The sequence below is a fragment of the Oncorhynchus tshawytscha genome, linkage group LG01 (assembly GCF_018296145.1).
Source record: "Oncorhynchus tshawytscha isolate Ot180627B linkage group LG01, Otsh_v2.0, whole genome shotgun sequence".
NCBI classification, from domain to species: domain Eukaryota; kingdom Metazoa; phylum Chordata; class Actinopteri; order Salmoniformes; family Salmonidae; genus Oncorhynchus; species Oncorhynchus tshawytscha.
Genome location: NC_056429.1, coordinates 89,249,237 through 89,321,325, shown reverse-complemented (window position 1 = coordinate 89,321,325; position 72,089 = coordinate 89,249,237). Strand labels below are relative to the sequence as shown.

The 72,089-nt window shown below is 42.1% G+C and overlaps 2 protein-coding genes and 1 long non-coding RNA gene across 7 annotated transcripts; 2 read left to right on the top strand and 1 right to left on the bottom strand.

The window, feature by feature from the left end:
• The first annotated feature begins 10,207 nt into the window (after nt 1-10,207).
• Nucleotides 10,208-16,610, top strand: LOC112259717 (protein phosphatase 1G-like). The gene is made up of 11 exons (XM_024434342.2): nt 10,208-10,336; nt 10,736-10,878; nt 12,126-12,195; nt 12,321-12,406; nt 13,313-13,442; nt 13,617-14,050; nt 14,366-14,473; nt 14,704-14,938; nt 15,088-15,217; nt 15,341-15,440; nt 15,557-16,610. The coding sequence occupies exons 2-11, from the start codon at nt 10,768-10,770 to the stop codon at nt 15,743-15,745; spliced, it is 1,593 nt and encodes a 530-aa protein (XP_024290110.1). The 5' UTR covers nt 10,208-10,336; nt 10,736-10,767; the 3' UTR covers nt 15,746-16,610.
• Nucleotides 16,611-22,174: 5,564 nt separating this feature from the next.
• Nucleotides 22,175-71,787, top strand: LOC112261406 (rho GTPase-activating protein 15-like). Of its 5 annotated transcripts, none has more exons than XM_042327142.1 (19): nt 22,175-22,442; nt 26,269-26,462; nt 26,668-27,322; nt 59,211-59,663; nt 61,775-62,020; nt 62,625-62,705; nt 63,011-63,139; nt 63,943-64,020; nt 66,198-66,265; nt 66,447-66,534; nt 66,977-67,078; nt 67,317-67,415; nt 67,588-67,672; nt 67,854-67,982; nt 68,299-68,397; nt 68,555-68,632; nt 69,222-69,353; nt 70,176-70,281; nt 70,540-71,787. In XM_042327142.1, the coding sequence occupies exons 2-19, from the start codon at nt 26,383-26,385 to the stop codon at nt 70,715-70,717; spliced, it is 2,886 nt and encodes a 961-aa protein (XP_042183076.1). In that variant the 5' UTR covers nt 22,175-22,442; nt 26,269-26,382; the 3' UTR covers nt 70,718-71,787. The 5 variants fall into 5 exon arrangements, with proteins under 5 accessions (XP_042183076.1, XP_042183080.1, XP_042183084.1 ...); XM_042327139.1 differs by having other exon boundaries at nt 22,177-22,442; nt 67,588-67,696; XM_042327146.1 differs by lacking the exon at nt 63,011-63,139 and having other exon boundaries at nt 22,176-22,442; nt 67,588-67,696.
• On the bottom strand, nt 59,744-59,997 carry LOC121847181. The gene is made up of 2 exons (XR_006084125.1): nt 59,841-59,997; nt 59,744-59,774 (listed from the first exon to the last, which is right to left on the bottom strand). It is a non-coding gene; the product is annotated as an uncharacterized LOC121847181 (long non-coding RNA).
• Nucleotides 71,788-72,089: the final 302 nt, after the last annotated feature.

Sequence of the window (72,089 nt, the reverse complement as noted above, 5' to 3'; positions counted from 1 at the left end):
GACCACGACTCCATTTTGTTGATCCCTGCCTACAGACAGAAACTAAAACAAGAGGCTCCCACGCTGAGGTCTGTCCAACGCTGGTCCGACCAAGCTGACTCCACACTCCAAGACTGCTTCCATCACGTGGACTGGGAGATGTTTCGTATTGCGTCAGACAACAACATTGACGAATACGCTGATTCGGTGTGCGAGTTCATTAGAACGTGCGTTGAAGATGTCGTTCCCATAGCAACGATTAAAACATTCCCTAACCAGAAACCTTGGATTGATGGCAGCATTCGTGTGAAACTGAAGGCACGAACCACTGCTTTTAATCAGGGCAAGGTGTCTGGTAACATGGCTGAATACAAACAGTGCAGCTATTCCCTCCGCAAGGCTATCAAACAAGCTAAGCGCCAGTACAGGGACAAAGTAGAATCTCAATTCAACAGCTCAGACACAAGAGGCATGTGGCAGGGTCTACAGTCAATCACGGACTACAGGAAGAAACCCAGCCCAGTCACGGACCAGGATGTCTTGCTCCCAGGCAGACTAAATAACTTTTTGCCCGCTTTGAGGACAATACAGTGCCACTGACACGGCCTGCAACGAAAACATGCGGTCTCTCCTTCACTGCAGCCGAAGTGAGTAAGACATTTAAACGTGTTAACCCTCGCAAGGCTGCAGGCCCAGACGGCATCCCCAGCCGCGCCCTCAGAGCATGCGCAGACCAGCTGGCCGGTGTGTTTACGGACATATTCAATCAATCCCTATACCAGTCTGCTGTTCCCACATGCTTCAAGAGGGCCACCATTGTTCCTGTTCCCAAGAAAGCTAAGGTAACTGAGCTAAACGACTACCGCCCGTAGCACTCACATCCGTCATCATGAAGTGCTTTGAGAGACTAGTCAAGGACCATATCACCTCCACCCTACCTGACACCCTAGACCCACTCCAATTTGCTTACCGCCCAAATAGGTCCACAGACGATGCAATCTCAACCACACTGCACACTGCCCTAACCCATCTGGACAAGAGGAATACCTATGTGAGAATGCTGTTCATCGACTACAGCTCGGCATTCAACACCATAGTACCCTCCAAGCTCGTCATCAAGCTCGAGACCCTGGGTCTCGACCCCGCCCTGTGCAACTGGGTTCTGGACTTCCTGACGGGCCGCCCCCAGGTGGTGAGGGTAGGCAACAACATCTCCTCCCCGCTGATCCTCAACACGGGGGCCCCACAAGGGTGCGTTCTGAGCCCTCTCCTGTACTCCCTGTTCACCCACGACTGCGTGGCCATGCACGCCTCCAACTCAATCATCAAGTTTGCGGACGACACAACAGTGGTAGGCTTGATTACCAACAACGACGAGACGGCCTACAGGGAGGAGGTGAGGGCCCTCGGAGTGTGGTGTCAGGAAAATAACCTCACACTCAACGTCAACAAAACTAAGGAGATGATTGTGGACTTCAGGAAACAGCAGAGGGAACACCCCCATCCACATCGATGGAACAGTAGTGGAGAGGGTAGCAAGTTTTAAGTTCCTCGGCATACACATCACAGACAAACTGAATTGGTCCACTCACACAGACAGCATCGTGAGGAAGGCGCAGCAGCGCCTCTTCAACCTCAGGAGGCTGAAGAAATTCGGCTTGTCACCAAAAGCACTCACAAACTTCTACAGATGCACAATCGAGAGCATCCTGGCGGGCTGTATCACCGCCTGGTATGGCAACTGCACCGCCCTCAACCGTAAGGCTCTCCAGAGGGTAGTGAGGTCTGCACAACGCATCACCGGGGGCAAACTACCTGCCCTCCAGGACACCTACACCACCCGATGCTACAGGAAGGCCATAAAGATCATCAAGGACATCAACCACCCGAGCCACTGCCTGTTCACCCCGCTGTCATCCAGAAGGCGAGGTCAGTACAGGTGCATCAAAGCTGGGACCGAGAGACTGAAAAACAGCTTCTATCTCAAGGCCATCAGACTGTTAAACAGCCACCACTAACATTGAGTGGCTACTGCCAACACACTGTCAATGACACCGACTCTACTCCAGCCACTTTAATAATGGGAATTGATGGGAAATGATGTAAATATATCACTAGCCACTTTAAACAATGCTACCTTATATAATGTTACCTACCCTACATTATTCATCTCATATGCATACGTAGATACTGTACTCTATATCATCTACCGCATCCTTATGTAATACATGTATCACTAGCCACTTTAACTATGCCACTTGGTTTACATACTCATCTCATATGTATATACTGTACTCGATATCATCTACTGTATCTTGCCTATGCTGCTCTGTACCATCACTCATTCATATATCCTTATGTACATATTCTTTATCCCCTTACACTGTTTATAAGAAAGTAGTTTTTTTGGAATTGTTAGTTAGATTACTTGTTCGTTATTACTGCATTGTCGGAACTAGAAGCACAAGCATTTCGCTACACTCGCATTAACATCTGCTAACCATGTGTATGTGACAAATAAAATTTGATTTGATTTGATATCCCAAATAAACTAGACAGCTAAGTATATTCTATCCCAAATAAACAAGACAGCTAAGTCTATCCTATCCCAAATAAACAAGCTAGGTCTATCCTATCCCAAATAAACAAGACAGCTAAGTCTATCCTATCCCAAATAAATAAGACAGCTAAGTCTATCCTATCCCAAATAAATAAGACAGCTAAGTCTATAAACAAGCTAAGTCTATCCTATCCCAAATAAACAAGATAGCTAAGTCTATCCTATCCCAAATAAATAAGACAGCTAAGTCTATCCTATCCCAAATAAATAAGACAGCTAAGTCTATCCTATCCCAAATAAATAAGACAGCTAAGTCTATCCTATCCCAAATAAACAAGACAGCTAAGTCTATCCTATCCCAAATAAACAAGACAGCTAAGTCTATCCTATCCCAAATAAACAAGACAGCTAAGTCTATCCTATCCCAAATAAATAAGACAGCTAAGTCTATCCTATCCCAAATAAATAAGACAGCTAAGTCTATCCTATCCCAAATAAATAAGACAGCTAAGTCTATCCTATCCCAAATAAATAAGACAGCTAAGTCTATCCTATCCCAAATAAATAAGACAGCTAAGTCTATCCTATCCCAAATAAATAAGACAGCTAAGTCTATCCTATCCCAAATAAATAAGACAGCTAAGTCTACCCTATCCCAAATAAATAAGACAGCTAAGTCTATCCTATCCCAAATAAATACGACAGCTTAATCAAGGAAACCAATAGTGGTGCATCAATATCATAATTTTAAACAGATTGCAACACTCCAGTTATGGCTTCTTTTCCCATGGAGGAGGCACACTGTTGTCTGACACTCATAACATGAAGGAGCCAGTTGTCACGACTTCCGCTGGAGTCGGTCCCTCTCCTTGTTCGGGCAGCGTTCGGTGGTCGATGTCACCGGCCTTCTAGCCATCGCCGATCCACTTTTCATTTTCCATTTGTTTTGTCTTTGTCTTACACACCTGGTTTCAATTCCCCAATTACTTGTTCATTATTTAACCCTCTGTTCCCCCATGTTTGTTTGTGAGTAATTGTTTGTATGTAATACGGTCCGTTATGTGGGCTACCTTTATTGTATTGTATTTGTCTATTTTGAGTAAATTACGTTTATTTACTCATATCTGCTGTCCTGCGCCTGACTCCTCTACACAAGCTACACACAGACCACATTACACCAGTGGTTTAGTGGAGGGTAAATGCAAGTAAATGCATTTTACCCAAACTTTTTTTTGCAAGACAGTTTACCCACCTTTTGAGGGAAAATGCTTTGAATGTACAGGGAGCATTACTTAATTCACTGCGACCAGCGATCAGAGTTTACTCAGCTATTCCTTGACCACTACATCACTGGTATGAGCCGTGTCTGTGTGTGTTGAGACACATCAGCTGCTATCTCAATTAAAACCAGAGATCTCTGTGACTCAGTAGTTGAAGGAGGAATTTGTCAATCCCCATCTCTGAGAGAGAGAGAGAGAGAGAGAGAGAGAGAGAGAGAGAGAGAGAGAGAGAGAGAGAGAGAGAGAGAGAGAGAGAGAGAGAGAGAGAGAGAGAGAGAGAGAGAGAGATGAATCAACAAAAGAACAGTGCAAACTAGAATGCTATTTGGCCCTAAACAGAGAGTGCACAGTGGCAGAATACCTGACCACAGTGACTGATCCAAACTTAAGGAAAGCTTTGACTATGTACAGACTCAGTGAGCATAGCCTTGCTATTGAGGAAGTCCGCCGTAGGCAGACCTGGCTCTCAAGAGAAGACAGGCTATGCCTACAAAATGAGGTGGAAACTGAGCTGCACTTCCTAACCTCTTGCCAAATGTATGACCATATTAGAGACACATATTTTCCTCAGATTACAAAGACCCACAAAGAATTAGAAAACAAACCCAATTGAAATAAACTCCCATATCTATTGGGTGAAATAGCAACAAGATTTGTGACCTTTAGCCACAAGAAAAGGGCAACCAGTGGAGAACAAACACCGTTGTAAGTACAACCCATATTTATGTTGATTTATTTTCCCTTTTGTATTTGAACTATTTGCACATCATATGACATTTAATTACATCTTTATTCTTTTGGAACGTATGTGAGTGTATTGTTTAACGTTCATTTTTATTGTTTACTTCACTTTTGGTTATTATCTACTTCACTTGCTTTGGTAATGTCAACATATATTTTCCATGCCAATAAAACCCTTAAATTAAAATTGAGAGAGAGAGAAAGAAAGAGACCACAGATTCCAATTGTCTATACTTAAACTCTTTAATATCATCCTCATGTTCTTTAACATCATCCTCATTCTGGCATCTTCCCCAATATTTGGAACCAAGGACTGATCATCCCAAATTTGGAGACAAATTTGACCCCAATAACTACCAGGGGATATGCATCAACAGCAACCTTGGGAAATCCTCTGCATTATCATTAACAGCAGACTCGTACATTTCTTCAGTGAAAACAATGTACTGAGCAAATCTCAAATTACTGTATGACAGACCATGTATTCACCTGCACAACCTAATTGACAAACAAACAAACCAAAAAAAGGTAAAGACTTCTCATGCTTTGTTGATTTCAAAAAAGCTTTCGACTCAATTTGGCATGAGGGTCTGCTATACACATTGATGGAAGGTGGTGTTGGGGGAAAAACATATGACATAATAAAATCCATGTTCACAAACAAGTGTGCAGTAAAAATTGGCAAAAAACACACACATTTCTTTCCACAGAGCCGGTAGGTGAGACAGGGATGCAGCTTAAGTCCCACCCTCTTCAACATATATATCAACAAATTGGCGAGGGCACTAGAAAAGTCTCCAGCACCCGCAATCAACCTACTACAATCTGAAGTCAAATGTTTACTGTTTGCTGATGATCTGGTGCTTCTGTCCCCAACCAAGGAGGGACTACAGTAGTACCTAGATCTTCTGCACAGATTCTGTCAGTCCTGGGCCCTGATAGTAAATCTCAGTAAGACAAAAAATAATGGTGTTCCAAAAAAGTCAATTTGCCAGGACCACAAATACAAATTCCATCTAGACACCATTGCCATAGAGCACACAAAAAACGATACATACCTCGGCCTAAACATCAGTGCCACAATTAACTTCCACAAAGCTGTGAACGATCTGAGAGTCAAGGCAAGAAGAGCCTTCTATGCCATCAAAAGGAACATAAAATTCAACATACCAATTAGGATCTGGTTAAAAATACTTGAATCAGTTATAGAACCCATTGCCCTTTGTGGTTGTGAGTTCTGGAGTCCGCTCACCAACCAAGAATTCACAAAATGGGACAAACACCAAATTGAGACTCTACGTAAAACACCAAATAACGCATGCAGAGCAGAATTAGTCTGATTCCTGCTAATGATCAAAATCCAGAAAATAGTCGTTCAATTCTACAACCACCTAAAAGGAAGCGATTTCCAAACCTTCCATAACAAAGCAATCACCTACAGAGAAATTAACCTGGAGAAGAGCCCCCTAAGCAAGCTGATCCTGGGGCCCTGTTCACAAACACAAACAGACCCCACAGTGCCCCAGGAGAGCAACACAATTAGACCCAACCAAATCATGAGAAAACACAAAGATAATTACTTGAGACAATGGAAAGAATTTACAACAAAAAAACGAGCAAACTAGAATGCTATTTGGCCCTAAACAGAGAGTACACCGTGACAGAATACCTGACCACTATGACTGACCCAAACTTAAGGAAATCTTTGATTATGTACTGACGAAGTGAGAATAGCGTTGCTATTGAAAAAGGTCGCCTAAGGCAGACCTGGCTCTCAAAATAAGACAGGCTATGTGCACACTGCCCACAAAATGAGGTGGAAACTGAGCTGCACTTCCTAACCTCCTGCCAAATGTATGACCATACTAGAGACACATATTTCTATCAGATTACACAGACCCACAAAGATTTAGAAAACAAATCAAATTTGATAAACTCCCATATCTATTGGGTGAAATATCACAGTGTGCCATCACATCAGCAAGATTTGTGAGATGTTGCCCCAAGAAAAGGCAACCAGTGAGGAACAAACACCATTGTAAATACAACCTATATTTGTGTTTATTTACTTTCCCTTTTGTACTTTAACTGCATATTATTACAACACTGTATATAGACATAATATTACATTTGAAATGGCTATTCTTTTGGAACTTTTGTGAGTGAAATGTTTTATTGTTTATTTCACTTTTGTTTAACTATTTCACTTGCTTTGGCAATGTAAACATATGTTTCCCATGCCAATAAAGCCCGTTAAATTGATATTGAGAGAGAGAAAGAGAGGTTCTCACAGAATCACACCTCTCCATCTGGACAGGCCCCTTTCCAAATGTTAATCACAGCAGGGACCCCCATTTTTCAACCTACATCAGGGACAACTCTCTTTAGAAGACTTTGGGGGTAAACAACTGCTGTTTTTTTTTTGGGGGTTGTTGTTTTTTGGTCCTCACTTTCTAGATTCACTTTCTAGGATGTCAATCATCAACTGTTGTCAATCGTCAACAATAATTTCCACATCAAGTTACACTGTGTCTAAACTTTAGACAATTAGTATACGTTACAGGACCATTTATAAGACTATATGATGTACTTTTATAAAACTAACCACACATGCATTCCATGTTTAAAACTTTGTGTTGTTCTTGCCGAGAGATAAAACAATGGTCTTTAAATACCTATGCTAAACTTTGACCCATGATAAAGCACACTGGGTCCAGATCAACTCAGCCTTTTCTGTATAAATTTGTGAGTTATATGTGCCACCTGCTACAGTATATCGATCAATGATAAGGTACAGGGCATAAGCCTACAGAGACCCATCAACTTTATTTTACCATAAGATTCAACCTGTTCAGTATAGTCATCTTGACTCTGACAAATGTATATTACCACTGGTGTGTGTCTCCCCCCTTGTGTTTAATGATGAACTAGGCAACCCTTTCAAGCTCCACTAACTCTGTTCCCGTTCCCAGGACAGAACAATCTACCCTGAGAGAAGGGGAATCTCAAATGTTGTAATGGTATTACACAATTACAAGAAAATGGGAGTCAGAATAGTTAGACTAAACAATAGGAGCAATACCAACAGCACAGGACAAGATATTGGCACTAAAAATCTGTTTGTTTGTTTTTTTTTGGTTTTTCCCATCTACTGTTATGTATGCTTGGGTACAGTGAAGAAGTGGGTATACTCTAATTTTGTAAAACATTTCCCAAATGGCTCGCCCGGGGAAGGAAAGGCACCCTGTGGGAAAAATGATTTGAGAACAGTAACAAACACTCTGAATTACCTAAAATTATAAATCCCATATTGGTCTTTAACAGTAATGCCAACCCAAACTGTACTGTGCAAGTAGGCTAACAGTAGGCCTACTATTGAAACAGATAAATGAGGCTTTCAACTGAGTAGAAAAATGGCCACTGGATTAAAGCAAATAATCATAATATGTTTATGCTAGATAGGAATAGGCTACTTTGTAGCTAGTTAACATTTAATTGAGAAGGTTATAGGGAAAGCCTTTCTATCTACCAGAAGATGGTTAGGCCTATCATTAGCATCGCTACATTTTTCCTGTTCCTCAATTGTTTGAAACCTAAACATTTTACTTGTCTTACTTTGCTTCAAAGTAGCCTATAGCCAAATTTCCACCATAGAAACTTGGAGGCAATTATATTATAATGACTTCCTTATATGCATTCTGTTCTATTGGTTTTCTTTCAACTTTCTTTCATTGTCTAGAAGCCAAAGCCATTATCCTACTCGTGTTAGCATCCCATGATAGTTATTGCATCTTTAGATCTCCCCTCTTTCTACATTTCTAATGGATATTTCCAAATCTGTCCATGAAACCTCTCGCATGTATGGTGCACATTTTAGAACATGTTTCCCTCAAGTTGCATTACCGCCATGAGCACATTGCTGCTCCTTAAATGTGAATAAATAATAGTTCATCAACATTTTAAGCTAAACATTCAATGCAGTCATGCAGTCTTTTCGATTTTCATTTTAAGCTTTTTTTTAAACATGTGGCTTGTTTGTATCAATTGTAAAGACATTGGCAATGTTGTATCTGTAGTCAACTTTGTTCTGAAGTTATCAGTGGTCAAATCTAACAAAGCACTTTGCTGTTCTACCAGTGGTCTGAAGCGGGTGTTAGATTTGATCATTTTCAAGCACAACTTTAATAAGGATGGTTTTGGGAAACAGCTCGGAGATTAACGATGCTCCTATAAAGGTTTCAATGATGAACCTAATATAAACAGTACCCTAGGCTATATAGCCTATTTCAATCATATTGAAATACATGTACTGATCAATCAATTGACTTATACTTTGCTTCTTGTAGGCTCTATCTGAAACTTGTCTCAATATATTTCATGATGTGTAGCCTAATGTGTGCAATGATGTGCCAAATTAGTGATTTTGTGCATTTTCATTGGATAAGCTTCATAATAAGCAGCCTCAGTATTTGCAGTCATAGGTGGTAATATCTCTCTAGGTCTTGTCAGTATTGTGAAATAATTATAATGTTAAGGTAAGATTTGAATGGAGAAAGCTGATCAGAGAGCCTTTATTTCAATCCTATCAGTAGCCCTATCGACACATGCTCCAACTAGCACTTAGCGAACATTCTTTTTGTGTGGTGTTTTGGGAAATGTATGTTAGGCCTACATCTTCAGCGGTTGTAGGAAAGATACATAGTTAACACTCGTAAGTGTTCCATGCCATCGAGAAACCGGGCACTGAGCTGTTCCTTCAGCCTTATTAATTCATATGGCGTATAGCCTACTTCCGCTACACTACTTTGATATGCATCGTGGGGATAAAGAAGTTAGCAGGCCTATACACAATGCCCATTGAAAAATACGTGGGTATACAACGTATACCTGCGTAAACCCTCCACTACACCACTGATTGCGTATTTAGCCTCTCTTTCATGTCTACCGATGAAATCATGTTAAAAGTAAAAGAAACGAGCAAAGGAAATAGCAGTGGTGGAAAAAGTACCCAATTGTCATACTTGAGTAAAAGTAAAGATACCTTCATAGAAAATGACTCAAGTAAAAGTGGAAGTCTAAAAGTATTTGGTTTTAAATATACTTAAGTGTCAAAAGTAAATGTAATTGCTCAAATATACTTAAGTGTCAAAAGTAAAAGTACAAGTGAAAATAATTTCAAATTCTTTATATTAAGCAAAGCAGGTGGCCACATTTTGTAGTTTTTATTTATTTACTGGTAGCCAGGGACACACTCCAACACTCACATCATTTACAGATGAAGCATGTGTTTAGTGAGTCCACCAGATCATAGGCAGTAGGAATGACCAGGGATGTTCTCTTGATAAGTGTGTGAATTAGACCATTTTCCTGTCCTGCTTATCATTTAAAATGCAACGAGTACTTTTGGGTGTCAGGGAAAATGTATGGAGTAAAATTACCATCATTTTGTATAGGAATTTATTGAAGTAAAAGTAAAAGTTGTCAAAAATATAAATGACAAAGTAAAGTGCAGATACCCCAAACACCTACTTTAAAGTATTTTTACGTAAGTACATTACACCACTGGGAAATAGGGATCCACTCCCACGTTTGTTGGCCACACTAGAATCGGTGGCTTTGGCGACACCACATGGACGTCTTCGTTCATTGCAGATAAAGTTTTGGCGCACTTTCTGAACGGACCCTTTCTGAACGCCCCTGCTCACAAATAGGCATGCGTGTTTCTCATTCATCACAGCGTTTCCGCTTCCTTTATGTCTCCCGTTCTTTTTGAGAGGTATGTTTATAGCTAGCTAGCTAGCTATGTTGTTAACGTTTGCAGTACACGTGCTTGTATTTTCCCGTACAATGTTCAAATTGTGACTCACAGGCCAGAAATGTTTTGATAGCAACTATAATCTTCCGCTTGATGGTGTTTGAAGTTTCCCATTTGGCTTCTCTGTAATGGAAATGGCTCGTTTGCGAGTAATATCTGTAGCTAGCTATGCTCGTTTGTTAGCCCAGCCAACGTTAGCTATCAATAATAATAAGGAAGCCCTTTGCGACAATTGCAATGTTTATACTCCACTGTATGATATAAGGAATTGTAAGATGAAGTTGGAGCATCTGTGTAATTTAATTGATCACCATGTTTTTGTCCTGCTAACGTTAAATCGGATTTTCCAACACCAACCAGATTGAAACCCACTGTTTGTTGGTAGCTACATCATGGGAGCCTACTTGTCGCAACCCAACACAGTGAAGTCCTCTTCCAATGGTGGAAACCAAAAGATGAGCTTCGGCTTTGCAGCCATGCAGGGCTGGCGTGTCTCTATGGAGGTAAGATTATCTAAAAAAACATTGCTTGTTGGATTGGATTCATCAGTAGTTCTTTGCCAATGTTGTCTAGTTACCACCTAGCAAGAATGCGAATTACATGATTTGGTTTAGACGACAATAAAACGCTTTATCTAACTGGATGTAAGGGATAGGTAGTCATTATATAACTTTAAAGTTTGGCATCTTAGGTAACTAGCTATATGATTCCAACCATTAATGTGTCATAGTGTTAACTTAGTTGAGGCTTAAATATGAAACTCAACGTTGTTGTGCAGGAAGACTTTGTTTGTAGCTATCGTTAGCTGGGTAGCTAAATTGTTAGCTAGCTACAAAGCTAACTAGCTAGCTATGTAGCTAACTTTCCTGCATGCACTGATATGGCGATTCCACGCTAAATTTGATTTGGTATGTTCCCCTTTAAAGCCACGTCTGTAAGATGTGCATACTATTAAGACTGTGCCAACAAATGCATCCCATTAATTTTCACATTCAAATGGCACTTGTCTGATTTAATGATTTAACAAATCTGATGGAAGGCTCAATGTGTCTATTTATTTTACCAGGTAAGTTGACTGACACATTCTCATTTACAGCAACTACTTGGGGAATAGTTACCAGAGAGAGGTAGGGGGATGATTGAGTCAATTGGAAGCTGGGGATGATTAGGTACAGTGGTGGAAGAACTACCCAACTACTGTCAAACTTCAGTAAAAGTAAAGTAAAGATACTTAATTAATAGAAAATAACAAAAGTAAGTCACCCAGTAAAATGCTACTTGAGTAAACGTATTTGGTTTAAAATATACATAAGTATCAAAAGTAAATGTGTAAATCATTTCAAATTGCTTATATTAAGCAAACCAGGTGGCACCATTTTCTTTTTTATTTACAGAAAGGGGCTGAAAGCCAGGGGCACACTCTGTCATAATTAACAACCAAAGCGTTTGTGTTTAGTGAGTCCGCCAGATCAGGGGCAGTAGTGATGACCAGGGATGTTCGGTTCATAAGTGTGTGAATTTGACTGTTTTCCAGTCCTGCTAAGCATTCAAAATGTAACAAGTACTTTTGGGTGTCAGAGAATTTATGGAGTAAAAAGTTAATTTTCTTTAGGAATGTAGTAAAGTAACCCCAAAAATACAAATTCAGTATTTTTACTTAAGTACTTTACACCACTGATTCGGTATGATGAGGATCAGATTGGGAATTTGGCATTCCATGAGAGTAAAATGTTTTTGTTTCTTGCAACAGGATGCTCACAACTGCATTTTAGAACTGGATGATGAAACGGCCATGTTTTCTGTGTATGATGGACATGGAGGTACTGTGTATTCTTACTATCCCTTTTTGAGCATACCACAACCTTGTTTTTGTTAATACCGGAGACTATTAAGCTAGTTACTTTAATGTAAGTAATCATTACTTAAAATGCTTTTGCCTTCACAGGTGAGGAAGTTGCATTGTACTGTTCGAAGTACCTACCTGATACCATTAAAGAACAAAAGGCTTACAAAGATGGCAAACTGCAAAAGGTGAGTGGAAGAATACATTTGGGCTAGGGAAAGGAATCCTTTTGACATGGGCAGTTTAAAAAATAAAATTTAACCTTCATTTAACTAAGCAAATCAGTTAAGAACAAATTCTTATTTACAATGATGACCTACTGGGGAACAGTGGGTTAATTGCCTTGTTCAGGGGCAGAATGACAGATTTTTACCTTGTCAGCCCGGGGATTTGATCAACAGCCTTTCAGTTACTGGCCCAAAGTTGTCTACCCACTAGGCTACCTTCTGTTGGATATGTAACAATTAAGCAGGCCTACCAATAAATAATGCATTTTGGGCACCCTTAAAGCTACAATGTAACATTTTGGATGACATGACCAAAATATTTTTTTCTTTAGTTTTAGTAAATCTTTTATTTCTTGAACTGCATTGTTGGTTAAGGGCTTGTAAGTAAGCATTTCACGGTAAGGTCTATCTATACCTGTTGTATTCGGCGCGTGTAACAAATACAATTTTATTTGAAATATGCGTAGAAATGTGTTTTATAGATATCAGTCATTGAAAGCAAGTCGGCGAGGTGTATGTTCTATGTGCTCTATTTCTATGCTTCCTGTAAAGTTTTGTGATTGCGTCTTTTGTCCATCAGCTGTAAATATACTAGATTTTTGGTTCTGGAAAATATATTTCACAGCGGTTTAGACGGTACAATGATTTTCTACACAATGACTGCTTGTGTTGTCACAAACTGAAACTAGGCAAACTATTAGAATTTAAGCAACTAGGAAATGGTGGAGCGATTTCTGCAATATTGTATCTTTAAACGATATTAAAGTGAGTACCAATTTTGGTTGTAGATCTTGTGCTCTTTGTCAAACTTTCCTCCATAGGAGCATACATTGTCTTACTGGGTGGATGCATGTCGATGTGTTTCAGGCTTTGGAGGATGCATTTCTGGCAATTGATAGCAGGGTGACCACAGAGGAAGTGATCAAAGAGCTTGTTCAGATCGCTGGCCGTCCACAAGAGGAAGCACCTAATGAAAAAGTTGCTGAAGAAGATGATTGTGAGTAGACTCCAACTGCCCAAGATCTAGTAAAATTATTGGTCACATACGTGTTTAGCGGGTGTAGCAAAATGCTTCATATGTAGTTAGACATTCCTGTGGCTGGAATCATAAACCATTATTCAAAACAAATTATTTGTAATTCAACCCCGTGTGTTCCTTTCCTTCTGTTAGTGGACAATGAGGAGGCAGAACTTTTGCATGAGGAGGCCACCTTGACCATTGAAGAGCTGCTCGTTCGCTACGGACAGAACCGCAATGCACTCAAACACAAGAAGCTCTGTCCGGAGGGAAACAAAGAGTCTGGGGAAGGTGAACCACATTCCTATGGGGAGAAGGGCATCAATGGAGAAGTGGAGGGTGAGATGGACAGCAATGGGAAGGCCAAGGCTGGTGGTGGTGCAGGATTCTCCAAGCTGCGGGCCTGCAGGAGAGTAGGAGCGGACAGCTCTTCAGCGACAGGAGCAGCAGGGTCCTGTGAAGGAGAGAAGGACACCGGGCCTTCTTGCTCTTCGTCAGCGGCCCCGGCTCCGGGAGATACCAGCTCCAAGTTCTTTGAGGACAGTGACGAGTCGGGGGAAGAGGAAGATGAGGGAAGTGAAGAGGAGGTGAGGTGGAAGAACAAGCCTTCAGGAATTACTGTAACTCTGGCCAACCCTCTACCTGAAGAGCTACTGGGTGTGTAGGCTTTTGCCAACGGTTCTTACTCACCTGGTTAAGATAATCATCGTCCTGGTGAGCAGCTATTGTCTGAGATTCTGGTTGGAGAAAATGTCTGCAGAAGGACTGCTCTCCAGGAGGAGGGTTGGTCACCTCTGCTGGATCAGATTTCCCCCACTGGATTTGAACAATTAAAGTCTAAGCTTTTTATACTTTTTTGAAAGAATCGTATGTGGGTTAATGATGTAATTATGTTCCTACAGGATGGCAGTGAGGAAGGTGAAAGCAGTGATGATGAAGAGGAAGACACTGAAGAGGGAGAGGATGAGGAGGAAGAGATGTGCTACCCCGGAATGGATGGAAAAGAAGAGGTAGAATACACAGCTTAATTTAGATCCTGCCATAACCCTAAAGGAAACAAACCTGAATGGAGAGCCTGAGTAGCCCTGGTTGTTGTAATGGGGCTATTCATGTCTATCTGGAGTAGTGGTCACTTTTTGTCTCACTAATGCAACATTCTATCCTGCCTTTGTGTTTTGACCTGGATTAAACTGAAGGCGGCTATTCTCCGATAAGAGCTCTGTGTCTCTACCCCTCCTAGCCTGGCTCAGACAGTGGCACTACAGCGGTGGTGGCTCTGATCAGAGGGAAACAGCTGATTGTAGCAAACGCCGGGGACTCCCGCTGTGTGGTGTCTGAGAAGGGCAAGGCCATAGACATGTCCTACGACCACAAGCCAGAGGATGAGCTGGAGCTGGCCAGGATAAAGAATGCTGGGGGAAAGGTCACCATGGACGGCCGCGTCAACGGAGGACTCAACCTCTCCAGGGCCATCGGTAAATGGATCCTCCTGCATATCCTAGCCCTGGCATTGGTGTTTCGATTGAAATATCAGGCATAGTTTCCAGTAAAGAATGGCCTTGCTGTTGAAGAACGGGCATCAGACTGAAAGGACATAACTGAATGGCCTTTGTTGTGTTTTCAGGCGATCACTTTTACAAACGAAACAAGGCCCTTGGCCCAGAGGAGCAGATGATCTCCTCAATGCCTGACGTCAAAGTGCTCACCCTCAACCCGGAGCATGACTTCATGGTCATTGCATGCGACGGAATCTGGTACAGCTTGTTTGATACTAGCGTTTTATAGTACTGTTTTCTCTTAAATTAGGCCGTACTTCAATAATAAATTTATGAAATGGAACCACCTCTGAATTCCTCCTTAATGAGTGTCATCCACAGGAACGTCATGAGCAGTCAGGATGTTGTGGACTTTGTCAGTCAGAAAATAAAGCCTGATGCCAGTGGCGTTGCCAGGCCTCTGTCCTCCATAGTTGAAGAGGTAAGAGATGTAGCTTTTTTAATACATTTTTTTTACTTGATCCATTAGTCCCCTGTATGCATAACATTTTTCATTCTTTAACAATGAACTATGAACTTTTTATTTGGTCTCCGTAGCTACTTGACCATTGCCTTGCACCTGATACGTCTGGAGATGGTACAGGCTGTGACAACATGACCTGCATCATCATCACGTTCGGCGCTCACCCTGGCAACAGCATGGCCGACATCACCAATAAGAGAAAGCCTGAAGAGATTATCCCAGAGAAGAACGGGAATGACAGCAAGAAGTCAAAAAGCGAATAGAACTGCCAACAAGTAGAATAGCTCCAGTCCTTTTCACAAGCCAGGACTTTTTCTCTGGAAACTTTTAAAGACAGTGGTCTCTGGAATAGGATGAGTTTTAGTTAATGTCCCAAGATACAAGAATAAACGGAAAACAGAAAAACATTTTCTTGGTGTGTAATTGATTTTGCTTATCTGCCCCATTGGAAATGTGACTCCTAGTGTACTGTTTGTCACCACGCCCTTTATGTATATACTTGTTAATTGAATAAATGCATTTTCTTTAATAATGGATCAATGTGACATTTGGTGCATACTTCTGACACCATTGTAATTACGAATACATTTTAAATGTGATGAGTGACATCTTGTCTACTTTACCAGGACAATCCCTGTTTGCATTGGGCACATGTTCCCTGACAGAACACTGAGAAACTACTCAACAGTTAAATAGATTTAAACATATAAAATGATTCAATTCATGTAACATTTTATACTAGTTGTATTTTAATGAATACATTTTACATTCCTTGCACTCACTGATTCCCGGAATTTAGCCAACCTGCTGAGTTAAGGCCACTTGCTATTTAAATGTCGCTCATACCTTGGTTTGCACATCCTACCTTGGTTTCTCTAACTATGCCTTGAATTTTGCATTACTCGATTATGGTCCAGGTTTAGCAAATGCTTTTGTTAGTAAACTATTCAAGGGACAGAAGCTCCACTTAATCTGTTTTATGCTGGACTAAAAGGTCCACTCAGTTAAAGGGATACTAAAATATATTTTAGTACATTTATTACTTTTCAGAGAACATTGTGAGTTCCACATGAACAATCACATGAATATTTTTTTCCCTCCCTAAATCAATAAAGTTGACAAACCTGTCATTTTGTTTCTATTTAATCAGTGATGGATATGGCAAGGTTGCACAATCATGTAGCAAGGCACTAAAGCATCATGCCAATAGTTTCATACCTAAAAAATAAATGGTCTAGCCTGTTTACGCGATCTATGCCGTCAAGGAGTGGAATGAAAGCACAAACTGACTGGTACACAGGCTAGTTGGAACAACTATTCCCAAAATACGAGTGAGATTAGTTTATTTTACTTGGTGAACAAAGTTTTGATGCTGGTATTCAAAAGCAAATGGAATTTCCATACCATTCAAACTTTCTTCATCTTAGATTTTAAAGATATTTAACAGTTAAAATCCGATACAAAGATGTCATAATAGGTATACATTAACCAGATGGAATGGAAAGTTCCTTAAACACGTTGGGCCTAGGTGTTTTCTTCTACCACATAGGTGTTCTGATGAACATCCCCAACCAGCTGTTGTGAGAATCAGCCATCTGAAACAGTATCCTATATAAAACACAATCTGAATGTCACATAGCCAGTAGACTGTTTGTGGTACACGTCTTAGTGCTCGAATCGAGTAAACCCTCATCCTGTATGCAGTAACAGAAAATCTATTTTTTAAATCTGAAAATCACACTGCCCATATTTGTCATCAGCAATGATTACCTGCATTCTTTTATGAATAGATCAACTGTAGGTTCATCAACAATTTCCTATCAAAAAAAGAAAGAATAGAGTCAACATGGATTTACATGTATGATAATACTGTAATTCGATTATAATTCGATTATAGCCAGCTGCACCAATGTGTCAGAGAAAACGACCGAAGTCAGCCTGCAGGTGCCCATCCTGCCACATGTAGTCACTGGAGCACGATGAGCCAAGTAAGGCCCCCCTGACCAAACCCTTCCCTAACCCAGATGATGCTGGTCCAATTGTGCGCCACCCTATTGTACTCCCGGTCACGGCCGGTAATGACACAGCCTGGGCTGTAGTGAAATCTCGAACCCCAGGCTGTAGTGACTGCGCAACACTGCGATGCAGTGCCTTAGTCCGCTGCGCCACTCGGAAGGCAGATTTGTTCATTTATTTAATACATTTTAGAATAAGGCTGTAACAAAATGGAAAAAAAGTGAAGGGGTCTGAATACTTTCCGAATGCACTGTGTGTGTGTGTGTGTGTGTGCTATCCTTAATGAGGCATGTGGTACACAACATTATGAGCTAGCATGACTGGCTAATATCTTGGCTAGCAGGCTAGAAGCAGCATGACTCACATGGAATAGGAATAACTTTATAAACCTTATGAATATGGTAAATACTTTTCTGTCTTAGAAATACCCAACTAAAACTCCATGACATGTTGGAGAGTACTTATAATTACATGCACACACTAAACACAGGTCAAATAAAAGAAACATGAGGAATAGTCCAGTGAGTCCATTCTTATTTTACCTCGATCTCACTCTGACGGCATTTGCTAGATTGAGTGAGGAGCGCGGGGAATGGCGAACGATGGCCAGTACAAGTGGTGTGACTTAAAGGTACACTAATAAGATATAAGGGGTGTTTGGCAATTACAACAAATTAATGGTTCAGGGGTGCTGAAACTGCTCAATAAGAGCTGGCCTTTTCAACTCGCTCTCCCGTTTGTGTCTGGATGGCACAATGAGCCAGAAGAGGCGGGCTCAGGTCATCTAGGAGATACAGAGCGGCACACTCGGGAGCCCATTGATCATGCTGTTGTCACTCAAAGCCGGAGGGGGGTAAACCTCACTGCCACTTCACCCGTCTTTCTCATGGACCCAGTGAGTGTGAGTACCTTGCAGTAACAGACATACACACAGAGATGTGTGTAACATGCAGTAACAGACACTCTGAGATGTGTGTGTGTACGTGTGTGTGTGTACCAGGCTTGGAACCCAGCAGCAGAGGACCAAATCAAATCAAATCAAATTTTATTTGTCACATACACATGGTTAGCAGATGTTAATGCGAGTGTAGCGAAATGCTTGTGCTTCTAGTTCCGACAATGCAGTAATAACCAACTAGTAATCTAACGAACAATTCCAAAACTACTGTCTTATACACAGTGTAAGGGGATAAAGAATATGTACATAAGGATATATGAATGAGTGATGGTACAGAGCAGCATAGGCAAGATACAGTAGATGGTATCGAGTACAGTATATACATATGAGATGAGTATGTAAACAAAGTGGCATAGTTAAAGTGGCTAGTGATACATGTATTACATAAGGATGCAGTCGATGATATAGAGTACAGTATATACGTATGCATATGAGATGAATAATGTAGGGTAAGTAACATTATATAAGGTAGCATTGTTTAAAGTGGCTAGTGATATATTTACATTTCCCATCAATTCCCATTATTAAAGTGGCTGGAGTTGAGTCAGTGTCAGTGTCAGTGTGTTGGCAGCAGCAACTCAATGTTAGTGGTGGCTGTTTAACAGTCTGATGGCCTTGAGATAGAAGCTGTTTTTCAGTCTCTCGGTCCCAGCTTTGATGCACCTGTACTGACCTCGCCTTCTGGATGATAGCGGGGTGAACAGGCAGTGGCTCAGGTGGTTGATGTCCTTGATGATCTTTATGGCCTTCCTGTAACATCGGGTGGTGTAGGTGTCCTGGAGGGCAGGTAGTTTGCCCCCGGTGATGCGTTGTGCAGACCTCACTACCCTCTGGAGAGCCTTACAGTTGTGGGCGGAGCAGTTGCCGTACCAGGCGGTGATACAGCCTGCCAGGATGCTCTCGATTGTGCATCTGTAGAAGTTTGTGAGTGCTTTTGGTGACAAGCCAAATTTCTTCAGCCTCCTGAGGTTGAAGAGGCGCTGCTGCGCCTTCTTCACGATGCTGTCTGTGTGAGTGGACCAATTCAGTTTGTCTGTGATGTGTATGCCGAGGAACTTAAAACTTGCTACCCTCTCCACTACTGTTCCATCGATGTGGATAGGGGGTGTTCCCTCTGCTTTTTCGTGAAGTCCACAATCATCTCCTTAGTTTTGTGAGGGCCCTCACCTCCTCCCTGTAGGCCGTCTCGTCGTTGTTGGTAATCAAGCCTACCACTGTTGTGTCGTCCGCAAACTTGATGATTGAGTTGGAGGCGTGCGTGGCCACGCAGTCGTGGGTGAACAGGGAGTACAGGAGAGGGCTCAGAACGCACCCTTGTGGGGCCCCAGTGTTGAGGATCAGCGGGGTGGAGATGTTGTTGCCTACCCTCACCACCTGGGGGCGGCCCGTCAGGAAGTCCAGTACCCAGTTGCACAGGGCGGGGTCGAGACCCAGGGTCTCGAGCTTGATGACGAGCTTGGAGGGTACTATGGTGTTGAATGCCGAGCTGTAGTCGATGAACAGCATTCTCACATAGGTATTCCTCTTGTCCAGATGGGTTAGGGCAGTGTGCAGTGTGGTTGAGATTGCATCGTCTGTGGACCTATTTGGGCGGTAAGCAAATTGGAGTGGGTCTAGGGTGTCAGGTAGGGTGGAGGTGATATGGTCCTTGACTAGTCTCTCAAAGCACTTCTTGATGACGGAAGTGAGTGCTACGGGGCGGTAGTCGTTTAGCTCAGTTACCTTAGCTTTCTTGGGAACAGGAACAATGGTGGCCCTCTTGAAGCATATGGGAACAGCAGACTGGTATAGGGATTGATTGAATATGTCCGTAAACACACCGGCCAGCTGGTCTGCGCATGCTCTGAGGGCGCGGCTGGGGATGCCGTCTGGGCCTGCAGCCTTGCGAGGGTTAACACGTTTAAATGTCTTACTCACCTCGGCTGCAGTGAAGGAGAGTCCGCATGTTTTTGTTGCAGGCCGTGTTAGTGGCACTGTATTGTCCTCAAAGCCGGCAAAAAAGTTATTTAGTCTGCCTGGGAGCAAGACATCCTGGTCCGTGACTGGGCTGGATTTCTTCTTGTAGTCCGTGATTGACTGTAGACCCTGCCACATGCCTCTTGTGTCTGAGCCGTTGAATTGAGATTCTACTTTGTCTCTGTACTGACGCTTAGCTTGTTTGATAGCCTTGCGGAGGGAGTAGCTGCACTGTTTGTATTCGGTCATGTTACCAGTCACCTTGCCCTGATTAAAAGCAGTGGTTCGCGCTTTCAGTTTCACGCGAATGCTGCCATCAATCCACGGTTTCTGGTTAGGGAATGTTTTAATCGTTGCTATGGGAACGACATCTTCAACGCACGTTCTAATGAACCTGACGCAATACGAAACATATCCCAGTCCACGTGATGGAAGCAGTCTTGGAGTGTGGAGTCAGCTTGGTCGGACCAGCGTTGGACAGACCTCAGCGTGGGAGCCTCTTGTTTTAGTTTCTGTCTGTAGGCAGGGATCTACACAATGTGTGGACCCCTGTCACCACCTCAGCCAGAAGAAAGATGTTGTCATCACTAAGGTCAGAGGTTACATGGCTGGGGGTTGTCGGTAATGTAGTCACTAAAGTGCATAGTTTTGGTGTGTAGTGTAGACTGAAGGACAGAGCGGCAGGAACGCAGAAATAGAGTTTCTGTGACAAACCAGATATACATTGGTCTTGTTTCTTTAAATATTATGTCTTAAATTCCCCACAGAGGGAAATTCAGGCATCCAACCTCTGTCACATCCTCCTCTAGGCCAGTGTCTCCAGTCTTCCAGTATTCCCAACAGCACACATTTTTGTTGTTGCCCCTGACAAACTCACCTGATTCAACTAGGGTGGCAGGTAGCCTAGTGGTGTTGGACTAGTAACCGAAAGGTTGCAAGATCGAATCACCGAGCTGACAAGGTTCAAATCTGTCACTCTGCCCCCAAACAAGGCAGTTAACCCACTGTTCCTAGGCCATCATTGAAAATAAGAATTTGTTCTTAACTGACTTGCCTAGTTAAATAAAGGTAACAAAAAAAACTCAAGGTCTTGATGATTATTTGACAAGTTGAATCAGGTGTGCTTGTCCGGGACTACAACAACAACGTGTGCTGTTGGGAAACACTCCTATAGAGAATGGGCGAGGCATGGTTTTACTGTACAATTTACTGACTTGCTTTTCTTTAGAGGCCAGATGAAAATATTCTGAGGCTAAACAAATGTGATTCCTAACAAAACCAAGATCTGAAATAATCTTGATTCCAGTGTTTGCTTCCCCTTTTTGGCCAACTGCCATATAATGCTAAACCAGCAGAAACTCACACTGGCATGTAGGCTAGAGGGTATTTATTGACAACACTTATTGACAATTACTGCATACCAAACAGTACCTAATTCCCTATATAGTGCATTACTTTTGACCAGGGCCCATAGGAGACACACATATTTGTTTGTAATTTATCAATTTCATATGGCTGTTAGCCTATAACCAGATAATATTCCCACTGTAGTTCTAAAGGGAAGTAACAGTCAGTTTGGTCACAGACTCCTAGGAGAACCAGATGATGTTTCATGAGGGACTGAATAGAACTATATATTGAGTCACTCCCATTTTTCATAGCTCTCTGTGTGTGTTCCTGTCCCCCAGTCTCCATTCTCTCAGTGTTATTCCTTTACACAGTCAGTAGAACAGGAAATGATACAGAGGCAGTCAGGCAAGTTGAAACCTGTGCACACACACACAGCCCCGTGGTAGACAACTAGGCTTTATAACCGACACTACAGGAGCTCAAAACTTTCTTGGACAAGTGAACTGTAAATGTGATGGAAAATAGATGCTAAAAGAGAAATATTTACCAGGTGTAATAGGATGGGAATTAATGCTAATGGTAGATTTATTAAACTTACTCTAACGTCTGGGATCCACTGAACATTCAGAGAGTAGAGGACAGAGTTTGTACAAGTCTTCTGGCTGTATGCCCACCTCCAGGTATGAATACCTACTGTATTGTCAAGCCTTGAATGACATTAGTTTTATTGTAAAGGTTTGATGTACTGTTAATGTGCATTATTATTTTAACATGAGATTCCCTTAGAACAACACTTCTGCTAGACCCCCTTAGTGTGGATTACATCATGTTTAATGTATTCTAGCCCCCCTTACTGGGGATGAAATCATGTTTAATTTCTGATAGTCCCCGTTTAGTGTGGATTAAATCATGTTTATTTTATGCTGGTCCCCCTTTAGTGTGGATTAAATCATGTTTACCTTCTGCTAGTCCCTTTTAGTGGGGATTAAATAATGTTTATCTTCTGCTAGACCCCTTGGTGGGGATTAAATCATGTTTAACTTCTGCTAGTCCCTTTTAGTGGGGATTAAATAATGTTTATCTTCTGCTAGACCCCTTAGTGGGGATTAAATCATGTTTACCTTCTGCTAGTCCCTTTTAGTGGGGATTAATTAATGTTTATCTTCTGCTAGACCCCTTAGTGGGGATTAAATCATGTTTAACTTCTGCTAGGCCCCTTTAGTGGGGATTAAATCATGTTTATCTTCTGCTAGTCCCCCTTTAGTGTGGATTAAATCATGTTTATCTTCTGCTAGACCCCTTTAGTGTGGATTAAATCATGTTTAATTTATGCTGGTCCCCCTTTAGTGTGGATTAAATCATGTTTAATTTATGCTGGTCCCCCTTTAGTGTGGATTAAATCATGTTTAATTTATGCTGGTCCCCCTTTAGTGTGGATTAAATCATGTTTAATTTATGCTGGTCCCCCTTTAGTGTGGATTAAATCATGTTTAATTTATGCTGGTCCCCCTTTAGTGTGGATTAAATCATGTTTAACTTCTGCTTGGTCACTTTAGTGGGGATTAAATCATGTTTAACTTCTGCTTGGTCACTTTAGTGGGGATTAAATCATGTTTAATTTATGCTGGTCCCCCTTTAGTGTGGATTAAATCATGTTTACCTTCTGCTAGTCCCTTTTAGTGGGGATTAAATAATGTTTATCTTCTGCTAGACCCCTTAGTGGGGATTAAATCATGTTTATTTTATGCTGGTCCCCCTTTAGTGTGGATTAAATCATGTTTACCTTCTGCTAGTCCCTTTTAGTGGGGATTAAATAATGTTTATCTTCTGCTAGACCCCTTAGTGGGGATTAAATCATGTTTATTTTATGCTGGTCCCCCTTTAGTGTGGATTAAATCATGTTTACCTTCTGCTAGTTCCTTTTAGTGGGGATTAAATCATGTTTATCTTCTGCTAGACCCCTTAGTGGGGATTAAATCATGTTTATTTCATGCTGGTCCCCCTTTAGTGTGGATTAAATCATGTTTACCTTCTGCTAGTCCCTTTTAGTGGGGATTAAATCATGTTTAACTTCTGCTAGACCCCTTAGTGGGGATTAAATCATGTTTATTTTATGCTGGTCCCCCTTTAGTGTGGATTAAATCATGTTTACCTTCTGCTAGTCCCTTTTAGTGGGGATTAAATCATGTTTAACTTCTGCTAGACCCCTTAGTGGGGATTAAATCATGTTTATTTTATGCTGGTCCCCCTTTAGTGTGGATTAAATCATGTTTACCTTCTGCTAGTCCCTTTTAGTGGGGATTAAATCATGTTTAACTTCTGCTTGGTCACTTTAGTGGGGATTAAATCATGTTTAACTTCTGCTTGGTCACTTTAGTGGGGATTAAATCATGTTTAACTTCTGCTAAACCCCTTAGTGGGGATTAAATCATGTTTAACTTCTGCTTGGTCACTTTAGTGGGGATTAAATCATGTTTAACTTCTGCTAAACCCCTTAGTGGGGATTAAATCATGTTTAACTTCTGCTTGGTCACTTTAGTGGGGATTAAATCATGTTTAACTTCTGCTTGGTCACTTTAGTGGGGATTAAATCATGTTTAACTTCTGCTAAACCCCTTAGTGGGGATTAAATCATGTTTAACTTCTGCTAAACCCCTTAGTGGGGATTAAATCATGTTTAACTTCTGCTAAACCCCTTAGTGGGGATTAAATCATGTTTAACTTCTGCTAAACCCCTTAGTGGGGATTAAATCATGTTTAACTTCTGCTAAACCCCTTAGTGGGGATTAAATCATGTTTAACTTCTGCTTGGTCACTTTAGTGGGGATTAAATCATGTTTAACTTCTGCTTGGTCACTTTAGTGGGGATTAAATCATGTTTAACTTCTGCTTGGTCACTTTAGTGGGGATTAAATCATGTTTAACTTCTGCTTGGTCACTTTAGTGGGGATTAAATCATGTTTAACTTCTGCTAAACCCCTTAGTGGGGATTAAATCATGTTTAACTTCTGCTAAACCCCTTAGTGGGGATTAAATCATGTTTAACTTCTGCTAAACCCCTTAGTGGGGATTAAATCATGTTTAACTTCTGCTAAACCCCTTAGTGGGGATTAAATCATGTTTAACTTCTGCTTGGTCACTTTAGTGGGGATTAAATCATGTTTAACTTCTGCTTGGTCACTTTAGTGGGGATTAAATCATGTTTAACTTCTGCTAGGCCCCCTTAGTGGGGATTAAATCATGTTTAACTTCTGCTTGGTCACTTTAGTGGGGATTAAATCATGTTTAACTTCTGCTTGGTCACTTTAGTGGGGATTAAATCATGTTTAACTTCTGCTTGGTCACTTTAGTGGGGATTAAATCATGTTTAACTTCTGCTTGGTCACTTTAGTGGGGATTAAATCATGTTTAACTTCTGCTAGGCCCCCTTAGTGGGGATTAAATCATGTTTAATTTATGCTGGTCCCCCTTTAGTGTGGATTAAATCATGTTTAACTTCTGCTTGGTCACTTTAGTGGGGATTAAATCATGTTTAACTTCTGCTTGGTCACTTTAGTGGGGATTAAATCATGTTTAACTTCTGCTTGGTCACTTTAGTGGGGATTAAATCATGGTCACTTTAGTGGGGATTAAATCATGTTTAACTTCTGCTAGGCCCCTAGGCCTCCTTAGTGGGGATTAAATCATGTTTAATTTCTTAGTGGGGATTAAATCATGTTTAACTTCTGCTTGGTCACTTTAGTGGGGATTAAATCATGTTTATCTTCTGCTTGGTCACTTTAGTGGGGATTAAATCATGTTTAACTTCTGCTTGGTCACTTTAGTGGGGATTAAATCATGTTTAACTTCTGCTTGGTCACTTTAGTGGGGATTAAATCATGCTTAACTTCTGCTAAACCCCTTAGTGGGGATTAAATCATGTTTAACTTCTGCTTGGTCACTTTAGTGGGGATTAAATCAAGTTTAATTTCTACTAGGCCCCCTTAGTGTGGATTAAATCATGTTTAACCTCTGCTAGTCCCACTAAGGGGGAAATCATAGTTAACTTCTGTTAGTCCCACTAAGGGGGAAATCATAGTTAACTTCTGCTAGTCCCACTAAGGGGGAAATCATAGTTAACTTCTACTAGACCCCTTTGGTGGGGATTAAATCATGTTTAACTTCTGCTAGTCTCCCCTTTAGTGTGGATGAAATCATGTTTAACTTCTGTTCTGTAACTGAGTACTCCCACCTCAGAGATCCTATTAAAACACGTGTATAATTCAATGACTCCGATAATGTTGAGGTTTCCAAATGTCTACTACTGTATGGCCGGGGGCCTGTCTCAGTTTACTGGATCTGAATTTGTTTTCATCATGTTTTTAATGTGTGTATGTCCCAAATGCCCACCATATTCTCTATGTGCCCTGGTTAAAAAGTAGTGCACTATAAAGAGAATAGGGTGCTGTTTGAGACGCACAAAGTCAGATATGCCCATTTTAAATGTACTGTTTTGAATGTTCCCAGCTCCAAGATGAACTCTTTTGAACCGTGACCATCTGCATTTCAACATAGAGGCTCCAGCCAGCAGAGCGGCTAACTAGGCCTAACTACAGTAACTGTAGGCCTAACTACAGTAACATGGCGATGGTGCAGGTGCAGTTTGAGTATGAGTACACAGCCAAGGACGGGGCTCTGGTCTCCATCAAGCCCAACGAGAGGTAATTGAATTGAAAATCTTTATTGTCCAGAAAATATTTCACAAAATGGAAATTAGTCTTTAGGTAAAAAAGTAAAATTACAAAGGAACAGATCAGACAACATGATATAGATGATAGAACTTAACAATACATGCACAGTACACGCATCATTGCACAGCCCAAACACATTCTTCACGTTGCCTCTCTGGGCCTCTAATGTTCACAGGTACATCCTGGTCTCCAGGACCAACGACTACTGGTGGCATGTCCGGAAGGACCAGAGGACCAAACCCTTCTATATCCCTGCCAAGTATGTGAGGGAGCTCTCTGTGAAGACCCAGGGCCCACTGGACCTCACTAATTCTGGGACTCAGAGTCGCACATTCTTGCTGTCAACGACTGACAGAGAGCCACTGGACATGTCTAACAAAGGTCAATGGTCAGGTGCTGTGACAAAGGTCCACATGTCCATGGATCACTCTGCGAGAGCCACCACTCTCAGGATGTCCACGTTCGGGGTCTCACTCGACATTGATGATATCAAGCATTATGAGCACATGAAGACCATGGTGGGACTGCAGACCTCCAATAACGAGACTAGAGATATCAAGCCACATGATCTGAAGAGGCGAAGTTTGGCTCCAGGTTTCTCATTCACCTCAGCCTCAGACGCTCAAGGTCTTGGTGATATGTTGCAGCACTGTTCCCTAAAGCTCCATGTCTCACCTGAGCCCACAAGCAGACTTCCCCAGTTGACAGACTTTGTGGGAACAGAACTGGCTGGATCATTGGGTTCAACTGAAACACCAGCAGAACAACAGCAGAGCCTGGATCGAACTTCTGGTCCGATTGACATTACAGCCCCTTCCCCTACAGCTCAGGTAAGATTAAGTTTCACTGTAGACATTCATAACATCCTACATACATTTATAGTATGCAAGTATTTTATTTGACTTTATAATGATTTACATGAGGCCATTTGTAAAGGATGTGAGTTGGATGGGAACATCAGAGAAAATAACTGGTATTACTAACTTCTGACATCAGAGTGTGCTGTTCAGTCATGGTAGAACTGGCATCCAGACAAGCATTAGAGGTCTGATGGATAAGCACAGAAGTAATCAAGCCTTGCAATGCTCTGTCAATGTTTTTTTCCCTCAGCGTTTTGAAGAAATGATTACTGAGGTTGGGAATCACTATGTTCACTATTTGGTTTGTTCATTGTCGTTACCCTGTTGTGTTTATCTTAAGAAAAGGAGAGATTTTATCCAAGATTCACAGAGGAATTATTGTTATACTCTGGGAAATACTCAATGGTTTGCATCCCCAATGGCACCATATTCCTTATATATCAGGGGTACTCAACTCTTACCAGTGGTCCAGGGCCTGCTGGTGTTCTGTTCTACCTGATAACTGATTGCATGCACCTGGTGTCCCAGGTCTAAATCAGTCACTGAATAGAGGGGAACAATGAAAAAACGTAGAGGAACTGGCTTCGAGGTCCAGAGTTGAGTTTGAGGGCCATATACAGTGCACTACTTTTAACCAGGGCCTCTGTTCAAAAGTAGTGCCCTTTATAAGGAATAGGGTGCCATTTGGGATGCACAATGAATCACAGATGAGAACTAGGCATATGACTTATTCTGTCAGATTTCCCAAAAGTTAACATGGTCAACAGGACTCAGCTAATGAATCACAAACTATATCACATTCAGGGAAATAGTTATACAATCTGGTTTCCAAAAGCATGACTCAAAAGATGCTTTCAGTAAGTGAACCTTGTGATCTGCATTAAAGATACATGGTGAGTTTATGGATAACAGAATGCAGTGAGTTTGATTGAAGGTTGTGCTGTTGTCTTGTACAGACATGTACAAGTTATCCATGAAAGGGTAAAATCCCTGCTAATGTATGGAAAGATTCCTAACATATTCTGTGGCAGCTCATATACACAAGCCCTTTTGCTTTTGTGTGCCAGTCCAATGGGGTAAGGGGTGCCACTGCCCCTAGAATACAACTGTAGGGTCTGGCCCAGCTGATTCAAGTGCTCTATCTGGTCCTTTTGGTACACCTGTCTGGAATACGATTCGCAGGACACAATCACTGTTAGGTGTATGGACCTATGCAATTTGATTGGAACATTTGACTATCTGAGATTTCCCAAAAGCGGAATCCTCTTTCTACCTTTTCTTTCCTCTTCTTTTTTACTTTCGTGAATGTGGGTGGGGGTTAGGGGAGTTGGTGGGGCAACCACAGAACAGGTTAGAAACCGGTTAGTTCGGCTGGTTCAAATACATACCTACTGTAACCAGAAAGGAAAGAGTTAATCAGAAACTTAGGCTACCAACAAACCACTCCCAAACTACTGGCTGTAGCTTCCAGCTGCTACCTGTTGCCAGAGCACCGGTGACGTTGACGAGAATTATACCGCCGTAAAAAATATAAACATTTTGCAAACGCAAATTACATTGACTTCAGTTGGTTGTTTTGACAGGCGTCACAGTGAAGCAACATCGTTTTTTTGAGAAAGCTGAAACATTCCGCGAGTCTGCTTTTCATCGTTGGTTCACCTGTTCCGAGGTAAAGTGACGTAGGCCGCTCCTAGTATCAGGATGTTGTCAAGCATGCAACGAACATTTTATATCCTTCTCAATGCTGAGAATTAATTTATTACATTGTTGCGCTTGCGGGTGGCAATGTGTAAACATTTACATTTCTGTATAAACTAGTGTGCAGCGTTTGAAAGTAGTCTGTAAAGTAGGCCTACATTGTTGTTACATTTGCTATAACAGAATTTGAACTAGATTGCTAACTTGAAACTTCCAGAGAGCTGGTTTGTGGCTCTCCACAATCCTCCTCAGTGGAATTAATGACCCCCTCACTTTCCCCTGTCTGTTGGGACACTGATTTGCATCCCAAGTGGCACCCTATTCCCTATGTAGTGCATTTAGGACAGACAAGAGCTTTTACTCATTTGGACTTGCCAGGACCCCTCAAGTGGAGCCTCACTGTCCCACAATAGAGGTTCCGTTTCCATGATGATGTGTGGGGTATAGAGTTGAATTTAGTCGATGAAGCTAGCCAGGGCTTAGGTTAGGTGGCAGTGCCAACCATGCCATGTGTGTGTGTGTGTGTGTGTGTGTGTGTGTGTGTGTGTGTGTGTGTGTGTGTGTGTGTGTGTATAGGCTGTGCACACCGGCAATCAAGCTAACATTATTGGTAATTTCTCATCACTACTCAGTACATGTACCATTGCTAGTTCCATTGTTTCCTGATTTTAAGCCTTCTAGGTAAATAGTTCATTTGCATACACTGTATACAGATGTTCTATTATGTTATCGTATGTAATTTTGTTTATCCCATGTGTAACTCTGTTGTTGTTTTTGTCGCACTGCTTTTCTTTATCTTGGCCAGGTCGCAGTTGTAAATGAGAACTTGTTGTCAACTGGCCTACCTGGTTAAATGAAGGTGAAATAAAAAAATCTGGGATGGTTGATTGGCTAAGCTGTTCTGGATTTGATCCCTATGGTCAAAAGTAGTGCACTATATAGTTCTGTCCTTTCTGGCATGGGATCTATCCACAGTTCATGTGTTAGTGCTATTTGCATATTCTATACATTTCCTCTCCCAGCTATGTCATTATTTTCATGCATCCAAATCAACATATGCTAAAAAAATGTTTTTGTAACATTTAAGTTGTGTACAGTACAGTGGATGCATTCTAAATTCTGATGAATAATCTTCAATCAAACAGAATGTACAGAGAGCCTTCAACCTGTATTCACTGTGTTCTAGAGCTGTAATGATGTGCCATGTGCTACAGATTCCTGAAATAAGTAGATGTTTTGGTGCAGCTAGATATCAGTCCTGAAGGCTTTTTCAGGAGTGAATGACAAGGGGTTTTACACTTTGTCTCCGTTTTTTCACTTTAAAATGTATGCTAACAAAAAACATTGATTTCAAAGTTTAACAAACCATGCAGGTCAATGCACAATTACTACTTTTAACAATTTCCACTGAAAAATGTACAAAATTAAATTTAGTGGAAGAACTGTGCAGATTCAAACTTTGGTAAAAAAATTACAGTAAAATCATGCAATCGTGTTTTCCAAAGAACTTTTAAACATCATGGCAACATGAGTTTGAAAAAGTATCTTTTGGTTATTGAACTACAGTAAGTGAAGTGGATTTACAGTTGAAGTTTACATTCACTTAGGTCGGAGTCATTAAAACTTGTTTTTCAACCACTCCACAAATTTCCTGTTAACAAACTATAGTTTTGGCAAGTCGGTTAGGACATCTGCTTTGTGCATGACACAAGTAATTTTTCCAACAATTGTTTACAGAAAGATTATTTCACTTATAACTCACTGTATCATAATTCCAGTGGGTCAGAAGTTTACATACACTAAATTGACTGTGCCTTTAAACAGCTTGGAAAATTCCAGAAGATTATGTCATGAATTTAGAAGCTTCTGATAGGCTAATTTACATAATTTGAGTCAATTAAAGGTGTACCTGTGGATGTATTTCAAGACCTACCTTCAAACTTAGTGCCTCTTTGCTTGACATCATGGGAAAATCAAAACAAATCAGCCAAGACCTCAGAAAAAAATGTGTAGACCTCCACAAGTCTGGTTCATCCTTGGGAGAAATTTCCAAACGCCTGAAGGTACCACGTTCATCTGTACACACAATAGTACACAAGTATAAACACCATGGGACCACACAGCTGTCATACCGCTCAGGAAGGAGACACGTTCTGTCTCCTAGAGATGAACGTACTTTGGTGCGAAAAGTGCAAATCAATCCCAGAACAACAGCAAAGGACCCTGTGAAGACGCTGAAGGAAACAGGTACAAAAGTATCTATATCCACAGTAAAACATGTCCTATATCAACATAACCTGAAAGGCTGCTCAGCAAGGAAGAAGCCACTGCTCCAAAACCGCCATAAAAAAAGCCAGACTACGGTTTGCAACTGCACATGGGGACAAATATCGTACTTTTTGGAGAAATGCCCTCTGGGTTGAACTGTTTGGCCATAAATAGATCTGTTTGGCCATAATGACTATCGTTATGTTTGGATGAAAAAGGGGAAGGCTTGCAAGCCGAAGAACACCATCCCAACCGTGAAGCACGGGGTGGCAGCATCATGTTGTGGGAGTGCTTCGCTGCAGGAGGGACTGGTGCACTTCACAAAATAGATGGCATCATGAGGAAATAAATTATGTGGATATATTGAAGCAACATCTCAAGACATCAGTTAAAGTTAAAGTTAAAGCTTGGTCGCAAATGGGTCTTCCAAATGGACATTGACCCCAAGCATACTTCCAAAATTGTGGCAAAATGGCTTTAGGACAACAAAGTCAAGGTATTGGAGTGGCCATCACAAATCCTTGACCTCAATCCCATGGAAAATCTGTGGGCAGAACTGAAAAAGTGTGTGTGAGCAAGGAGGCCTACAAACCTGACTCAGTTACACCAGCTCTGTCAAGTGGAATGGGCCAAAATTCACCTAACTTATTGTGGGCAGCTTTTGGAAGGCTACCCAAAACTTTGACCCAAGTTAAACAATTTAAAGGCAATGCTACCAAATACTAATTGAGTGTATGTAAACTTCTGACCCACTGGGAATGTGATTAAAGAAATAAAAGCTGAAGTAAATCATTCTCTCTACTATTATTCTGACCTTTCACGTTCTTAAAATAAAGTGGTGATCCTAACTGACCTAAGACAGGGACCTTTTACTATGATTAAATGTCAGGAATTGTGAAGAACTGAATTTAAATGTATTTGGCTAAGGTGTATGTAAACTTCCGACTTCAACTGTACATCCGATAATGGAAATACGGTAACAGAATTAAATCATGGGTCCTTAATCTGTACCACACAGAAATGCATAACTATGGATATGAATGTCCAAACTTGTGAAACATGAGGAGAATGACATCACAGCAGAGTACAGTACAATGTATTCTACCTTCACTGTACTGTACTATTAGATTGTGCAGTACTGTGTTCTACTCACTGTGCTCTACTCTACGGTGCTCTACTCACTGTATAGTACACTACTGTGCTTTACGCACTGCTCTACTCACTGTGCTCTACTCACGGTACTCGGATGTGTTCTAGTCACTGTGCTGACGTTGCTTTCAGAGGCAATTTTTTTTCTTTGGAAATGGTGCCTTCTATGCCTTCATTTCCCAAAAAGATAGACTCTTAGCTTTCATATGACACCAATTTGATATGCTCCTATTCGATGGAAATGCCCATCACCTTTACATGTCTTGTAACTGTAGCCTTCACTTACGCTGTGCAATAAGAAATGTAGGGACTAGGGTGCCATTTGGACCTTGATTTCAATCCCTTTCTGACAGCACCCCTTTTTTGATTTGAACAAAACCTTCCATACGTGTTTGCCCATGGTAGAAGTGGTCAGAAAGTGACTTTTTAGACCTGAATGCCAAAACATTCAGGAGATAGAGGTTCTCAAAGTTGACCCATTTTACATATCCCAGCCTATCATGAAACATCCATATCTTCATCACTGGAAAAGATCAACGGTTGAGTTTGATATCATTTGAAAGCTTGTAAAAAGTTTTGTCAAATTACTCTATGATTTCTTGAAAAAAAGTATACAATAAATAAACATCTACAGTACCAGTCAAAAGTCTGGACACTTACTCACTCAAGGGTTTAACAAAAAAAAATGTTTTCTACATTATAAAATAATAGTGGAGACATCAAAAACTACGAAATAACACATGTGGAATCATGTAGTAACCAAAAAAGTGTTAAACAAATTAGATTCTTCAAAGTAGTCACCCTTTGCCTTGATCACAGCTTTGCACACTCTTGGCATTCTCTCAACCAGCTTCACCTGGAATGCTTTTCCAACAGTCTTGCAGGAGTGTGTTGGGTTTGAAAAACAAATGGTAGTCCCACTAAGCGCAAACCAGATAGGATGGCGTATTGCTGCAGAATGCTGTGGTAGCCATGCTGGTTAAGTATGCCTTGAATTCTAAATGAATCACTGGTACTGTAACCAGAAAAGCACCATCACACCTCCTCCTCCATGCTTCATGGTGGGAACCACACATGCAGAGATCATCCGTTCACCTAATCTATATCTCTCAAAGACATGGCAGTTGGAACCAAAATCTCAAATTTGGACTCATCTGACCAAAAGACAGATTTCCACCAGTCGAATGTCCATTGCTTGTGATTTTTGGCCCAAGCATGTCTGTTCTTCTTATTGGTGTTCTTTAGTAGTGCTTTCTTTGCAGCAATTTGACCATGAAGGCCTGATTCAGTCTCCACTGACGAGTTGATGTTGAGATGTGTCTGTTACTTGACCTCTGTGAAGAATTTATTTGGGCTGCAAATGTTGAGGCTGGTAACTCAAATGAACAAATCCTCTGCAGCAGAGGCGTCTCTGGGTCTACCTTTCCTGTGTCGAGAGCCAGTTTCATCACAGTGCTTGATGGGTTTTGCGACTGCACTTGAAGAAACTTTCAAAGTTCTTGAAATGTTCCGGATTGACTGACCTTCATGTCTTAAAGTAATGATGGACTGTTGTTTCTCTTTGCTTATTTGAGCTGTTCTTGCCATAATATGGACTTGGTCTTTTACCAAATAGGGCTATCTTCTGTATACCACCCCTACCGTGTCACAACACAACTGATTGGCTCAAATGCATTAATTAACTTTTAACAAGGCACACCTGTTAATTGAAATGCATTCCAGGTGACCCATGAAGCTGGTTGAGAGAATGCAAAGAGTGTGCAAAGCTGTCATCAAGGTAAAGGGTGGCTACTTTCAAGAATTTGCTTAACAGTTTTTTTTCAGTTGCTACATGATTCCTTAGGTGTTTTTTCATAGTTTTGATGTCTTCACTATTTTTCTACAATGTAGAAAATACAAAAAATAAAAACCCTGGAATGAGTAGGTGGTACTTTACTGGTACTTTGTGTCATTGTATAACATTTAACATTAATTAGGGTACGGTATGCAAAATATGTCAGCTTTGGAATGAACCAGGTTAAAAAAAAGCTTTTTCTGTTTCTAATTAAATTTACTGGCAAAAAGAATGCATTTATTTGACCAGAGTTCAAAGTTTTGATTGAATATTGACCTCTGCCTGCCAAAATCAAATGCCAGGAAACTGCTCCAACAGATTATGTGTGAGAGAGAGACCTATCTATCTGATCCTGCTCTCTGACAGAAAAGAAGACTGAACACTGTCTGTTTTTTTCTCCTCCTAAACAGCAACACTGGCCCAAATGACTCCCGATTCCCTATATGGTGCATCTTATTTGTATGGTGCACTTAATACTTTTTACCAGAGGCCTATGGGTCATTCCCTATGGCCCTGTTCAAAAGTAGTGCACTATATAGATAATAGACAGTAATTTGGGACACATGCTAGGCTTGGCTTCTCACTGGGCACAGATGTCAATTCAATGTCTTTTCCTCTTTGATTCAACCAACATTCATTCAACCAGTGTGTGCCCAGTGGGTTCTTACTGAAATCATTGGGAGGTTATTTGAGAGTAAAGATGGGTGAATACATTTAGATTAATCCAACATTTAGGGTAACACCGGATGTCATGATCCCAAGACTCTGTGGAAAATAGTGATGGTTAGACTATCGAGTGGAGTGGACTACCCTAGTTAAATGGACTCAATTTACATGAAAATGAATGTAGGAATGGTCTTCTTACATGATCAAATGAACCATAAGGAATTTAACTATTGTTATAAACAAAATATGAATGTAAAAAACGGTTGTGATCTTGTTGATATCATCATGTTCATGCATACTTCACCAGATCACTAGGTTATTTGCATTAGTACTGGTAAATTGTAACTGCCAAGGACCGAAAGGCTCCTTAGCAGCTTCTACCCCCAAGCCATAAGACTGCTGAACAGTCCCCCCCCATCCCCCCTCCTTTTGTTTGTACACTGCTGCTGCTCACTGTTTATTATCTATGCATAGTCACTTCACCCCTACCTACATGTACGGATTGCCTCGGCTGGCCTGTGCCCCCGCACATTGTCTCTGTGCCTGTACCCCCTGTATATAGCCTCGCTATTTTATTGTGTTACTTTTGATGATTTTTTTACTTTAGTTAATTTGGTAAATATTTGTTTCACTCTTCTTGAACTGCATTGTTAGTTAAGGGCTTGTAAGTAAGCATTTCACGGTAAGGTCTACACTTGTTGTATTCTGCCCATGTGACAAATAATGTTTGATTTGATTTAGTAAACGTACACACACCATTTGAGAGAGAAATGGAAATTCAGCATTTTTCTCTGTGCTTGTTGTGCAAATCACCTCTAGAGGCTCCCAATGACCGCTCCTCAGCTGTAATGAGACTATTTCATGGCTGTGTTTACACAGGCAGCCCAATTCTGATCTTTTTTTCACTAATTCAGACCAGCTCTGAAAAATATCTGATGTGATTGGTCAAAAGTCTAATTCATGGGGAAAAAATATCAGATTTGGCCTGCCTGTCTAAATGCAGCCTTTGGCCACGTTCCTCTGCCTAGGTGCTGCTGATTGCCTGCCAGATCTTACAATGCCTGGGTAGGTATTTTATTTATCAGCTAACCACATATGTTATAGCAATCTGTCAGTCGATGACATGGCACGCAACCATTGGTTGATGCATGCAATCTTTGGTTGATGCATGCAACATCTGAGCAGGGGAACGCAACCATTGTCTAAAGCTGGTATTCCCAAACTGGGATACGTGTAATGCTGTCGGGGGTACCCAAAATAAAAATGTGATTCACATTAAAAAAAAAATATCATAATATTAAGTTTTTGAACTTTTTTTCTTCTTCACATTTTCAGAGTATCCTGCCTTGGCAAATCGCGCTGTTAAGACACTGATGCCTTTTGCAACCACGTACCTACAGTATGTGAGAGTGGACTCTCAGCCCTCACTAGCATGAAAAGTAAATACAGGCACAGACTGTGTGTGGAGAATGATTTAAGACGGAGACTCTCTCCAATACAACCCAACATTGCAGAGTTACGGTGCATCCTTCTCATTAACTTGTGGTGAGTTATTTAAATAAGGTTTTATATGTAAGATGGTTAAAGAAAGAGAAAAATAATTGATTATTATTATATTATTATTTGTGCCCTGGTCCTATAAGAGCTCTTTGTCACTTCCCACGTGTCGGGATGTGACAAAAACTTACACTCATTCTTATGTTTAATACATGTATAGTGTGTGTGTGTGTGGCAGTCTTACAATGATGGCAAAAAACATTTGAAAGTGTGCTGACCCTGGTGCTGGAGGGGGTACGCAGCTGGAGGTTGAATGTTTGAAGGGGTACGGGACTATAAAAAGTTTTGGAACCACTGGTCTAAAGTATCTTGTCTTCTTAGTCATAGAATCATATTAGATCCGGGAATGTCTTTAATTTGATCTTGATGCATGGTTCTTTTTTATGTACTCTATGTTTGTTATGATAGGGTTAACTGCTTGGGACTTCGCTATCAAAGCTCTTGAGATCTACATATCTGTAAATATGCATTTTAACTAAGCGGCTTTACTGCCCTTACAGAAAAACCATGTTAGTTCACATGTGAAATGTGTTTTCGGAACACTTCACATGTGATCACGGTTTCACTTGTAGTGTCATTTTATCACGGGTTGCTTTAATGTTATCCCATTAATTTCACATAAGTTCACATGAAAACATGGATTTTTGGAACACTTCACATGTGAAATGTATGTTTTTTCCGTAAGGGTGTGTACAGTACCGTAGGCATTCTTGGACAGCAGTTGTTACCCAACACCTAAGTCAGTTTCGGTATGTTATGTTGGAGACACTGCAGTATGTTCAGAGATTACCATATCTTCTCTTTTTTCTCTCTATCCATACATGTAGAATGTATACATCTCTGTGTTCCATCTATGTTCTAGAATTTCTATGTTCTCGAAACTCTATGTTCTCCTGCTTCATATGCGAGCAGGTTCTCTGCCTCGGGGCAGTCAGAAGAGACATGTCAATAAAGCGTCAATCAGCCTGGCCTGAGTTAAAGTGAAGTGAGGAGATGGGTACGGAAGTGATACGGCTGCTGTGCTGTATGTCGATTGTAAATGGAGCCATAACTGCCATCTCTGGGGTAATCCAGGATTCTGGGCCATGAGGAGTGATGTAACGGGTAGGAATCAGACTCCATTAATAGGCCGACTGTGTTTTTGTGGCCTGATTTTGGGCCCCAATTTGCTCCTCCATTGTTTTATTGGATGATTGCCAATGCAGTGAAGTAATTAGGCAGATTGCTGCTTTGTAGCATTGCTCAAGGCTATAAGAGAAAGTTCTGATTATTCTCCTTTAGGGCAATTGGAGGCTATACAAAATATGGCTACCATCTCCTTCTTCAGGAGCTAGTTCAACATCACAACGATGTTTCCTCTTCAACCATCTCCTTCTTCAAGAGCTAGTTCAACATCACAACGATGTTTCCTCTTCAACCATCTCCTTCTTCAGGAGCTAGTTCAACATCACAACAATGTTTCCTCTTCAACCATCTCCTTCTTCAGGAGCTAGTTCAACATCACAACGACGTTTCCTCTTCAACCATCTCCTTCTTCAGGAGCTAGTTCAACATCACAATGATGTTTCCTCTTCAACCATCTCCTTCTTCAGGAGCTAGTTCAACATCACAACGATGTTTCCTCTTCAACCATCTCCTTCTTCAGGAGCTAGTTCAACATCACAACGATGTTTCCTCTTCAACCATCTCCTTCTTCAGGAGCTAGTTCAACATCACAACGATGTTTCCTCTTCAACCATCTCCTTCTTCAGGAGCTAGTTCAACATCACAACGATGTTTCCTCTTCAACCATCTCCTTCTTCAGGAGCTAATTCAACATCACAACGATGTTTCCTTTTCCGCAGTACTTCGCTGTCCCTCTTTTAGTCAACATTATTCATTATAAGGGTTGATATTTTAATTTGAAACACTAATTTGAAATACTATTGGTTGGGGTATTATTATTATAATATTGGTAGGGGTGTTGGGAGTTATTGTGATACTATTGGTTGGTGTTATTATGATACTATTGGTTGGGGTGGTATTATGATACTATTGGTTGTGGTCCCTTATCGGGGCGGCAGGGTAGCCTAGTGGTTAGAGAGTTGGACTAGTAACTGGAAGGTTGCAAGTTCAAACCCCCGAGCTGACAAGGTACAAATCTGTCATTCTGCCCCTGAACAGGCAGTTAACCCACTGTTCCTAGGCCGTCATTGAAAATAAGAATTTGTTCTTAACTGACTTGCCTAGTTAAATAAAGATAAAATAAATACAATTATGGGAAAAATCACATGATTTCACATTTTCTGATCCAAGATGGCGTAGCAGTCAGACGTCTTTGTCCTGTCGTGTCCCTTGTATATACCGTTTTACATCTTTTTTTGTCGCATATCCTTGAAAATATTTTGCTAAACCTCAACATCTAAATATTCTCCTGCAACCCGCCTCACCCAATGGGGCGTGGATCTGCTTTTTTTTTCCTAAAGTATTTATATTTACTTCAGATCTGGAATCCCTCAACTGAAGCTAGCCAGCTAACTACCAGCTATCAGTCAGCAAACCATTGCCAGTGGTCATCAGCTAACCTTCAGCTCGGAAAGCTCTCATCAGTTCGAACAACGTGACTCTAACCAGAGCATAACGGACCTGTTATTTTTATCCCCGGATTCCTACCGCAAACTGAACATTTTCATCTGGATCTACACAACTAGCTAACCGCAATCGCGGATGACTACTCCTGGCTAGCGTTTCCATCCCAGAGCAAGCACCAATTAGCTTGAAGCTAGCCCGGACAGGGCTCCTGTGCTACCACTGAAGTATACTCCTGGGCTACAATATCCGGACCCCTTCTACAGCCGGTACGGGGCATGGAACCCCGCAGATCCCCTACGACTTGAATACCGACATAATCTGCCCGAGGATTCCAACAGGCCCCTCAGGCGCGACACCCGCTGAAGGGCTATTATGCTAACCAGCTAGGCCTGCTAGAGCTACTTGGAACCCTACTAATTCCACGACTGGTCTATCGACGTCACCGCACGTAGAGGCAAAAACAGACTTACCCCCATCGCGACATCCCCCAAAGGCTAACTTTCTAGCCCCTGCTATCTGCTTGCTTGCTTACCCGGTCTGCTAAATGCTAGCTTGCCTGCCCGGTCTGCTAACTGCTAGCCATTGCTAACTGCTTGCTTGCTAACCCGGTATGCTAACTGCTTGCTAACCCGGCCTGCTAACTGCTAGCTTGCCCTGGTCTACTAACTGCTAGCTGCCGGCCCTGGCCTGCTAACTGCTAGCTTACCTGCCTGGTCTGTAACTGCTAGCCCATGCTAGCCCATGCTAACTGCTTGCTTGCTAACCCGGCCTGCTAACTGCTAGCTACTAGCTGCTAGCTTGCTTTACTCCCGGCCTACTAACTGTTAGCTTGTTAGCATCGGCCTGCTAACTGTCTGAATCGCCGTGTCCCCAGCCAGCCCAACCACTCACTGGACCCATATGTTCACTTGGCTACGCATGCCTCTCTCTAATATCAATATGCCTCGTCCATTACTGTCCTGGTTAGTGATTACTGTCTTATTTCACTGTAGAGCCTCTAGCCCTGCTCAATATGCCTTAACCAACCATGTTGTTCCACCTCCTACATATGCGATGACATCACCTGGTTTAAATATCTCTAGAGACTATATCTCTCTCTTCATTACTCAATGCCTAGGTTTACCTCCAATGTACTCACATCCTAACTTACCTTTGTCTGTACACTATGCCTTGAATCTATGCTATCGTGCCTAGAAACCTGCTCCTTTTACTCTCTGTTCTGAATGTGCTAGACGGCCAGTTCGTGTAGTCTTTAGCCGTACCCTTATCAAATCAAATCAAATCAAATTTATTTATATAGCCCTTCGTACATCAGCTGATATCTCAAAGTGCTGTACAGAAACCCAGCCTAAAACCCCAAACAGCAAGCAATGCAGGTGTAAAGCAAAGTTCTGTATTACTATCTAAGTTATCCTACTTCTCCTCTGTTCTTCTGGTGATGTGGAGGTTAATCCAGGTCCTGCAGTGCCTAGCTCCACTCCCACCACCCAGGTGCTCTCATTTGTTGACTTCTGTAAACGTAAAAGCCTTGGTTTCATGCATGTTAACATTACAAGCCTACTCCCTAAGTTTGTTTTACTCACTTCTTTAGCACACTCTGCTAACCCAGATGTCTTAGCCGTGTCTGAATCCTGGCTTAGGAAAACCAACAAAAACCCTGAAATCTCCATTGCTAACTATAACGTTTTCCGCCAAGATAGAACTCCCAAAGGGGGCGGTGTTGCAATCTACTGCAAAGATTGCCTTCAAAGTTCTGTATTACTATCTAAGTCTGTACCCAAACAATTTGAGCTTCTACTTATAAAAATTCACCTTTCCAGAAACAAGTCTCTCAATGTTGCCACTTGCTATAGACCTCCCTCTGCCCCCAGCTGTGCCCTCGATACCCTATGTGAATTGATTGCCCCCCATCTATCTTCTGAGCTCGTGCTACTAGGTTGACCTAAACTGGGACATGCTTATTAACACCCCGGCCATCCTACAAACTAAGTTTGATGCCCTCAATCTCACACAAATTATCAATGAACCTACCAGGTACAACCCCAAATCAGTAAACAAGGGCACCCTCATGTCATCCTAACTAATTCGCCCTCCAAATACACCTCTGCTGTTTTCAATCAAGATCTCAGCGATCACTGCCTCATTGCCTGCATCCGTAATGGGGCTGCGACCAAACGACCACCCCTCATCACTGTCAAACGCTCCCTGAAACACTTCTGCGAGCAGGCCTTTCTAATCGACCTGGCCGTGGTATCCTGGAATGACATTGACCTCATCCCGTCAGTAGATGATGCCTGGCTATTCTTTAAAAGTGCCTTCCTCATCATCTTAAATAAGCATGCCCCTCTCAAAAAATGTAGAACTAGGAATAGAAACAGTCCTTGGTTCACTCCAGACCTGTCTGCCCTTGACCAGCACAAAAATATCCTGTGGCGTTCTGCATTAGCATCGTATAGCCCCCGTGATATGCAACTTTTCAGGGAAGTTAGGAACAAATATACACAGGCAGTTAGAAAAGCTAAGGCAAGCTTTTTCAAACAGAAATGTGCATCCTGTAGTACTAACTCAAAAAAGTTAAGCATTTATCGACGGCTGGCCATGCTTTCCACATGGCTACCCCTACCACGGTCAACTGCCCGGCACCCTCCACAGCAACCCGCCAAAGCCCCCACCATTTCTCCTTTACCCAAATCCAGATAGCTGATGTTCTGAAAGAGTTGCAAAATCTGGACCCATACAAATCAGCCGGGCTAGACAATCTGGACCCTCTCTTTCTAAAAATGATCTGCTGAAATTGTTGCAACCCCTATTACTAGCCTGTTCAACCTCTCTTTCATATCATCTGAGATTCCCAAAGATTGGAAAGCTGCCGCGGTAATCCCCCTCTTCAAAGGGGGAGACACTCTAGACCCAAACTGCTACAGACCTATATCTATCCTACCCTGTCTTTCTAAGGTCTTCGAAAGCCAAGTTAACAAACAGATTACTGACCATTACGAATCCCACCGTACCTTCTCCACTATGCAATCTGGTTTCAAAGCTGGTCATGGGTGCACCTCAGCCACGCTCAAGGTTCTAAACAACATCATCACCGCCATCGATAAGAGACATTACTGTGCAGCCGTATTCATCGAACTGGCCAAGGCTTTCGACTCTGTCAATCACAACATTCTTATTGGCTGACTCGACAGCTGCTTGGTTTCTCAAATGATTGCCTCGCCTGGTTTACCAATTACTTCTCTGACAGAGTTCAGTGTGTCAAATCGGAGGGCCTGTTTTCCGGACCTCTGACAGTCTCTATGGGTGTGCCACAGGGTTCAATTCTCGGGCCGACTCTCTTTTCTGTATACATCAATGATGTTGCTCTTGCTGCTGGTGATTCTCTGATCCACCTCTACGCATACGACACCATTCTGTATACTTCTGGCCCCTCCTTGGACACTGTGTTAACTAACCTCCAGACGAGCTTCAATGCCATACAACTCTCCTTCCGTGGCCTCCAACTGCTCTTAAACGCAAGTAAAACTAAATGCATGCTATTCAATCGATCACTGCCCGCACCTGCTCGCCTGTCCAGCATCACTACTCTGGACGGCTCTGACTTAGAATACGTGGACAACTACAAATACCTGGGTGTCTGGTTAGACTGTAAACTCTCCTTCCAGACTCACATCAAGCATCTCCAATCCAAAATTAAATCTAGAATCGGCTTCCTATTTCGCAACAAAGCATCCTTCACTCATGCTTCCAAACATACCCTCGTAAAACTGACCATCCTACCGATCCTCGACTTCGGTGATGTCATCTATAAAATAGCCTCCAACACTCTACTCAACAAACTGGACGCAGTCTATCACAGTGTCATCCGTTTTGTCACCAAAGCCCCATACACTACCCACCATTGCGACCTGTACGCTCTCGTTGGTTGGCCCTTGCTTCATACCCGTCGCCAAACCCACTGGCTACAGGTTATCTACAAGTCTCAGCTAGGTAAAGCCCCGCCTTATCTCAGCTCACTGGTCACCATCGCAGCACCCACTCGTAGCACGCGCTCCAGCAGGCGTATATCACTGGTCACCCCCAAAGCCAATTCATCCTTTGGTCATCTTTCCTTCCAGTTCTCTTTTGCCCATGACTGGCACGAATTGCAAAAATCTCTGAAGCTGGAGACTCACATCTCCCTCACTAGCTTTAAGCACCAGCTGTCAGAGCAGCTTACAGATCACTGCACCTGTACATAGCCCATCTGTAAACAGCCCATCTATCTACCTACCTCATCCCCATACTGGTATTTATTTATTTATTTATTTTGCTTCTTTGCACCCCAGTATCTCTAACTGCACATTCATCTTCTGCCGATCTACCATTCCAGTGTTTAATTGCTATATTGTAATTACTTCGCCACCATGGCCTATTCATTTCATTAACTTACCTCATTTGCACTCACTGTATACAGACTTTTTGTTTTCTTTTGTTCTACTGTATTATTGACTGTATGTTTTGTTTATTCCATGTGTCGAATTGCTACGCTTTATCTTGGCCAGGTCGCAGTTGCAAATGAGAACTTGTTCTCAACTAGCCTACCTTATTAAATAAAGGTGAAATATATATATTTTTATCGTGAAACCATGTGTTTTTTTGAAACACGTGACATTTCACATGTGAAACACTTTGTGTGATGTTTTTTCACAGGAGGATTTTCACGTGATCCCAAAACCTTTCACATGTGTGAGTCGTTATGATGCACACACAGTGCTTTTAACACAGGGTTTTCATCTTACATATTTGACGCACGACTACATTGTGTATGTTTATTTATACAGTAATTATTATTCAAAATGTCATTACCTGGGATTTGGACGCACAACCTCTTGGTTCACGGCATTCCTATCTTCTTGCTATGCCACCATGTCTGTATCAATGACTGACTGATTTCACCTGTATTCCTACACTATGGACTTAAATGTGAAAATTATTATATTTATCATAGGGATTCAGGAGTATCAATTAAACAGAATAATATGACCCACCAACTATACAGAAACTCTTCAATTGCTGAAATAAGTAAATGAAATCAATGAATAGTCAGAATGAATGATAACTAAAATAACAGTACAGATGGCACCTTTTTGCTAAGTGCAAAGATGTAGTATAGATAATGAATGTGTCTGAGAATGCTACAGACTTTGTGGTGCAGCACAAAGGTCAGTGTACCTCAAATTCAGAGGTTGTGAGTTCAAATCCCAGGTGGGGTCATATTTTAGCTGAACATCAATAACACATGAAATAGCACATGTGAAAACGTGATCACATGAAATTTAAAAAACACACCTTTTCACATGTGAAGTGTTCACATGTGAAATGTTACATGTGTAGTGTTGAAAAAAAAACATGTTTTCACATATGAAATGCCATATGTGGGGTGGCAGGTAGCCTAGTTGTTAGTGTTGGACCATTAACCAAAAGGTTGCAAGATTGGACCAAGCTGACAAGGTAAAAATCTGTCGTTCTTCCCCTGAACAAGGCAGTTAACCCACTGTTCCTAGGCAATCATTGAAAATAATAATTTGTTCTTAACTGACTTGCCTAGTTAAATAAAGCTAAAATAAATATGTGTGTTTGAAAAGCACGTTTTCACATTTAATATTTCACATGTCATATATGAAGTTTTCCAAAAACACATGTTTTGACGTGTGAAGTGTTCCAAAATGAACAGAAATGGCTAATAGTTTAATTTATACAGCTGAACTGTGTTTTTACAGGAAATATACTGTTGCACAATGAACTGTATTCTGGAAATACAAAGAAATTCTCATTTGAAATATTTTCAAAGCTGTAAAATTAGGAATTGGAGTTTGGTTCACTTTCTGAATTGACTGAGAGTAAAATGGAATTGACCTCAACATTGGTTAGCACACTTGGAATGTAACCAATACATTTCTGTACTATGCTAAAAGTTTTCCGGAATCAACTCGATGATTGTGCGATTATCTGACAACACCAACGAAAAAGTAGCAGTGCTCAGGGAAACTTGACATCAAGGCCTAAATTCAATCAAACAAGTGATTGCAGAAACCTGCATTTTTTATTTAACCTTTATTTAACCAGTCAAGTCAGTTAAGAACAAATTCTTATTTACAGTGACGGCCTACCCCGGCCAAACCCGGACAACGCTGGGCCAATTGTGCGTCGCCCTATGGGACCCCCAATCACAGCCGGTTGGGATACAGCCTGGAATCGAACCAGGGTCTGGTGACACCTTTAGCACTGAGATACAGTACCTTAGGCTCCTAAGTGGCGCAGCGGTCTATCTGGTGTTTTGGAGATGTCGGAGGTGTAACTGCTGTCTTGTTTCTTTAATGAGATGACATGCTAGTTTCAAATTAATTACATAATGTTTAATTGATTGCCTGATTGAATTAAACCATGCAACAATTAAAACATTAACCTGGGCCACCATGGAAGCATTCATTTATATAGAGCAGCTATCTCGCAAATCCACTCTTAAAGATCTGAAGATCTTTTATATCAATAGCAGTCAATCAGTCATTAATGATTCTTTACCTGATATCAGTCTCATCTGAACATCGTAAAATTCTGGATCGAATCCCCGAGCTGACAAGGTAAAAATCCGTCACTCTGCCCCTGAACAAGGCAGTTAACCCACTGTTCCTAGGCTGTCATTGTAAAAATAATTAGTTCTTAACTGACTTGCCTAGTTAAATAAAAGTTAAATTAAAAATAACATGGTAGATTCAGAGAGAGGAGAAAGGGTTTTTGGAAGTAAGACTAAGGAACATGGGTCTCTATCAGGCCTGGGAAGCTATTCTCACATAAATACATATGCCACTAACGATCGCTCATTCGGAAAAGTAATGCATTGTATTTACGTGAAGCTGGCTTTGCACAGATTTGCACAGCTGCAGATTGTTCAGCTGCAGTCTGATATATGCACTTCTTCTCTAGGTGATCAATAGTTCAGAGTTCATACCATTTCACGTATGGAGCATTTTTTGGCCTGATACGGTTGAAATTATAATTTGCCCTTTTTAATCCCTCACTGTATTTGGAACTGAGGTGACTTTTTGTCACGGAGGCTTTTATTCAAGAGTGGAAAGGAGGTCTGTTAATAATTCCAACCAATGTCTATTTACCTGGGCGTGGCTACTGACTTAGTTAGAATTTACATGGAAGGCTAATTCTGTCATTTTAAAGGTTAACATCACTTTACATAATTTCGCAAATAGTTTAAGCTTTACTCATTCATTTTATACAATAATTAGATGCAAGCCTCATAACTGAGGAACCTGTATAAACAGAGTTAGGGTAATCAAATGTATTTATATAGCCTTTCTTACATCAGCTGATATATCAAAGTGCTGTACAGAAACCCAGCCTAAAACCCCAAACAGCAAGCAATGCAGGTGTAGAAGCATGGTGGTGAGGAAATCTCCCTAGAAAGGCCAAAACCTAGGAAGAAACCTAGAGGAGCCAGGCTATGAGGGGTGGCCAGTCCTCTTCTGGCTGTGCCAGGTGGAAATTATAACAGAAGATGGACAAATGTTCATAAATGACCAGCATGGTCTAATAATAATCACAATGAACAGGTCAGGGTTCCATAGCTGCAGGCAAAACAGTTGAAATTGGAGCAGGAGTGAGTGAGTGAGTGAGTGGAAATATATATACTTAGATTCACACAGGACACCAAATAAGACAGGAGAAATACTCCAGATATAAAACACTGACCCTAGCCCCCCAACACATAAACTACTGCAGCATAAATACTGGAGGCTGAGACAGGAGGGGACAGGAGACACTGTGGCCCCATCCGATGATACCCCCGGACAGGGCCAAACAGGCAGGATATAACCCCACCCACGTTGCCAAAGCACAGCCCCCACACCACTAGAGGGATATCTTCAACCACCAACTTACCATCCTGAGACAGTGGTTAGAGCGTTGGACTAGTAACCGAAAGGTTGCAGGTTCGAATCCCTGAGCTGACAAGGTACAAATCTGTTGTTCTGCCCCTGAACAGGCAGTTAACCCACTGTTCCTAGGCCGTCATTGAAAATAAGAATTTGTTCTTAACTGACTTGCCTAGTAAAATAAAGGTAAAAAAAAAAGGCAGAGTATAGCCCACAAAGATCTCCGCTAAGGCACAACCCATAGGGGGGCGCCAACCCAGACAGTAAGACCACGTCAGTGACTCAACCCACTCAAGTGACGCATGGAAGAGCACCAGTAAGCCAGTGACTCAGCTTTCTGGGTAATGTGGCTGTATTGTTTTTCACAAACATGAAACAAAATGGACCGGGTCGTTAGCTGGCTTCTTCACCGACCGTTTACACATTCTCCAAAATAGGAATATTGTTCAATTCTAAAATTCTGGGATTTAGTAGAATTTGGCGGGAGAGTTCCTTTGTTTCTTTGACCCTTTCTCTTCCATACTGCATTGTCAGGGAGACAAGAGTCTCTGCAAGGAATTTACGACGACGTGGTTGTAAAGTCATAAAACTGCCCCCTAACAGGAGAGGGGGGTTGATTCACTGAAAGGGCTAGCTCATGACACTGCATTAGACCTGTCAAATCGGTGAGCAGCTGCTCGTATGGTCATCGTCACAAAGACATACCAGTCTCACTCGCATTAGAAGTTCAGAAGGAGAAATTGTAGGCTATATAGAAATAATGACACTCAAATTGAACATAATTTAAAATCATTAAATGGGTGAGAAAAATAAATATATTTAATAAGTTTTGAATTCAGGCTCTAATAAAACAATGTGGAATAAGTCAAGGGATATGAAGATTTTCTGAAGGCACTGTATTAGATCACAACCCAAAATATGCTAATGAGCCCCAACCAGTATACAGTACAGAATTATACAAGATTTTACAGTAAGTTAAATCAGAATACAGCAGCATTTGATTTGATACTGTCATTTTATAGAAATAACACCTTCAGGTTGTTGTATATTTATTTTTACTGCAAAATGCAAAAAAAAATGGTGGCAATAAATGTATAGCCATTCTCCATTATGTCCGTAGACAAGTGGCTCAGTTGGAACTTCAGGTAGCTAGCAGCCAAGAGGTTGCGAGTTTAAATCCTGAGTGAGGTTGAGCCCTCAGTAATCAGAATACAGTCACATACAGTACTTTAACATTAACAACTTTAAAAATACAGTAACTAGTTATAGATTTACCGTATTTTCACAACAACTTGAAAACACCTCCAGGGAACCATAACACAAAGTTCTGAGACCATCCTGAAAATGTCCTTATGGACATCTCTGCCTGAAACAAACCAGAATAAACCGAGAACTAGACAAAACATGACTGTTTCAATTGAATTCATGTCTTTTAACGTAAAGTATTTTTAATTACATTTAACGACTGGGCTTTCACATGTGCTCAAAAGTTGTCACGTGTTCTAATACAGTATGTTGAATTTTTGGATCACCATTTCACATTAATTTAACATGAGATCGTGATCTCAGATGTGCTCACATGTTGTTGCGTGTAGTTTTATGTTATCACATTGCTTCACATGAGATCACGTGTTCACATGTGAAATTCATGTGGTTTCTCCATAAGGTGTGGTATGATGATACTATTGGTTGGGGTTTCTACTTTTAATGTCACATGCACAAGTACAGGGAAATGCCTTTCTTGCAAGCTCTAACCCCAACAATTCAGTAATCAATAACAATGTAATACTAAAAATAACGAGAAATAATAAATAAGAAGAACATGAGAAAGTAAGTCAGCATACGGGGTCAGTTTCAATACCATATTTACAATGTGCAGGGATACTAAAGTGATAGAGGTAGATATGTATAGGGGTAAGCATACTAGATACAGGGGTGTTATTACGATACTATTGGTTGGGGTGTTATTAAGACAATTGGTTGGTGTGTTATTATGATACTATTGGTTGGGGTGTTATTAAGACACTTGGTTGGTGTGTTATTATGACAATTGGTTGGTGTGTTATTATGATGCTATTGGTTGGTGTGTTATCATGATGCTATTGGTTGGTGTGTTATTATGATGCTATTGGTTGGTGTGTTATTATGATGCTATTGGTTGGTGTGTTATTATGATGCTATTGGTTGGTGTGTTATTATGACACTATTGGTTGGTGTGTTATTATGATGCTATTGGTTGGGGTGTTATTATGACACGATTGGTTGGGGTGTTATTATGACACTATTGGTTGGTGTGTTATTATGATGCTATTGGTTGGGGTGTTATTATGACACGATTGGTTGGGGTGTTATTATGACATTATTGGTTGGTGTGTTATTATGATGCTATTGGTTGGTGTGTTATTATGACACTTGTTTTTTTTTTATTATTGTTTTTTTACCTTTATTTAACTAGGCAAGTCAGTTAAGAACAAATTCTTATTTTCAATGATGGCCTATTATGATGCTATTGGTTGGTGTGTTAACATTGGTGGTGTTAACTGTCTGTTTATCAATACTATTGGGCAGATTATGATGCTAGATTTTATTATGTACTATTGTCAGCTGCTATTGGTTGGGGTTTGAACTTTGGTTGGTTTGTTATTATGACACTTTGGTTGGTTATGATACTATTGGTTGGTTTGTTAATGCACTAACCACTAGTTATTATGATACACTGGTTGGGGTGTTATTATGACACTATTGGTTGGGGTGTTATTATGACACTATTGGTTGGTGTGTTATTATGATACTATTGGTTGGTGTGTTATTATGACACTTGGTTGGTGTGTTATTATGATACTATTGGTTGGTGTGTTATTATGATACTATTGGTTGGGGTGTTATTATGACACTTGGTTGGGGTGTTATTATGATACTATTGGTTGGTTTGTTATTATGACACTATTGGTTGGGGTGTTATTATGACACTATTGGTTGGGGTGTTATTATGACACTATTGGTTGGGGTGTTATTATGACACTATTGGTTGGGGTGTTATTATGACACTATTGGTTGGGGTGGTTCAAAGGCATCAGACAGTCAGCAGATATAACAGTCGGATCTCGTCCCTTCACTACCTTTTCCTGTGTCAAGTCAAGCACTCACCAACTCTGCAGAACTTCAGATAATCTGGGTTCATCCTTGTGTACTTTTACAGAGATGTTTTCCCCTTCACCTCTCTCCAGTGCACAATTGTGTTTTGCTGTGTACATTTCAGATTTGTTGTCATTGATTTTAAAACCATACTTTAGTAGTATTGTTGTAGTTACTTTCAGGGTGATGACAGACGTGATGTTCAAAGGGAAGATGTAACCCAAACCAGAGTTGTAGCAGTGAACACATGAGCTGTGAGGACAGTGGACGAGATAAAGTTCCTTCTTATTTCGGAAAGAAGATAAACCAAGGTTTTTTTTCACTATCTTAGCTTTCTTTCTCTCTCTGAACCCCCTCCCCCTGTCATTGTAACAGAAAAGGCAGTTATTTTTTTCAAGGAATCTCTAACTGTCATTGGTCACCAGCAGACACAGCTGGTCTGAGAGGATGTGTGTGTTAGGGTGTGTGTGCCTGCCCGCCTGCCTCAGCTCATGTCAGTTCAGTCCTGTGATAGCTAGCGTAGCTGTGCTCTATTCAGCTGTAGGATTATATGGCTCTACTCATTGGGATTACATAAACATGGTGGATCTTTATGCAAAGCCCCAGCATGGGTACCGGGTCCGGGGGAGCTTGGCTCAGGTAGGTCCAGAACTAACTGTACACTATACTGTATATCTAGATACAACAGTACAGCCTCAGTAAAACTATGGCTAAATTAGGCTGTCCAGAATAGAGATCAGAGTGTGTTGAGTTTAATTAGGCTGTCCAGAATAGAGATCAGAGTGTGTTGGGTTTGTTCAGTATGTACAATATTGACAGTATTTACGTCTACCTTGTTATCACCTTCCTACTTCCTGTTTAGTCTACTTAGTCTCACCCTACTGTAGATATATTGCTTCAGCTCAACTTTATTTTCCTGTGCTGCAGTGTAAGTCAACCCCAGAGAGTATGCTCAATAACACAAGCAATGCCTGCTTCAACATGTTTAGCACGTAGCTCCGTTAAGCACTCTTGATGTAGACTTGAGGTTAAAGTTTTGCTAGTTGTTAGTTGACACATTTGCCAACACAACCATAGTTTCTCACATATAGGTATTGCATTTACTGTGGGCTGCTTACTGTGGGTGTTGGTGCAATGGGGGTTAAGCCTGTAGTTTATTTTTATTGGTGACACTGCCATTTATCTCACAAACATCTGGTTAGTGTGTATTGTGGGTAGATATCTCTTTCCAGTGGGCAGGGGAGGGGGCATTCCACAATCAGAGAGATCAATGATGCAGCTCTCTCATTTCAACTCTCTTGTCTGTCTAGTCATGTGTATTGATTACCTTGTGGTGATAATGAGATCAATGATGATGTTATTGAGCTCCTGAGTGGTGGAGAGGTCTAAGACACTGCATCTCAGTGCAAGAAGTGTCACTACAGTCCCTGGTTCAAATCCAGGCTGTAGCACATCCGTCTGTGATTGCGAGTCCCATAGGGGAATTTGTTCTTAACTGACTTGCCTAGTTAAATAAAGGTTATAAAAAAAATATATTTTTAAACTAGATGGTGCACCGAGTCCGTATCTGATCACCACAAAACATGAAATGGTCAAATATACCCATTACTATACATATCTGCCTTCCGACCATTGACCTAAATAGGTTTCCGACCTGTCACCATTCCTCAATCCAGTGGTTGGTTGAGCAGGGAGAATATTTAACAAAAAAACAGTGCAAACTTGAATGCTATTTGGCCCTAAACAGAGAGTACACAGTGGCAGAATACCTGACCGCTTTGACTATGTACAGACTCTGTGAGCATGGCTTTGCTATTGAGACTGGCCGCCGTAGGTAGACCTGGCTCTCAAGAGAAGACAGGCTATGTGCACACTGCTCACAAAATGAGGTGAAAACTGAGCTGCACTTCCTAACCTCCTGCCAGCTGTATGACCATATTAGAGATGCATACAGGGGCGGCAGGGTAGCCTAGTGGTTCGAGCGTTGGACTAGTAACTGGAAGGTTGCAAGTTCAAACCCCCGAGCTGACAAGGTACAAATCTGTCGTTCTGCCCCTGAACAGGCAGTTAACCCACTGTTCCTAGGCCGTCATTGAAAATAAGAATTTGTTTTTAACTGACTTGCCTAGCTAAATAAAGGTAAAAAAGTATTCAGACCCCTTGACTTTTTCCACATTTTGTTACATTACAGCCTTATTCTAAAATGGATTCAATAGTCATCAATCTACACTCAATACCCCATAACGACAAAGCAGAAACAGGTAAAAAAAAAAAACTTTATCACATTTACATAAGTTTTCAGACCCTTTACTCAGTACTTTGTTGAAGTACCTTTGGCAGCTATTACAGCCCCGAGTCTTCTTGGGTATGATGCTACAAGCTTGGCACACTTGTATTTGTGGAGTTTCTCCCATTCTTCTCTGCAGATTCTCTCAAGCTCTGTCAGGTTGGATGGGGAGCGTCGCTGCACAGCTATTTTCAGGTCTCTCCAGAGATGTTCGATCGGGTTCAAGTCCGGGTTCTGGCTGGGCCACTCAAGGACATTCAGAGACTTTTCCCGAAGCCACTCCTGTGTTATCTTGGCTGTGTGCTTTGGGCCGTTGTCCTGTTGGAAGGTGAACCTTCGCCCCAGTCAGAGGTCCTGAGTGCTCTGGACAGGTTTTCATCAAGGATCTCTCTGTACTTTGCTCTGTTCATCTTTCCCTCAATCCTGTCTTGTCTCCCAGTTCCTGCCGCTGAAAAACATCCCCACAGCATGATGTTGCCACCAAATCAAATTTATTTATATAGCCCTTCGTACATCAGCTGATATCTCAAAGTGCTGTACAGAAACCCAGCCTAAAACCCCAAACAGCAAGCAATGCAGGTGTAGAAGCACGGTGGCTAGGAAAAACTCCCTAGAAAGGCCAAAACCTAGGAAGAAACCTAGAGAGGAACCAGGCTATGTGGGGTGGCCAGTCCTCTTCTGGCTGTGCCGGGTGGAGATTATAACAGAACATGGCCAAGATGTTCAAATGTTCATAAATGACCAGCATGGTCGAATAATAGTAAGGCAGAACAGTTGAAACTGGAGCAGCAGCACAGTCAGGTGGACTGGGGACAGCAAGGAGTCATCATGTCAGGTAGTCCTGGGGCACGGTCCTAGGGCTCAGGTCCTCCGAGAGAGAGAAAGAAAGAGAGAATTAGAGAGAGCATATGTGGGGTGGCCAGTCCTCTTCTGGCTGTGCCGGGTGGAGATTATAACAGAACATGGCCAAGATGTTCAAATGTTCATAAATGACCAGCATGGTCGAATAATAGTAAGGCAGAACAGTTGAAACTGGAGCAGCAGCATGGCCAGGTGGACTGGGGACAGCAAGGAGTCATCATGTCAGGTAGTCCTGGGGCATGGTCCTAGGGCTCAGGTCAGTTGAAACTGGAGCAGCAGCATGGCCAGGTGGACTGGGGACAGCAAGGAGTCATCATGTCAGGTAGTCCTGGGGCATGGTCCTAGGGCTCAGGTCCTCCGAGAGAGAGAAAGAAAGAGAGAAGGAGAAAATTAGAGAACGCACACTTAGATTCACACACCACCATGCTTCACCGTAGGGATGCTGCCAGGTTTCCTCCAGATGTGACACTTGGCATTCAGGCCAAAGAGTTCAATCTTGGTTTCATCACACCAGAGAATCTGGTTTCTCATGGTCTGAGAGTTCTTTAGGTGCCTTTTGGCAAACTCCAAACGGGCTGTCGTGTGCCTTTAACTGTGGAGTGGCTTCTGTCTGACACCACTACCATAAAAGCCTGATTGGTGGAGTGCTGCAGAGATGGTTGTGCTTCTGGAAGGCTCTCCCATCTTCACAGGTGTGTGCCTTTCCAAATCATGTCCAATCAATAGAATTTACCACAGGATGATCAACGGAAACAGGCTGCATCTGAGCTCAATTTCATAGCAAAGGGTCTGAATACTTAAGTAAATAAGGTATTTCTGTTTTTAATTTTTAATACATTTGCAAAAATTTCTAACACTTGTTTTTGCTTTGTCATTATGGGGTATTGTGTGTAGATGGACGTGGAACAAAATTTTATCCATTTTAGAATAAGGCTGTAACAAAATGTAGAAAAAGTCAAGGGGTCTGAATACTTTCCAAGTGCATGCACTGTATTTCTCTCAGATTACACAGATCCACTAAGGATTTGAAAACAAACCCCATTTTGATAAACTCCCATATCTAATAGGTGAAATACCACAGTGTGCCACCACAGCAGCAAGATTTGTGATCTGTTGCAACAAGGGCAGCCAGTGGAGCACAAACAACATTGAAAATACAACCTATATTTATCTTCCCTTTCATACGTAAAACGATTTGCACATTGTTATAACATTGTACATTGCCAATAATATAACATTTGAAATGTCTATATTCTTTTAGTGTGCAATATTTACTGTTCATTTAGTTTATTTCCCTTGTTTCTTGCCTATTCCATTTGCTTTGGCAATGTAAACACATTTCCCATGCCAATAAATACCTTTGAATTTGAGGGAGGGAGGGGGGAGATGGAGAGGGAGAGCACTCTCACAATGCCATGATGAGGATATCATAGGCAGCAGTGTTCCCAGGGGGACCCCCCAGGAGTCATAAAGTCAGGCAGAGATCTCTCATGGGATACAGGAGGTGAGACTCTGGCCTCTAGAACAGATGAGAATCCAGGTGAGACTCTGGCCTCTGGAACAGGTGAGACTCTGGCCTCTGGAACAGATGAGACTCTGGCCTCTGGAACAAATGAGACTCCAGGTGAGACTCTGGCCCCTGGAACAGATGAGACTCCAGGGGAGACTCTGGCCTCGAACAGGTGACACTCCAGGTGAGGGTCTGGCCTCTGGAACAGGTGACACTCCAGGTGAGACTCTGAGCTCTGGAAGAGATGAGACTCCAGGTGAGCCTCTGGCCCAGTTGAGTCTCTGGCCTCTGGAACATGTGAAGCTCTGGCCAAGGTGAGACTCTGGCCTCTGGAAGAGATGATACTCCAGGTGAGACTCTGGCCCAGTTGAGTCTCTGGCCTCTGGAACAGGTGAGGCTCTGGCCTCTGGAACAGGTGAGCTCCAGGTGAGCCTCTGGCCCAGTTGAGACTCTGGCCTCTGGAACAGGTGAGACTCCAGGTGAGTCTCTTGCCAAGGTAAGCCTCTGGCCTCTGGAACAGGTGAGGCTCTGGCCTCTGGAACAGGTGAGACTCTGGCCTCTGGAAGAGGTGAGACTCCAGGTGTGACTCTGGCCTCTGGAACAGGTGAGACTCTGGCCTCTGGAAGAGGTGAGACTCCAGGTGTGACTCTGGCCTCTGGAAGAGGTGAGACTCTAGGTGTGACTCTGGCCTCTGGAACAGGTGAGACTCCAGGTGAGACTCTGGCCACTGGAACAGGTGAGACTCCAGGTGAGACTCTGACCTCTGAAACAGGTGAGCATCCAGGTGAGACTCTGGCCTCTGGAACAGGTGAGACTCTGACCTCTGGAACAGGTGAGCATCCAGGTGAGACTGGCCACTGGAACAGGTGAGACTCCAGGTGAGACTCTGACCTCTGAAACAGGTGAGACTCTGGCCTCTGGAACAGGTGAGCATCCAGGTGAGGCTCTGACCTCTGGAACAGGTGATCCTCCAGGTGAGGCTCTGACCTCTGGAACAGGTGATCCTCCAGGTGAGGCTCTGGCCTCTGGAACAGGTGAGACTCTGGCCTCTGGAACAGGTGAGCATCCAGGTGAGACTCTGACCTCTGGAACAGGTGAGACTCTGACCTCTGGAACAGGTGTGACTCTGGCCTCTGGAACAGGTGAGCATCCAGGTGAGACTCTGACCTCTGGAACAGGTGAGACTCTGGCCTCTGGAACAGGTGAGACTCTGACCTCTGGAACAGGTGAGACTCTGGCCTCTGGAACAGGTGAGCCTCCAGGTGAGACTCTGACCTCTGGAACAGGTGAGCTGGTGAGGCTCTGGCCTCTGGAATAGATGAGACAGACTCTGGCCCAGTGAGTCTCTGGCCTCTGGAACATGTGAGTCTCTGGCCTCTGGAACAGGTGAGCATGTGAAGATCTGGCCTCTGGAAGGAGACTGAGACTCTGGCCCAGTTGAGACTCTGTCCTCTGGAACAGGTGAGGCTCTGGCCTCTGGAACAGGTGAGAGTCCAGGTGAGGCTCTGGCCTCTAGAACAGGTGAGACTCCAGGTGAGGCACTGGCCTCTAGAACAGGTGAGACTCCAGGTGAGACTCTGACCTCTGGAACAGGTGAGGCTCCAGGTGAGGCTATGGCCTCTGGAACAGGTGAGACTCCAGGTGAGACTCTGACCTCTGAAACAGGTGAGCATCCAGGTGAGACTCTGGCCTCTGGAACAGGTGAGACTCTGACCTCTGGAACAGGTGAGACTCTGGCCTCTGGAACAGGTGAGCATCCAGGTGAGACTCTGACCTCTGGAACAGGTGAGACTCTGACCTCTGGAACAGGTGTGACTCTGGCCTCTGGAACAGGTGAGCATCCAGGTGAGACTCTGACCTCTGGAACAGGTGAGACTCTGGCCTCTGGAACAGGTGAGACTCTGACCTCTGGAACAGGTGAGACTCTGGCCTCTGGAACAGGTGAGCCTCCAGGTGAGACTCTGACCTCTGGAACAGGTGAGCCTCCAGGTGAGGCTCTGGCCTCTGGAATAGATGAGACTCCAGGTGAGACTCTGGCCCAGTTGAGTCTCTGGCCTCTGGAACATGTGAGTCTCTGGCCTCTGGAACAGGTGAGCCTCCATGTGAAGATCTGGCCTCTGGAAGAGATGAGACTCCATGTGAGACTCTGGCCCAGTTGAGACTCTGTCCTCTGGAACAGGTGAGGCTCTGGCCTCTGGAACAGGTGAGAGTCCAGGTGAGGCTCTGGCCTCTAGAACAGGTGAGACTCCAGGTGAGGCACTGGCCTCTAGAACAGGTGAGACTCCAGGTGAGACTCTGACCTCTGGAACAGGTGAGGCTCCAGGTGAGACTCTGGCAATGTGGTATCAGTGAGTGAGTGTGCCAATGTTTACTGGAAGGATGGACACTCATTTACTTCTCTCATTTATTAAATTAAAACAACTTTATTTATCCCAGAGGAGCAATTACTTAAGGCAGCTGCAACAATGACAACAAGACTAACATTTATGCTAACAAGGTTAACTCGACAATCCTTACCATGTGTATTGGCTTTGACTAGGCCTATATTTACATACTCTGAATTGCGTTTTGTGCTTCATACGGTAAAATATTGGAACTTTCTATAGCTGTGGGTTCCAGATAAGAGGAAGAATAAAGAGTATTTGAAGTTATATTCAGTCAGCTGTTTGAGTCATGTAAGCATTCTTGACATAGTTTTTTGACTGGCTTCAATTAGTAACCATTGTGTCAGTAACCATTGTGAAACTGTTGCATGAAACCTGAATATTGGCCTTGCGTACAGGGTTGGGGAGTAACTGATTACATGTCATCTGATTACAAAAAAAAAACCTACTGTAATCAGATTAGATACTTTTGAAAAACTACATGATTATTTATTGGATTACAGTTCAATTCAGAAAGGATGTTTGAGAAATACATTGATACCTTTCTGTTTTCTCATAGACATTCAAATCAGCATCAAACCAAGGCGCAAGTTAAAATGTATTCCACCTGAGAGTGTCCACCAGAAGTCAGAGACCTCTATGATGGCACACAAAATGCTTTTGATGGATATTTTTTGTCTTCTTCTAATGCCATTTAAGGGAAAAGTAATAAGATTACCTTATTTCGTTTGGGTAATCCAAAAGTTACATATACTGATTTACAATTTTGGACAAGTAACTGTTAACTGTAACGGATTACTTTGGAAAATAACCTACCCAACCCTGCTTGCATATTTCTTTGTGGACAGCTGTCATTAATCTTTCTTTTCACTGGAAAACCCCACCTAAATGGAAGACAGTGTCACATATGAATGCCTCGGCAGTATTGTGAAGCAGTACAGTTTCAGTTTGTTGAGTGGTGAACTTTGTACATCCCTGTTGCACCTCCAGTTTTGGCAATGCAGTTTCAGTGTCTGTAGGTAACTGGGTAATCAATCAAATCACATTTTATTTGTCACATGTGCTGAATACAACATGAAATGCTTACAAGCCCTTAACCAACAATAAAGGATTTTTTTTAATTAAAGAAAAATATTTGCTAAAAAATAAATAAACTAAAATAAGAAAAAAAAGCAACACAATAAAATAACAATAACGAGGCTATATACAGGGGGTACCGGTACCGAGTCAATGTGCAGGGGTACATGTTAGTCGAGGTAATATGTACATGTAGGTAGGGGTGAAGTGACGACTCATAAATAATAAACAATCAGTAGCAGCAATGTATCAAATGGGAACAATGCATATAGTCTGGGTAGTCATTTGATTAACTATTTAGCAGTGTAATGGTTTGGGATTAGAAGCTGTCGGATGCCGAGCAGTTGCCGTACCAAGAGGTGATGGTGCAGCTGTATAACTTTTTGATGATCTGACTACCCATATCAAACAAATTTCAGGCTCCTGAGGGGGAATAGGTTTAGTAATAGTGGGCGTCTGTAAATTTAGACACAAATGAGGCGTTGGTTGGTTTGTGGTCTGGAGCTTGATGCTCTCTCTTCAGCTTTAGAATTTACTTCCTGAGCTGACTGCTCCGGAAGACCGTCTCTGTTCTGCTCTGTCACCCTCTCACTGAGTGCTATAAGCCTCTTGTTCCTCCAGAAAAGAACAACTACTTTTATCTACACAGAACCAACTGACTGTCTGTAGAGGTGATAGACTAAAGTAAATTTTGGTTATGTTGTTCACAGGCTTGGCTCTCTGTTGCAAGAAGCATTTTGACCGTCTAGAGTGACTCAGTGTCACTTAGCCTCAACCTGGTCCCAGATCAGTTTGTGTTCCTGCTGTAAATTTGTTGTAAAGACAGTGCAAACAGATCTGGCATCAGATAATGTTCTACCTACTTGGTGTCACACTTTAGTTCGAAACTTTTCCAGCTGACCTCTGTCCCCATATTATCTGCTCTTCCCATAGGTCAAAGAGAGTGTCCAGAACGCTGTGTACGTTAATGTAGCGGAGCTCGGCAGAAACATCTCTGAGTCCCCTCCCTCAGCCTTCTCCCCTCCCTGCACTCTTCCATACCTGGACTCTAAGGGATGGGAGGTGCACACTGACCAGGAGAGTGGACGGGAGTACTACTACCACCCCGAATCGGGGCAGACCACCTGGGACAACCCCCACATAGACCCTGAGGCTCCCGCCGAGGTGTCTGTGTGTTCGCCCTCCTCTCAGTTCCCCTCCCTGTCCCCCACCTCCGCCTCCCCCCCTGCATGGACCTCTGACTGGGAGCAGTGTTTGGATGTGACCAGCGGCCGCCAGTACTTCTACAACCCGGGGGAGACGTCTTGGGAGTCCCCAGAGCCACAGTGCCCCTACCCCGCTCTGATGGAGCCTCTGAGTGGGCTCCGGTCTCTGGAGGAAGGGCCGGTAAAGCCTGCTCCACTTAAACACCCAGTCTATTTTAGTTTCATCATGGGACGTCTACAAATAATACGCTCATCTTTTTAATGAAGTTTAAGCTCCTACTAAGTCCTACACCTACAGTACATAGCAGACAGTTGGTTTTCATAGATTATGTAATTATCCTCCTGCTAAGTCCTACACCTACAGTACATAGCAGACAGTTGGTTTTCATAGATTATGTAATTATCCTCCTGCTAGGTCCTACACCTACCGTACATAGCAGACAGTTGGTTTTCATAGATTATGTAACTATCCTCCTGCTAGGTCCTACACCTACCGTACATAGCAGACAGTTGGTTTTCATGATTATGTAACTATCCTCCTGCTAAGTCCTACACCTACCGTACATAGCAGAGAGTTGGTTTTCATAGATTATGTAATTATCCTCCTGCTAGGTCCTACACCTACCGTACATAGCAGAGAGTTGGTTTTCATAGATTATGTAATTATCCTCCTGCTAGGTCCTACACCTACAGTACATAGCAGAGAGTTGGTTTTCATAGATTATGTAATTATCCTCCTGCTAGGTCCTACACCTACAGTACATAGCAGACAGTTGGTTTTCATAGATTATGTAACTATCCTCCTGCTAGGTCCTACACCTACAGTACATAGCAGACAGTTGGTTTTCATAGATTATGTAACTATCCTCCTGCTAGGTCCTACACCTACAGTACATAGCAGACAGTTGGTTTTCATAGATTATGTAACTATCCTCCTGCTAGGTCCTACACCTACAGTACATAGCAGACAGTTGGTTTTCATAGATTATGTAATTATCCTCCTGCTAGGTCCTACACCTACAGTACATAGCAGAGAGTTGGTTTTCATAGATTATGTAATTATCCTCCTGCTAGGTCCTACACCTTACATAAAGACAGTTGGTTTTCATAGATTATGTAATCCTCCTGCTAGGTCCTAACCTACAGTACATAGCAGACAGTTGGTTTTCATAGATTATGTAATTATCCTCCTGCTAGGTCCTACACCTACAGTACATAGCAGACAGTTGGTTTTCATAGATTATCCTCCTTGCTAAAAGGTCCTACACCTACAGTACATAGCAGACAGTTGGTTTTCATAGATTATGTATTGTCCTTAGTCCTACACCTGTTTTAGCAGACAGTTGGTTTTCATAGATTATGTAATTATCCTCCTGCTAGGTCCTACACCTACAGTACATAGCAGACAGTTGGTTTTCATAGATTATGTAATTATCCTCCTGCTAGGTCCTACACCTACAGTACATAGCAGACAGTTGGTTTTCATAGATTATGTAATTATCCTCCTGCTAGGTCCTACACCTACAGTACATAGCAGACAGTTGGTTTTCATAGATTATGTAATTATCCTCCTGCTAGGTCCTACACCTACAGTACATAGCAGACAGTTGGTTTTCATAGATTATGACTATCCTCCTGCAGATAACTACCTAGCATAGCAGACAGTTGGTTTTCATAGACCTACCAGACCTACAGTAGGTTTTCAGATTATGGCTGTGTCCTCCTGCTAAGTCCTACACATACAGTACATAGCAGACAGTTGGTTTTCATAGATTATGTAATTATCCTCCTGCTAAGTCCTACACATACAGTACATAGCAGACAGTTGGTTTTCATGATTATGTAATTATCCTCCTACTAAGTCCTACACCTACAGTACATAGCAGAGAGTTGGTTTTCATAGATTATGTACATTCTGTACATTCCCACATTGACTAATTGTGAGATTTTTGCAAACTGCATTGTTGAGTTTTCACCATTCTAAAGAGGCTTGTGAAAGAAAAAGCTGAAAGCTGTTTAAACTGTTCAGTTGAATTGAGGATCTTTGAAAAGGTAAAAGGAAGCTAGAAGGTAAGTCATCCATTGTCCTGGTCTCCATCTGTTTTGAAGTAGAACACTGAATGTAACATTATCACAACGTGTGTGTCTGTCTGTGTACATGCGTATGGGTGTGTGCATGTGTCTGTTTACACAACTGCGTGCGTGTGTGTGTCTGACATGATGTTTGTGCAATGCATAAACCGTGTGTGTGTGTGTGTGTGTGTGTGTGTGTGTGTGTGTGTGTGTGTCCAGCCTCCCCTGCCTGAGGATGACTACCCAGCAGATAACTACCTAGCCGAGGTTGACCTACCAGAAGAGGAGTTGTTGGCTGTGTCCCCTGTGACCCCTCACTCCTTCCCTAAGGACTACACCCCCAGCCATGTGACCCGGGCAGTCATCCCCAGGGCCAGCCTGGACAGGAGTGCCCCGACGGGCTGGAACCTCAACATAGACCCTGATGGGACTTGGGTGTTCTCCAACAGACACTCACCTGATCAGGTACACAGACCCTTTATTTAGATGTTATTTATTCTGGTTAGTCTTATTGGCCCTTTATTTAGACTTTATTTATTCTGGTTAGTCTTATTGACCCTTTATTTAGATGTTATTTATTCTGGTTAGTCTTATTGACCCTTTATTTAGACTTTATTTCTTCTGGTTAGTCTTATTGACCCTTTATTTAGATGTTATTTATTCTGGTTAGTCTTATTGACCCTTTATTTAGATGTTATTTATTCTGGTTAGTCTTATTGACCCTTTATTTAGATGTTATTTATTCTGGCTAGTCTTATTGACCCTTTATTTAGACTTTATTTATTCTGGTTAGTCTTATTGACCCTTTATTTAGACGTTATTTATTCTGGTTAGTCTCATTTGAGATAAAAATGTACTTTTCAAGTGAGAGCTGTCCATGAATGCAGTCTAGGGGTAAACCGTGTCACTCAGCTTGAAGGAACATCACGGCTAAATGCACCGTTATGCTATTAGACTAGAAGATGTCGTAAGTGTATGCACTACGTAATATGCACTACGTTTTCTCCAGAAAGGTTCAGTAAAGTCAATATTTAACCGGGAGTCTTTGTCATTGTGTGTGTGGTAACAGTGGATCAAATCATTGGATGACAGAGGACTGGCGTACTACTACCTTAGAGATGGCTCCAGATCCCAGTGGAACCTGCCTGAGGTAGAGATCAAGATTAGAAAACACCCATAGCGAGTATGAAATGGAAGATCTCATTCATGTGAATAGATTGATCTAAATTTGCCTATAGCAAAGACCGCATTCTGTTATTATCACTCCTCTTCATTCCCATTGGAACACAAGGCCACAGTGAGCTCCTCCCCTTCTTCATGTCCTCAGCAACATGTTGTGCATGACTTACAGAGAGGTTCATCTTGGCCGGTTTAGATCAGTATTTTCCTCATGTAGATGTGAAAGATTTCTCCTCTGTGAACATGCATTTCTCCATTATCATTTGACCAACCAAGGCCCCTGTAGTGTCAGGCCAGTCCAAGGTGGGGAACGGTGTTGAGCTGGACGGGGTCTCTTTAACGGTCATGAAGAACTGGAGACACACCATGGGTGCAACTTATGTCAGCTCAGCCCTGCAGGAGGTGGTGAGGACTAATAACACATACTGGAGCATTAACATACCTCACGTCCCCAAACACAGAGCCCACCACAGTAGAGCTATGAGGTAGAGTAGGTGTGTCAGCTGGCTCTGACCACAGTGTTCAGTAAGGCAGAGTGAAGTGACTGAGCACCTTATGAAACCCCTGACCCTCAGCTTTCATACTGAGCCACCCTGACACCGCTTTCTAAACGAGAGAGCGCCCAGCACCTGGGACATTTCAGTCAACCTTGTGTTCAATGTACCACAACAGAGTAGACAGTGTACCACAACAGAGTAGACAGTGTACCACGACAGTGTAGACAGTGTACCACAACAGAGTAGACAGTGTACCACAACAGAGTAGACAGTGTACCACAACAGAGTAGACAGTGTACCACGACAGAGTAGACAGTGTACCACTACAGAGTAGACAGTGTACCACTACAGAGTAGACAGTGTACCACTACAGAGTAGACAGTGTACCACGACAGAGTAGACAGTGTACCACGACAGAGTAGACAGTGTACTACGACAGAGTAGACAGTGTACCACAACAGAGTAGACAGTGTACCACGACAGAGTAGACAGTGTACCACAACAGAGTAGACAGTGTACCACGACAGAGTAGACTGTGTACCACGACAGTGTACCACGACAGAGTAGACTGTGTACCACGACAGAGTAGACTGTGTACCACGACAGAGTATTCCGTATACTCTGGGGTAAGATTAAGTGATTGCAGACACTAGGAAGTTAGGAATTAAGTATAAGTAAAGCATCCATTATTCTTCTCCTGTTGGGCAAAAGTTCTCCCCGACTCACAGAAGAAATGCCTCAGACTACGGCTCCTGTGTGAACAACTCTCCAGAGATGGGGCAGCACCACGTGAGTTCTCCTCCTCCTCTCCTGTCCTCCTCACCTGCCCTCTCCTGCTGATCCTCATCAGATTAGATCAGTCCTGTTCTAGCTAAAATGACAGTTCTGTGATGCCCCAGCTAGAGCACTGCTTTGTGTTTTTTCCTGAAGGCCTAATTGGTTGAGACTCCAAAGAAGCGACTCCAATCAGAGCCCAGAGTCTCAGCGGCACAATGTGTTTAAAAAAAAAGAGATCCAATTTGTTTTACGATTTTCTACATTGTAGAATAATAGTGAAGACATTACAACTATGAAATAAAACATGGAATCATGTAGTAACCAAAAAGTGTTAAACAAATCAAAATATACTTCAAAGTAGCCATCCTTTGCCTTGGTGAAAGCTTTGCACACTCTTGGTATTCTATCAACCAGCTTCATGAGGTAGTCACCTGTAATGCATTTCAATTACCTTGTTGAAGTTAATTTGTGGAATATCTTTCCTTCTTAATGCATAAGAATTTGTTCTTAACTGACTTGCCTAGTTAAATAAAGGATTATTTATATATATATATATATATTTTTTTTTTTAAAGCCAATGAGTTTTGTTGTGGAAAGGTAGGGGTGGTATACAGAAGATAGCCCTATTTGGTAAATTTCAAGAAATGTCAAGAACCATCAAGCGCTGTGATGAAAGTGGCTATCATGAGGACCGCCACAGAAAAGGAAGACCCAGACTTACCTCTGCTGCAGAGGATATGTTCATTTGAGTTACCAGCCTCAACATTTGCAGCCCAAATAAATTCTTCACAGAGTTCAAGTAACAGACACATCTCAACATCAACTGTTCAGAGGAGACTGTGTGAATCATGGTCAAATTGCTGCAGAGAAACCAGTACTAAAGGACACCAATAATAAGAAGAGACATGCTTGGGCTAAGAAATACAAGCAATGGACATTAGACTGGCTGAAATCTGGCCTTTGGTTAGATGAGTCCAAATTTGAGATTTTTGGTGCCAACCACCGTGTCTGTGAGATGCAGAGTAGGTGAACGGTTTATCTCTGCATGTGTGGTTCCCACCGTGAAACATGGAGGAGGAGGTTTGATGGTGTGGGGGTGCTTTGCTGGTGACACTGTCAGTGATTTATTTAGAATTTAAGACACACTTAACCAGCATGGCTACCATCCCATCTGGTTTGGGCTTAGTGGGACTAGAATTCGTTTTTCAGCAAGACAATGACCCAACATACTTCCAGGCTGTGTAGGGGCTATTTGACCAATAAGGAGAGTGATGGAGTGCTGCATCAGATGACCACAATCACCCAACCTCAACCCAATTGAGATGGTTTGGGATAAGTTGGACCTCTCAGTGAAGGAAAAGCAGCCAAGTGCTCAGCATATGTGGGAACTACTTTAAGACTGTTGGAAAAGCATTTCAGGTTAAGCTGGTTGAGAGAATGCCAAGAATGTTCAAAGTTGTCAGCAAGGCAAAGGGTGGCTACGTTGAAGAATCTCAAATGTAAAATCTATTTTTATTTGTTTAACACTTTAGGTTACTACATGATTCTATATGTGTTATTTCATGTTTTTGAAGTATTCACTATTATTCTACAATGTAGAAAATAGTAAAAATAAAGAAAAACCCTAGAGTGTGTCCAAACTTTTGACTGGTACTGTAATACATGCATGCTATCTATCGAAGGGCTAATGGTGTGACGTACTAATGGTGTGTTGTACTTGTAGAGTAGTAGTTGCTTGGGACTATTCTGATATGGCATAGCTACCCCTGGGAGAGTGGAAAACAGATGTCACTTGGGAAATTTAATATTTCCTGGTATATTAATTGATTTCCCTTCCGAGGACAGCTGATGTCACATCACCATTGGCAAACTGTCAGCCAAAACCACGAACTGCCACACCCCCTCATCACACCTCACTACACCCTGAAAGAAAGCATGCACTAGTCAAAAATGTCTGTGCTTTCATCCCCTCCATGCTGTTCATTATAAAACGTAGTGGTGTCTGTTCACGAGCTAAGACAAAGTAGCTTGTTGTGAGAGTTTAGCCACAGTTGTCAAATCCGCCTGTTGCTTTTTTGTGCATTTCTATTAGTAGAGCTTAAGGTTAGTATCAAGGCACCAATAATGATGTCTCACTTGAACACTTGGCCTCATCCTTAAAAGCATGTTATGTGTGGATCCTTTTTCAGGTGCAGAGTTTGGAAAAAGTTGGAATACTCAACAAAACTAAAGTGTCAGAGAACGGGAAAAGAGTAAGGTAATTCTGACCTCATCCAAAGTCTGGGCATAGCTGACATGAAAGACATGGAATAATCAGCCATCTACTTGAATGTATAGTCATCCATTATCCATTACATCCATTACATTACCAAATGACTTTCTACACTGCAACATTCCCTGAAGTACAGTACAGCTCACACTCAGTGACTTTCCTGTAGGAAAAACTGGGCCCAGTCATGGACGGTTCTTCACGGAGGAGTTCTGACCTTCCATAAAGAGCCCAAGTCTGCAGCCATGGGAGCCTCTGTGAGTGAGAGGTGTACATGTGTTACCTGCACAGAAAAATATTTCTAACATCTCCTTGGTTACACATTCCCTCACCTGACTATGTGGGAAGTCTACATTCCTGTCCTGGGACATTCAGTACATTTCTGAGGGAGTGAGGGAACTAACAGCTTTGAGACATTAGCACTGAGCTGAACACCTAGACATGGTATCAGAAACATCTACAGTAAAATGTTTCACTGTGTCTTATTAGAAGGAATGAAAGAATGCTGTGAACATCTTAGAATACAACATACAGGATGTTGTGTTGAAGCCATGACAGAGTGACTGCTCAGCACAGACAAGCCCTGAAGGCTCAATGAGGCATGACAGTCAAAGCTTTGTCCAGCTGTCTGATTTCATGGAATGCAGTGCTGTCAGTTTTCATCAACTGGTCCTCCATGATGTCTTTCTCTCTTCACAGATCAAGACCAATCAGATCGTCCCAGAGGTCACGGTGGATCTACGAGGGGCAAAGATTGGCTGGGCTCTGAGGGATAAATCCAGCAAAAAGAATGTTGTAGAAGTGAGTTAACAGTTGGTTGCTATGGAATCATAATAGGAGTTGTACTAGATACAGAAAAGACAATCCTAACAGGATAGACTTAATTCAAGCATACCAATTTCCTGCCCATTGTGATAAGTGATTCTGGGAAGCAACATCATGTGAGAATACATTTGCCATTAATCCAAGACTGTTACCCTCTGTATAAATCTGTAAAGCAAATGTTTAACGTATAATAACCTCTCTATGTTGTCTTCAGTTAAAAGACAGAAATGGCGTTGAGTTTCTGCTACAGTACGACACTGAGAGTATCATCAACGACTGGCACAAAGTTCTAATGGACACCATACGACAGCTGGTATGTTTCTTTAAGTGAAATAACTCGCACACGTTAACGTGCTACCAGGTACATGGAGACAAATATGTACTGGATAAAAAATGTAAAAACTCCCTAATGAAGGTTAATTTAGGTCAGTTACCTTTAAGGCTGCTGGTTCAAACATCATGCATGTTAGTCAATGACATTGCAGGACCAGGAACACCACCAATCTGAGGAGGAGGATGGGGACATCAGTGAGAAGTCCTACAGTACAGACAGAGATCAGAGGTCACCAGGTACCATGGACAGGAGGAGGAGGTGTAAGTTCTCCTTGCTCCAAATACACTGTAGCAGACGTTTCAGCTGCAATAGCCTCCGCTAGGTCAACTTGCTCATGTTTCGTGACTGTGTACCCCCCCCTCATGTACCCTCCCTCCTCTTCCTCCTCCTTGTCTTCCTTCTCCTCCTCCTCCCCAGCTTCCAGACCGAGCACGGCCACCTCCTCTGGGGGAGAGACCGAACAGAAGAAGGTTCGTACCAAGCTGATGAAGTTCCTCCTGAAACGACCCACACTGCAGTTCGTCAAGGAGAAGGGTTACATCCGAGGTGGGCTCATAGGGTCTTCCTTCCTACAAAGCAACACATGTCTAACTGGCTCCAAATCAGGCTACATAACATTTACTGTCAGGATTTGTCACGACGATGTTACTAATCCAGAGAGGGATCATATGTTCATATCTTCTGTTGTTGTTGTGATATGGGTCAGGGTTGGAGTCAAGAGAATTTAATCATTGAAGGAATTGGAATGTCAATGTACTTCTTGAATTGACTGGAATTGATATGGAATTGACCCCAACCCTGACACGGGTCAGCATCACATATATACACTGTACACACTAACCTCCATCATCGTTTCCCTCAGACAATGTGTTTTGCTGTCATCTGGCTGCACTGTGTGCCCAGGAGAAAACTACAATCCCCAGCTTTGTGGAGAAATGTATTCGAGCAGTGGAAAAGAGAGGTAATGATTAGTAATCACACTGATGATGATTGTTGTATGCCAGCAATAACATTATAATAGCTGTGTATTATTCAGCACAGTATATATGGTAATAGAAACAAAGGTTACCACAGTAGTTGATTGACCCATATGCTGATGTGTGTGTGTGTCTTCACAGGTCTGGACATGGATGGACTCTACAGAGTCAGTGGGAATCTAGCTGTCATTCAGAAACTACGCTTCAAGGCAGATCATGGTAATGCCTTTACATTTACTGTGTGTGTGAGAGACTGTGTTCTGTGAATGTGTGTTCTGTGACGTCCAGAGGGTCATTATATGTTTTATGTTAGCCTCCATATTGTTTTATGGGTTCCACTGGTGTGGCTGAATATTGTTTTATGGGTTCCACTGGTGTGGCTGAATATTGTTTTATGGTTCCACTGGTGTGGCTGAATATTGTTTTATGGGTTCCACTGGTGTGGCTGAATATTGTTTTATGGTTCCACTGGTGTGGCTGAATATTGTTTTATTCCACTGGGTTCCACTGGTGTGGCTGAATATTGTTTTATGGGTTCCACTGGTGTGGCTGAATATTGTTTTATGGGTTCCACTGGTGTGGCTGAATATTGTTTTATGGGTTCCACTGGTGTGGCTGAATATTTTTTTATGGGTTCCACTGGTGTGGCTGAATATTGTTTTATGGGTTCCACTGGTGTGGCTGAATATTGTTTTATGGGTTCCACTGGTGTGGCTGGATATTGTTTTATGGGTTCCACTGGTGTGGCTGGATATTGTTTTAAATGGACAAATAAAACATATATCAAAAATGTAATTGTGTTCCACAGAGGAGCTGGACCTGGAGGATGGCCAGTGGGAGGACATCCACGTTATCACAGGGGCTCTGAAGCTGTTCTTCAGGGAGCTTCCTGAACCCCTTTTCCCCTTCAGTCACTTCAGCTGCTTCATCCAGGCCATCAGTAAGCAGCAGGGATAGAAGCTGTTTTTCAGTCTCTCGTCCCAGCTTTGATGCAGTTGACCTCGCCTTCTGGATGACAGCCAGGCAGTGGCTCGGTGGTTGATGTCCTTGATGATCTTTATGGCCTTCCTGTGCACGCTGTCCCCAGCCCGCCAGGATGCTCTAATGGAACCTCAGTTTCTTTAAACTCATTCAATGTTCCATCGTGTAGTCTGAAACTGTGTTAAGCATTAGCCCCACAATACCACCTCAGTTTCCTCACACTGTAGAATAGTCTGAAACTGTGCATTAGCCCCACAATGCAACCTGTTTACTCACAGACTGAAACTGTTGTGCATGAATCCCTAAAATGCCACCTATTCCTCTTGTCCAGATTTCCAGTGTGGTTGAGATTGCACACCTATTTGGGCGGTAAGAATAGTCTGAAACTATTACTAGTCATTCAGACCCACGGAATGCCACCTCAGTTTCCTCACACAGTGTAGAATAGTCTGAAACTGTTAAGCATTAGACCCACAATGCCACCTCAGTTTCCTCACACAGTGTAGAATAGTCTGAAACTGTTAAGCATTAGCCCCACAATGCCACCTCAGTTTCCTCACACAGTGTAGAATAGTCTGAAACTGTTAAGCATTAGACGTACAATGCCACCTCAGTTAACAGTCTGAAACTGTTAAGCTATTACTTCACTATCAAGGAAGGACTAATCGTGTTTACCACCTCACTTCCCTTTTTAATAAGCAGTGGAGATTGTAACACACTTGTGCCCTTGAATCTATACATTAGTAAAAATGTGTACTGTTCTATCCTGTCTTGTTTACAGGAACTGTTGATTACCACCACAAAGTGTCTTACATGCAAGAGCTTGTTGAGTCTCTCCCTCGGCCAAACCATGATACCATGGAACTCCTCTTCAGCCATTTACGCAAGTATGTCTTTCACACACTCACATTTAGCCTGTGCCTCAAATGGAGCCCTATTGTATTGATGATATTATGATAACTAATGATAACTGGTTGTATTCTGCTTCTCTCTCTTGTCTTCTTGCTCTCTCTCTCCCCTCTTTCTCCCCCCCTATCGTCCCTCTTTCTCACTCTTGCTCTCTTTCTTGCTCGTTCTCTCACTCGCTCTCTCTCGCTTTCGCTCTCTTCCCACCCTCTCTCTCTCCCCCCCCTTGCCCCTCTTAGAGTGATAGAGTATGGAGAGGAGAACCGTATGACTGTGCAGAACGTGGCTATCGTCTTTGGTCCCACGCTGCTCCGGCCAGAGATGGAGTCAGCCAACATCGCCATGCACATGGTTTTCCAGAACCAGATAGTGGAGCTAATCCTCAACCAATACGAATACATTTTCCATTCCAGTTGAACCAATGGTAAGCATCTGTCAGTCAGAGGACAGGGGTCAAATTAAGAAATATTGCAGGAGGGGAAAAAACACAATCACTACCGCACAGAGGGTGCATCCAACTAAGCTTTCCTTCTTTCTAAAGTGTGCACTTGTTCACTACTCCTCACAAATTGCATTGGTGTAGCATGGACTAGAGGGAGTTTAAATATAGGCCTACCTGTCATTTCCTTTCAAATCCATGAAGGGAAGGGAACAAGCACACACTACAGGAGAAAGGAGAGATTGGGAGGCAACCACGGAGAAGCTAGTTGAAGGGGATGTCAAATATTTGCACTGCATTCATTGTAATATCTGCATTGAATAATCATTAACCAATTCAGATTGTTCTCTGAATTTCTGCAACTCATTGCATTCCTCATTGTGAAATAGCACACCTGCTCAAGGCATCACTTATGTGCAATCTAAAAAGACATGTGGGTTGCTATAGGCCTACTTTGAAATCTTCCTTTCATGTAGAAATGTAACATCACAATAACGTGATTTTATCTTAACACCCCAATTCCCAAGGCAACCTGGAAAGACACTTTGATACTTTGTTTTGACCACAGATCAGACAAACCATTTCAGATGTATTTTTAAAGATTACATTTAAATGTTTAAAGGTGGATCTGATGTTGCTGTGTAGCTCAGAAGTCCTGTGTTATGAATGTGTCTTATTCAGTCAATGTATATAACTAATTTAGACATTTATAAAATACATGCTGTGACACTGACTTCCCTTGTACAGCCTCTCTAGATTTTGTACTGGATAATCAGATGACATCTTTTTTCAAATACATTTAGTTTTAACTTACAATGAGAATTTGTTTAATTAACACAGGATGATAATAACGTATGGCGGTACTATTTAAGGATGTTTGTTAGCCTTAATAGAGTCAAGAAAGACCAAAATGAAAAAACAGGTGTGATAAGCATGACATTAGGTTTTTGTTCTGTACATATAAATAAATATCATATTTATGCTGTAAATTACTGAAATTGCACAATGTGTTTCTTTAATAAAATAACTGCACAAACGTGTCAAGTAACATGACTCACTCCTTTCTCAATATTTCTTGTTATATAAACCAGTTTTTCATGACATAATGTAACTTATCAACAGATGTGTGATAGATGTGTGTGATATATAGCCCAACCGGCTGCCAGATTGCGCTATTTAAGCAATAAGCATGTGGGATATGACACAACACAGAGTGCCTGGATACAGCCCTTAGCCATGGTGTATTGGCCATATCCCACAAACCCCTGCGGTGCCTTATTGCTATTATAAACTGGTTACCAACGTAATTAGAGCAGTAAAACGTTTTGTTTTGTCATACCTGTGGTATAC

Bases quoted from the DNA above. Each gene is read 5' to 3' on its own strand.
- LOC112259717 (XM_024434342.2), top strand. From the start codon at position 10,768: ATGGGAGCCTACTTGTCGCAACCCAACACAGTGAAGTCCTCTTCCAAT. The intron at 14,051-14,365 runs GTGAGGTGGAAG...ATGTTCCTACAG, and splicing joins ATGAGGGAAGTGAAGAGGAG to GATGGCAGTGAGGAAGGTGA. The intron at 14,939-15,087 runs GTAAATGGATCC...TTGTGTTTTCAG, and splicing joins CAACCTCTCCAGGGCCATCG to GCGATCACTTTTACAAACGA.
- LOC112261406 (XM_042327139.1), top strand. From the start codon at position 26,383: ATGGCGATGGTGCAGGTGCAGTTTGAGTATGAGTACACAGCCAAGGAC. The intron at 66,266-66,446 runs GTAATTCTGACC...ACTTTCCTGTAG, and splicing joins GAGAACGGGAAAAGAGTAAG to GAAAAACTGGGCCCAGTCAT. The intron at 68,633-69,221 runs GTAATGCCTTTA...TGTGTTCCACAG, and splicing joins ACGCTTCAAGGCAGATCATG to AGGAGCTGGACCTGGAGGAT.